We start from the raw sequence: 69,895 nt of genomic DNA on the forward strand, positions 1-69,895 counted from the left end.
GGAGTAGAGCTGAGCTCTGATCAAGCAGCACCTGAAGGCCGCCCTGTTGCAAACCTTCCCAGTTACACGAGCCCATAAGTGTTCTCTACCGTCCTGCCCAGTTTGCAGTGGGTTTTCTGTTCCTCAGCGTCAAAGGCTCACTGTGGCCTGTCATCGCCACCCACCCCACCTTGCCCCTACCCCAGCCCAAAGCAGTATGCCAAGTGAGCTCCCACTGTACCACCTCGGCCTCGGTGCCCAAAGATGCCACCATGGATCTTCTGCACCTCCCCCACAGCCCTGGTCAGGCTCTTTGCTGAGTGCTGGTCACTCGCTATTTATTCCTCGAGTTAGGGGTGACCCACCTGTAGTTAGGGGTGACCAAGTTGCCTTTTCTTTGTTAATTCTCACCCAAGGATATGTGGGGTTTTTTAATTGATTTTAGAGGGGTGGTGGGGAGAAACAATCGGCTGCCTCCCGTACGTGTCCTGACCGGGGATCAAACCCCCAACCTTCTGGTGTACGGACGACACTCCAACCAACTGAACCACCTGGCCAGGGCGACAAGTTGCCTTTTAGTGTTCAGTGCAGCCAGCTGCGGTGGGGGGACCAAGCTGGGCCTCCCTGGCCCACAGCCTCACCCAAAGGCGATTCTGTGAGGAGGCCCTGGCTGCCCCTAGAGGGCTATGCACCCCATGAGGAAGGGCGGGCTGGGGCACCACACCCCTTACCTGCAGCCATGGGGTCCACAGTCAGAGGTTCCAATGTGTCTTCCCACCCACACCTACTGGTCAGCGCCAGCCTGGCCAGCACTGTGACACAGGGGTCAGCAGTGCTGGTCCTCTCTCTTGACTGGTGCATGAGGGGTTGTAACAATTCAGGGAATCATGTCAGGGACCAGGACAGGTGGGTCCCATCTGTTCTAACAGGAAATTCAGCATTTGGTTTTTCTTGCCCAGTTAGGTGTGAGGAAAACTAGGAGGGAGGGTGACTGCCCCCTGCCCCCCGCCCCCTCCCCAATGGCCTGCAGGATGCAATCCAAGCTCAGGCAGACCTCAGTTTATTACACCCCGTACGTACTGCATGCTCCACAAATGGAAGGCAACGCCCTCCACCAGCAAAAAGATTACAGCTCGCTTCATTTCGATACTCACTTTACTACGGTCATCTGGACCGAAACCCACAGTGTCCCCGAGGCATGCCTGTATCCGCTCCATCGAGGCGGCCGTGCTAGGCCCAGGGAGCTCTGGTTTTCTGAGAAAGAAAAGAGAGGAGGCTTCTGGGAAGTAAGCAGGAGGGTTTGGGGGGGGGCATCAATTTCACTTCCAGAGTCCCAAGGTGTTCACTCGGCTACACTTCAGTTGCCAAGAAACACTACTCCCCGGGCCAAAGGCGGTGCACAAGGGCTCCCAATTAGCTGTGGGGCATGGCAAGCCACTGAGCCACCGAGTCCCCGCGTCCTGGCATGGATGGACACACCCTGGAGCTGGGCTCCATGAGCCTGCCTTGCTAAAAGCCTGTCTTCCCGGTTTCCTGGGGCTGGCTCACCTTGGGGACAGTTGGCTCTGCACAGCTCCTCGCCAGGCCCTCGTCCTCTGGAGGATGCAATAGAGGAGTCGGCTGGGTGGTGTCACGCCTAGAACAATGATGTTGGCTCACAGCCAACTTGAGATGCCCAGTGGCCCCCAAGGGCCCAGTGCCTACCAAAGGGGATGTCCATTTCAACCTAGACTCTCAGGTCTGGACTCTGGGGAGACCCCTACTGCCCTCCCACCCTGCTTCCTCACCCCTAAGCCAGGCTGAGTCCACTACCCCGGGCTCCAGCAGGCTCAGCCCTGCCCACTGCCCCACCCGGTTCCCTGCCCTCATACTTAGGTGCCTGCAACCCCATTGGCACCCTTTGTCCAGCCTCCACAAACCCACACCAACCTACTGCAGCCCCCCACCCCACATGGGGTGCACCCAAAAGACAGTGGGGCTGCCTGATTCTGGGGGCCTTCCAAGTAGCTGCCCCAAGGGCGAGGGCTGGCAGGTGGACATCTCCGGCCAGCTTCCCCCTAGTTTCTCCTGCTGCAGTGTTTTCAAGGACGGAGCGTTTTGTAACGAGAGGGTGTGGTGGTTAATAGAAGCAACTTCCTTCCCACTTACAAAAAGCTGAATAGAGCCTCCGCCACAGGCCACAGCATGCAGAACAGAGGCCTCCCACCTGGCCCTGCTCTCAGCCTGTCCCCCAGCTGGCCTACGTCCCCCTTAACCTCCAAGGCTGGCCTTGGGCCTTCCCTCTTGTCACTGGGTCCCCGGGAGTGTCCCCCACTGATCCGGACTGCTGAAAGGGTGCTGAGGCCTCCAGCTGGCTCAGCCTTGTGCTCTCCCCATAAATGCAGGGCAGTGGCCACTCCTCCCAGTGTTGGGAGTATCCCGAGGCATTGCCACTTCAGGGAGGGTGAAAGGAGGTGAAGCATCCGCCCCGCACCTGTCAGCAACCGCTTGGGGCAGGAGGTGCTCGGGCCCCTGGCCTGTGCCAGAAGAGACTCTGGCCACACCATGGCCAGTGGGGTGTGGCAGGCCTCCAGTGTTATTGAGGGTGCCCCCCCCACACCATATCTGTGGGTAGGCAGGATCCCGGTCTCATCCATGGTCCCATGAAGGCTCCACAGTCAGGCTGGCCTGGCCTAAGCTCTGTCTCCCCCGATCCCAGCTGTTTGACAACAATCTTCATTTTCCTGCCATTTACTCAGTTTTCTCATCTCTACAATGGAACTGATGTGGGATAAATGAGAGAATGAGTCTCGTTTGGCAAGAGAAAGCCCTGGGTGGGGGTTGGGGAAGGGCCGACAGAAACCAGCAGCAGCACGTGGCAGCCACGAGCCTGTCCTTCTGCGCATTGGGAGGAACTGGGGCTTGTCTGGCTGAAGTCCTGCGGTGCTGTAGCTGGAATGTCCCATTTGTTGCCACTGCAATGGGGGCTGGGAGGAGGGAACAGCATCCAGGCTCCCTGGGTTGGAGTGTCCCATCTTTGGACTGGAGGGGCTGGGGGCCATTCCAGACACAGTACCTATGGCGAAGCCAGCTGGCCATCCACTTTGGCCACATTTCTCCTGCTCTGTGCTTCTCTGTGCCTACCCAAGCCCTTTTCCTCTGGCCTGTCTGCCAGACTCTCCCCTCCCTTTCCCCTCAGTCCTGCCTCGTCCCCTGGAGCCCTCCCTCCCCAACCTTGGGCCAGACCCCAAAGTTGAGCATGTGGGGAACCAAACTGACTTACAGATGCCACGGGGAGGGAGGCAGTCTGTCTGGGGCAGAGGTGGGAGTAAGGAGGGTGTTGTCACCAAATCAAGGGGTGGAAACAGCCCCAATGGCCCTAAACTCCAGGAGCTGGGGGGATCACTGTGGAAGGGACAAAAGTTCAGTCGGGCCATGCAGGTCTCAGGCTCCAGGCTCCCCAAAGGGCTTGAAGCTTCCCAGTCCCACTAAGGCCAGCTCCCATTTGGAAGGGACATGAGGTTTCCTACTAGTCCCTCTCAACCCCTGTGAGTTGTTCCCTCACTGAAGTCTGAGAACTGTGGAGGTGGGCGTCCTCCAGCACCCCTCCCTTGGCTTAAATTAGAAAATGTGTGTGAAGCTCATTGTACATGTTGGTTCTGAATTTCCAGTGCAGTTCTCCCAATTTCACAAAATATTGCCCCAAACTAGACATTTACAGGGACAGGAGGTGGAGCACACTGCCAGGAGGATCGGGGGAGCAAGGGGCTATTGCAGATGAGCCCGGGGCAAGCAACCACAGGGCTATGACATCACCTCCATCTCTCTCTCTCTTCAATCTGTCTCAAATATTTTAATAAATGAAATAAAATCTCTGCTTCATGATGGTGGTTTCTACACAGTTCCTTAGGTCTCTTGAGTCAGAATTCTCCCTTCGTGGCACCTTGGGTGCAATTTTCTGTTCCCTGGGGGCTCAGAGAACAGGGGAGCACAGAAGAAAAGAGCATGGGGAATGGTAGGGCTGGCAGCTGGAAGCCAGGATTGGGTGGTGGCTGCACCTGAAGCAGGTGGGACTCATACCTGGTGCCCAAGGCCTCTGATGTCAGAGGCCTGGAGCCTGTGGCCAGGTGTGGGAAAGGAGAGTTTGCAGTGGGCAGGTCTGCCCCCTCTCTCACTCCTGGCTTTCCTGACTGTCCTCAGATACTCCCAGCTCTGTGCTGCCTCAGGACCTTTGCACTGGAAGTTCTTTCTGCCCACGTCTGATACCTTCTGGTCTCACTCTTCTTGAGTACCTACTAAAACAACTTCCACCTGAGTTCTGTTTCTGCAGCATCTGGCTTGGTCATATTTCCTCACTGCCTGCACCTGCCCTAGCACCTGGTACATACCTGTCCTGGAGAGTATGCCCTATAGAGACAGGAATGCAGTGGAGGGAGGAGGCTCCCTCACCCCTGGGGGGACTTCTGGGGTCACTTCTCAGACTGTATACATGCTGGACTCTTGCCCCAGCCCTGCCCTCCATTTGCTCACACTCCAACCTCCCAGGCGGCTCAGTGGTGTGCTGGTGGGTGCTGGCCCAGGGGTCCCAGCTGTGGGGTGCAGATCACAGCCTCAAAACCTCCATTTGGTCATAGGTGTGGGTGCAGCCCAGATCCCCAACACTCCTTCCCCATAAATAAAAGATTCCCTTCCTCTTTTCAGCCTTGCACAGCCACAGCCCGCTCACCACCCGGCCCTTTGTGCCCACACGTTGTCATGGAGACAGCGATTCAAAGGCCTGGCACTTCAAGGCTTCCCTCTTCTCCTGGTGGGCCAGGGTGGGGGTAGCTTGGATGGTTGCCCGAGCCCGGCCAGGGCCACTTCCTCTCTATCCATCAGGACACCCACCCCTGCCAGGCCAGTGCACCCACTACCTCTCACCCTGGTGTGGGTGGACCCTGGGCCTACCCGGGTAACAGGTGTGCTTTTACAGGAACCTTCTTCAAAGTTGGATATAATGAGGAAAATTTGGACACACTGGTCCCTGGGGAGACCCTGCTTCCCGTGGTCTTTCTGCAGCCCAGCCTGGTGCTTGGCATTTGGAGGGTACAGTGTGCCGTGAGGCAGTGTGTGACCCTGGACATGCCCTCAGTGCTCTCTCCCCCAGGCCAAATTCACCATTCATACAGTGGTCTGTTCTTGCCTGGTCACTCACAGGGTCCCTGAGGCTCTGGGACACAGGCCTGGGAAGATCTGTCTCCTTCTCCATGCCCCCGTCACTGACAGCCCAGGGCTGGCCGATAGGGTGGGCAGCACAGGGCTCCTGCTCCAGGACCCAGCCCATCCCTCTGCGCCTCCACGCTCCCTGTGTGGAGTCTGTGTCTGAGTCACCCACTGAGAGTGTAGCAGGGTCTTTGAGGCTCTTGCGCTTTCGCTACGTCCTGTGCACCGCTCACACTTTTTATCTCTCCATAATCCACACTTTAATCATCTCCTCTGACTCATGTACCTAGAAAAATCTGCAACGGAATTTTCGGGTTGCAGCCACTTCTCTCTCACCCACCCTGGTGTGGCAGAGGGACAGATGGCCCTTTTGGGATTCATCACCCACTTATTGCAGTATTTGGGCGGGTCTGGTACCACTTCAACCTCAGTTTCCTCTCCTGCATAGTGGTAGCAGCTGTCCACCCTCTAAAAAATGTCCACAGGCATCTGGAGAGCTGGGTTCCATGCTGGGCCCAGGAACAGGAGGCCTTGTTTCTTTGGGGGAGGCCCTGAACTTCTTGCTCCAATTCAGAAACCCTGGTAAGGGCAGCTAATCACAGACCCTCCCACTTCCCCTGTTCCGGGCAGGCTGGGGCAATCAGGGGCTTCCCTGGGAGTTCACAGAAAACTGGGAGGGACAACAGAGCAGGCTGCACCCCAGGCTGGCTCCAAGAGGCCCGGGCTTTGTACCCACTTTCCCTGGCCTGGACCCCCATCTCACCTGAGCAGCTTGACCCAGGGAAACCCTCAGCCTCACAGACTGCAGAGATGGCACCATGGTTCTGGTCCCAGGAGTAGGCTAGGGCTTGGACACAAAGATTGTATAGGCCAGAGCCACGCAACAGGGTAAAGAAGGAGTCCAGTGGCTTCTTTAGGTGTTGCCCAGCACAGCATTTGGGCCTCCCTTGCTTAGAACCCCTGCCCATCAGGCTCCACTATGGTCTGCATGCATCTCCCCAAAATCCATATGTTGAAATCCTAACCCCCCAAATAATGGTATTGGGATGTGGATTTGTAGGAGGTGCGTAAGCCTTGGCGAACAAGATTAGTGCCCTTATAAATGAAGCTCCAGACAGCTTCCTGTTTCTTCTGCTGTGTATGGACGCAAGAAGTCTGTGACCCAGACATGATCTGACTTCCAGCCTCCAGCACTGTGAGCAATGCATTTATGCCATTTATAAACCACCCGGACAAAACAGACTGAGGGGATCCATGCCTCTTCTCCATTGCATGAGCCTCCAGCAGGCCTGCCCCAGCCCAGGACCTGTCTGGAAAAGAAGGAGCTGGAACTGGCTGTGGGAGTCTCTGGCATGGTTAATCCTAGAACCTGGTACACAGATCACTAACAGAGCTAAGCCCACTCCCCACCCTACCCCACCCCATCCCTTATTCCCCATTGCTCCCTATGAGCTTGCAGACATCACCAGGGCTCCAGGCCCAGTAGGAGAAAGCCTTGCAAAGAGCAAGCCCCTCTTGGTCCCTCCTTGTATAGGCACAGTTGGCTGAGCACCGCTGCCCATGGGCCACCTCTTCTGTGCTTTGAGGGAGCTACATGGTGCTGCTCTATCAAGGGAGCCCTCCAGCCCAGAGCAATAAGGTCAATCAGCCAGGAAGGGTTAGGGCTATTGTGCAGGGTTTTGAACCCAGCCTGTGTGCCCCTCAGGCCTGCGCATCCCCCACCAGTTTTCTGCAGAAATGGAAGGCAGACTCAGCCACAGCCTGGAAGGAGAGAGCCAGCAGTGTCTGAGCCTGCTGCTCCCACCTCCTGGAGCTCAAATGAAGCAGTCGCCTCCCTCCAACTACTGTCTGCATGTAGGGTAGCCCTTGGGGGTGGGGTTGATCTCAGCCCATGGGAAAGGGGGCCAGGCTGGGTCCTAGGTGCAGAAATGCCCTCCGGAAAGTAAGAGGCAGCCTAACTTGGAACCGACCACCACATCCTACAGTGCTGAATGGATGGGCTGTGCCCATCGAGCCTCCTGCTGCCAGGAGGAATGTCGGAAGGATGTTCAGGCAGGGTGAGTGTTGGCGAGAGACGGGCAAAGGAGGTAGAGAAAGGTGGCTTGGGACTGGGTCCGAATGAGGAAGGAACAGGCCCGTATGAATCTCCTGAGCTATGGCCTGGGTCACTGACCCCTGGAGGGAGGGTGGTCCTACTGCTCGGTTCTGTATTTCCCAGCTTTTGGCTAACAAATCCATCTTTTTATAAAAATAAACTTTTAATTTTAGAACAGTTTTATGTTTACAGAAAAATTGAGAAGATAGTACAGGGAGTTTCTTTTCCATCTACCGCACACCCACTTGTCCCCTTTGTTAACGTCTTACGTCGGCCTGTATAATTGATGAACCAATATTGATACTTTAATACCAACGAGAGCATGTTTTAGTCCTACTTCCTTAGTTCTTACCTGATGTTCTTTTTCTGTTTGAGGATCTGCCTGACTTTCAGTTATTGACACTCGCAAGGACAAAGGGACACAATGTGGTTGGCTGGCAGGGCTTGCAGCAGTGACTTCCCCTGCCCCGCCCCACCCCCTGCTCTCGGCGTCCCCCAGTATTTGGGGGAGCTTCCCCAGTCAGGCCTGGACCAGGTGGAGAAAGTGAGTAGCACCCTTCCCCACTCCCTGTGCACCATGGAGACTCTCCTGGGCCTCAGTTTCCTAATTTATGACATGGGCCCAGCCTGCTGCCACAGTCACACTGTGCTCGGCACCCAACAGTCATGAAGCAGAGCCTTTCTCCCAGTTTCGGCTGTGGCCCAATGCTCTTGGAGCTGGACTCCCCTCACCTAGCAGCCTGAGTACCCCCAGACAGGATCTCTCTGTCTCAAGGCTTGGGTGGGACAGGGAATGGGCACAGCCTGCTCCCCGAGGGTCACCCAGGAGGATTTTCCTGACCTGGGAGGTGGAGTGGTTTTTGGAGGTGCCTCTCCCGGTTCTCACACCCCTCAGCTCTCACCCTCCAGTACTCACTCCCCCTTCCTCTTCTCCCCTGCCCGCCATCCTCCCACCTCCAGCTCAGCCTCAGCTAAAAGGCGACCTTTTTCCTGAAAGCTCTTCCAGGACAAGACAAGCTGGCCAGTTACGGGGCAGGGGGGACCCAAATGCTCCGCTGTGATGAGAACGGCTCCTGCCTCACTGTGCTCCTTACTCAGCACTGGGCGCTGCTGGGAGCCCAGGCCTGTCGGGTGCCCCTCCTCAGGATGGGTAGGTGAGGGGGAAGGCAGGCAGAGGTAGGCAGGTGGGTTCTTGCAGAGTGGACAGCTGGCCTTGACCACCTCTGCCTGGCACTTGGGAACCAGCAGTTAGGCTCCTTCAGGCAGCCCTCCTGGATCACCCTCCCCCTTTCCAATCAATTGGTATCTCCGAATCTCCCAGATAGAGTCCCCAGGCAGGCCCTGCAAACTCAAGGAGCCCCTCACCCGCTCTGGGATCCTCTTGACATTGCTCCCCCATGTCCCACCCTTCCTGCTCTCCCCATTTCTGTTCATTCTTCCTCCTGTGAGGTAGGTGTCACTTCACTGCAACATCAAGGAAACTGGTTGGGAGGGGAGGGGACATCCCAGGGACATGTGGCCAGTCCGTGGGAGGTCTAGAATTTTCTGGCCACCTGTGACACATCAGGGCAGCTGGAGTGTGACAAGCAATGTGGGTGAAGCGGCTGGACCCGATGAGGAGGGCAGTGAGCTCTCGTCCAGGGACTGCATAGAGCGCTGGGAGCCAGGCAGGGCCTGCAGGCACCCTGTTGAGTGTGGCTCTGTCCCCAGGAGGCAGGACAGGGGGTAAGTAAAGCCGGCCTCTGCCAGCACAGCACCAATGAAAATGAAGGGAGAAGGTGCTCACTGGAGCCTGCCGGCAGCTCCGCACAGGTGGGACAGCCAGGAGAACCTCTGCCCACGCCCTTGTAGATGGTGGCAGCCAGGAGAGGACAGTGTCATTTGTTTTATTTTAAAAGAATGCTTTGTTTTTTATTTAGATTGGACTGCGAGGTAAAATAAAGGGGCACAAGGAAATGTCTCCCTCCCACCCCATCTCTAGCCACCTGACACCCTCAGCCATACACACAGGTGCCCCCCGTCTCATCCTCAGACATACATATTGGTGTCCCCTCCCTCACCTGCCAGCAGTTCCTGGGATACCCCCTCTCTCACCAGAGCGACTCCTCCGCCTTGATAAGCTCTGCCATCCTATCCTGCCGGCTGTGGGACACTGCATCTCACTGTAACTTAAGTTTGGGTCTTTTGAGTGCAGTTGAGCCTGTTTTGATGGGTCCATTTCATGCCTTGGCCCATCTTTCTCCTGGGTGGTTGGTCCCTTTCATACTAATTTTAAGAATTCATATATATAACAAGAAACAGCCCTTTGCGAGATGAATTGCAGATAGTTCCACAGTTTGTTATCTTTTTATTTGGTTCACCACCCATACATCTGACTTTTATTTTTACCAGGTTGAACAGATCCATCTTGTATTTAATGGCTTCTGGGTTTTGTATAATTCTTAGAATGATTCAAGGTTATAGAGTATTTTTTATTTTTCTAGTAGCTTTGTGCTCTTCTTTTTTTTACTTTTTAAAGCTTTGGCTCATTTGGAACTTATTTTAGTGTCAAGGAGTGAAGTAGTGATCCGAAAGTTCCCCCCAGATGTCTGTTTACTTGTCCTAAGCCTGTAGTTATTGTATATTTTAAAGCGTTTATTGAATAATCCATTTTTTTCCTTCTGGGTTACACCTGCTCGCTTCTCATATTTGCATTGGAGTCTCTGGACTTTCTTTCCCACCATCTGACTGCCTGTGCGCTGTGTTAATTATTGTGGCTTTAGAGTGTATTTTAGGGTCCCACACAGCTGCCGGTCCCCTCAGGACGCTTAGTTTTAAACATTTCTTGCTCGCTTTGCTTCTTGTTCTTGCATGTGAGCTTCAGAATTGCGATGGCTGGGCCTCCTGAGTTACCCAGAGAACAGTCAGAACTTCCAGAACACGTGCCTGGGGCCCGGCCCAGAGTTGGCCTCATTGCTGGGCAGCCAAGGGCATCAGTCCTGCTGACCGCGCCCGCTGGTAGGCTACGCGGGCGCAGTGCGGTCCAGGCGCTGGGCCCTGGTTCTGCCCAGCCCTTTCTTGGAGGAGGGGAGTGTCCCAAGGGAGTGGCCGAGGTGCAGGACCTTCTCTCTAAGTGTCACTGTTTTGCCTAGGGGAAGGGAGGTGGTCCTGGGCAAGCTGGGAGGTTCTGCAGGCCCAAGTGTGGGCCTTTCTGCAGACTCGCACCTGGGTGGAGCCCGCCTGGCTGGAGTGGCCCAGTGGCCAGAGCAGGCGAGCAGCACTGAGCACAGGGGTCCCGGAGAGGAGCTGGGCCCAGGATGGGCAGCTATGGCCGCTCTGCTGGCCACTCATTTGTAGGCAGGTGGGAGGCAGCAGGCAGTCAGGCTTCGAGCTGAACTTGTACACGCTCAGCCCAGAACCAGAAGCCTGGGCACTGATCGAAGCCTTCCAGAAACCTGACCCTCAGGCGAGCCAGTCAAGAGTGGCAGCTGAGAGCCCGGAATCCATGACACAGGCAGCCCACGGGTCTGTGCTCAGGTCTTCCCTCACCTGTCCTCCTTCACCCCCAGGACCCAAGCTCGGCCCACCTAGGAGCGACTCACCTGGGAGAAACCAGCCACCTAGTTGAAGGGCTGCAGCTGGCTGGGCTGGTAGAGTGAGGGCACCAAGCAGGGATGGGGTGGGGTGGGCAGACCTCAGACTCCTTACAGGCTAAAAGAAGTGTCTCTGAGACCGGCAGCAAACCTCCGCAGCCTGGACTGTCAGCAAGAATCCTGGCTAAAAATACCCCAGTCTCAGAAGCTTCAGAGCCCTCTCCTTACACCAGGCACCGCAAGTGTGCCCTTCACCCTTCATTCGAGAGGCCAGCAACAGGGCCCATTGGACAAATGAGAAAACTCGGGCCCTGCACCTAGTGAGTCCCGGCCCAGGGCCCCAATCTCCAGGATCAGCCACAGAGTCTCTTATCTCACCTCAAGGCCAGGTCTGGCCCCTGCCCTGCTCCTTGCTTGTTACCCTGGGCAGGGGGCAGGGCAAGGATCAGTCCAGGATGAGCTCAGAATGGGATGAAGGCTCTGCCAGCCCCCACCTTGCATCCATCTCTGTCCTGTGGCTCTCAGGGGTGCAGAGACACTTGCTGGGGGGCAGAACCCTGAGGGGTTGGGCTGCGCCAAACCAAAAGAATCTGGGGCAGCAGGAGGGCTCTAATTGTCTTCCCCATTGATGAGTCAGTCCCTGTGGGCTTCTGGGTGGCCATGTGGCACAGACACGCCCTTTGTTTTGGGCTCATTAGCTGAGTGACTCAAGATAAGGCCATCCTCCCTGGGGCTCATTTTCCCCACCTGTATCCAGTGGAAGGAAGGGAAGTGGAAGTCTATCGGAGAGGTATGAGGTTTCCTGGAATCAGCCTCCCAGAGTGTTGTTGAGTGACTAAATGACTAAACAAGAGAGCAGATGGAAGCATAAAGGGAGGAAGGAAAGGGGCTCCTCCATGGTGCTCTTAGGGTAGGATTTCAGAGCTCCACAGTCCTTCTCTGTCTTCAGCAGGCAATCTGGCATGAGCCCTTGACCTCTCCATCCGGGAAATGAAGCAAATCTGCATGTCCTGTGGATCATGGCAGCTCAGAAAGGGGGTTCAGGGGGCTGAGGACCCCTGGGAAATGCAAGGCTGGGCACTAAGTCTGAATTAGCCCAGCAAGAGCCCCCTCCCTGAGGCCCCAGGGTAGGTGTCCACTTCAGCTGGCAGCTGTGGCCATGCCTAGGCCTGCCTTCCCCTCGCCACTGGGCACTGGTTTTAACTGTCTGCTGGGCTCCTGGTATAAAGTGGCTCCTAATTTAGCTGTCATTGCCGGGTGGGTGGCTCTAGAAGGATCTGCATTCCCTGCAGGAATGGGTGAGGGGAATGAATCAAGTGCTGATGCCTTGGGCACAGCCTGGGGACCCACTTTCCTGAGCTCTCCCCTTGCACCAAACTTTGGGCCCTCAGGGACCAGAGCCTCCTACTCATCCCTGGCCCAGGCTGGTGTCCAGATAGGGGCTACCAAACTGGCTGCACCCTCTGGGGAAGACCCTGAGCCCTCCTGCTGGTGATCACTAGGGAGCCCTGGACACTCACTCTGCTCTCTGGAGGCAAGAAGAAGGAGCAGATCCAGCCTTAAGAGCCAGATGCAAGCACTACATGTCCACCCAGCCTGAGTGTGCTCATCCTGGAGACCAACCATGGGGGCTCAGGACCAGAGGGTGGGTGTGGTAAGGGCCACCACTGTGCAATGCACATGCCCATCAACAATCCCAGCAGCCCCTCAGAGGTGGGAGGTGCACGTGGCCAGGCCAGGGGCACACTCAACACAGCAGACCCCAGGACGCCATCATTTGGGAGGAGGCCTCTGCTTGGCATGGAGGTTGGAGGTATATGGAGATGGGAAGACCTAGTAGGATTCTTGGGGACCCTGCCAAGGGTCCAGCTGTTGTCCCTTTCCTTATGCTTGGCCTGGGTCACTGCTGTGCTTGGCTTTGATGGATAAGAGATGAGGAAGCAGATTGTCTTAATGTGCAGCAAAGTTGAGCAGGAGGACTCCGGGGGTGCAGGGCTGATAACAAGGCCAAGACAACCCCTGCAGCCCCAAGGTTGGGGGGGTGAGGGGCTTCTGGAGGAAGCAGTGGCTATGGGCAAATAAAGTCCTAGGAAGAACTGCCCTTGGCCTAAATTTTCTTGTCTGTAAAATGGGTAGTGCTGTGGTATCTACATGACAGGACAGAATGGGACATTGCACTTAGCAGGCCTGGCACAGAGTTCTCTCAGGCCTCAGGCAGGCAGCCACCCTCCATGGTAAGAGCAGATGGCAGCTGGTGCACCCCCAGCTCCCTGGCACTGGGACCACATTCCCATCTGCCCACTCAGAGTGCTGGGAAGGATTACATTGGAGCAGCAACTGGGCAGCAGGCACAGGTTTGCTGTATGACCTTCGAGTTTCCGTCTGGGTCTCTCCTTGCATAGCCCTGGGGATGTATGCACACAGGGTGTATGCACACAGGGTGTCTCACCTCCCCACTCCTCCCTGGGAGGGCGTTGAGAAACTGGATGGCCACAGGTACCCCACCAGGCTGCTGGAGCAATGCCACCACAGGCCTGTCTCTCCTGAGCCCGTGGAAGCAGTGACCTTCTAAGGAAGTAAAATTGTGTCCCTGTCAGCTCAGGACTGGTCACAGCAGAAGGATCCCCTCGTCCTAGCTGGATTCTATGAATTTGAGTGAAAATCCCAAACTCCCCCTGCAGGGCCCTGCATGGCCCTCTCAGGGGACAGGAAAGGTGGATAAAGGAGGAACGGTGACCAGCTGACCTCTCCCAGGAGGTATGAGTGTCTGTTTCATCCCCATGCTGCTCTGAGCTCAGGGAGACCGAGGGGATCGCCTGAAGTCACATGGCTGGGAAGGCCCTCGAATTCCTGACATGCTGTGGTGGAGGATGGCCCTCAGGACCAGAGGGTGGGAGGGAGGCAGTGCCAGACCTCATCGGAGGGGTGTGGTGGGCTGGGCAAGCTTATAGGAAGCTGTGTCTCATGTGTAATGGGTCTGAGGGGGCAATTCAGGCAGAAGCCAGGCCAGGCAAGGAGTGGCAGTCCTTATCAGCCTGGAGAGCAGAGCTGCCTGCAGCCTCCAGCCCATGCCTGTTCCTGGTCCTCAGGGGCATGTGACCAGAAATACTGGGGAACACAGATCAGTGAACCCAAAAGGCCTGTCATCTCTGTCCCCATGCTGGGCCTCCCAGGAACTGATGGGTATAGACTGCACGTCAGGGGCAGTGTTCCACCAGGCTCCTCCCACGGGATCTCGTTGGGGTTGATCCCTAGGGCTGGCTGTGCCCCTTGACCAGAGGCTGCAGCCTCTATCAAGCCATCCTCAGTGGTTCCTCAGCAGCTGTCACATGCCTTTCCTAGCTGCCCACCCAGGGAGTGCTCTGTCCCTCATGCTGTCCCGCACCTGCCCACACCCTGATAAATGTGCCTTACCAAACCCTCCCCTCTCCAACCTGAGCAGTGAGCTGTGTCCTGCTGGAGGCAAACTGACTTGTCACCCAGCCCTGCTCAGCTTCCCCTCTGCCTGCCGCGAGCCCCCTCAGTGCAGGCCCACAGCTACCTACCCAACCAACGCCTGCAGCCAGCAGCCAGGAGCCATCCAATAGGCTTCCAGCGCGGAGGGTGCTGGCCAAGGTGCTGACTAAAGGGCAAAGGACACCTGTCCCGCAGCCCGCAGGGCCTGGCTCCCACAGACTGACCTGCGACAGCCGGGAGGCCCAGGCCCCAGCCCAGAACAGCCAGGAACATCTGGGTGAGTAGCTTCAGAAGTCTCTGGAGCTTTGAGCCTGTTTTCGAACTGAAAAGTGGAGCAATCCCTCTCCAGCAAAGGGTTGCTACGCATGGAGGCTACAGAATTTAGTGAGGCGAGGAAGGAAGTGGGCCAGGCAGAGGCGCTTCCCCCCCATCCTCAGGCCTTCAGACAAAGCCCTAACCGGTGGCTGGCCACACTGGGGACCCGCACACCCGGGCCTGCGCGCGCCGCCACGCCCTCGGGCCCGCGCCCCCAGCCCGCTCCGGCCGACGCCGCCATCCCCACGGCCGCCTGTAGGGGCCGCCGCCTCTTCAGAAATGCGCAGCCTTTGTCTGGGGCCGAGCGGCGCCGGTGCACCGGGCGTGCTGAGCGCCTCCTGCGGCCCGGCCTGCGCCCCCAGTCTTTGCGCCGCCCGCCCCGCCGCCCCGCCGCCCCGCCGCCCGCGCCGCCCGCGCCGCCCGCGCCCCTGCCCCGCCCCGGCCCGCGCCCAGGTGAGCGCCCCGCCCGCCGCGAGGCCCCGCCCCGGTCCGCCCCCGCCCCGCCCCGCCCCAGCCGGGCCGGCGTGGGTACCGGGTGGGTTCCTCGCGCGTCAGACCACATGATCCCATAAAACATTCATCCGCTCCGGATCCGCGCCGCCGCCGCCCTGCCCTCCGCGCCGCGGCCCCGCCAGTTCATCCGGCTGGCGGAGCGGAGCGCGCCCAGCTTCGTCCCGCGGCCGGGCCGGGGCCGGGCCGGAGCTGCGGCGCCTGGATGCGGACCCGGCCGCGGGGAGACGGGCGCCGGCCCCAAAGCGACTTTCGCTCCCCGACGCGCCCCGCCCGACCCCGACGATGAAGAAGGCGTCCGGCGGAGGTGAGTGCTGCGCCGCGCCCGAGCGGGCCGCTGGGTGGGGCGCTGGGTGGCGGGGCTCCGGGAGCTGCAGGGCGGATCCCGGCTGCCCGGCGGGCGGCGGGGTCACAGGCGGCGGTGAGGGCCACCGCAGTGAGGCGCGGACTGGGGCCGGGGTGCCCGGCCCCGGGAGGGCGGAGCCCGCGGCAGCAGGAAAAGTTGCCGCTTCCCGGGAAAGTTGGCGGCGACAGCAGAGCCGGAGGCGGCAGACTGGGTTGGCCCCCAAAGCCCAGCCGGAGCCGGGGTGAGGGTTGCCGACTGGAAGGGCGCGGTCCAGCCTTGGAGCATCCGGCCGCGAAGGGGTTAATGAGCATGCTTGCAGAAAGTGGTACTGTGCGGGCGTGGAGGCGTCGACCTCCTCCACCCTTGTCTGCAGCTCAGCTCGGGACCTCTCGCGTCTCTGGGGTCAGGCCGCAGCGGGATGAGTGGGGGAGTTGGCAACAGCAGAGGGCGTGGGGTGCAGGGTTAGCCCTGCGCTGCCCCTCCAGGGGGCCAGCCGTGAGAGGAGGCAGTCAAGCCTCCACATCCGCAGCCTAAAGGCCCCTGCGGGGTTCAGCTGAGGGGCTCACAGCACCCCATCCTGGCAGCCCCCACGGGGCCCCTCCCCCTACCTGGTATGAAGTCCTGAGAAGGGGGGCTGGGGACCCAAATGCATGCCCTGCCTGAAGAGTGCTCCCCTGGTGCCATCACAGGCTGCCCTGCTGATGTCCACGATGCCGCAGGCTGCACACACGTTTCCTTGCACGTGCACGTGTCTACAAGGGCTGCACCCTTGCATACCGCATGTGCACACACATGCCAGGTGGCCCCAGTGTGCACGTGCACACAGGCTATGGGTGCACACCCGCATCCTCCTCGCCCCTGCCTACATGCCCATGGCCACACACACACATGTAAATAGCATGCTTGCTGTGATCTCCATGCTTAGCACATGCTGGGGCCCCTCAGCAGGACCCACTCATGTTCCTACATGCACGTGTTCAAGGGAAGGCTCAGGGCAGCTGGAGCTCACAGATAGAGGAGGCAAGAAACTGGCTACAGGATCTTGGTCCCACCTCTGTCTGCCAACCCCCGTGTCCTGGGAGTCTCCCCTTCACAGCTCCTCCAGCCTCTGTGTGTGTGTGTGTGTGTGTGTGTGTGTGTGTGTGTGTGTGTGTGTAATTCGGTATACGTCCAAACATGTGTGTCTGCATGCATGACCATATGTGTCTGTGGACACATAAGCATGTCTTTTTTCCTTCCTGGTGTGGGTGCCCATGTGTGCCCAGGTGGGCTGTAGCTGCGTTCTGCCCAAATCTGTAGTAGAGGCCCTGGGGATGTGTGCTGGGGGCTAGTTCAGTGCCCCAGCCCAGGGTGTGAGGTGAAAGGGCTCCCGGACACTCCTTTCCCCCCATGCTGGGGCAGTGGTGGCCGTGGAGGCTGGCACCCACCTGCGCAGGGAAGGCCCATTTCAAATCTGGAGGTCAACACAGGGACAAATTGGCCAGACTCCTTGGCATACTCAGCAGTGACTGCTGCTCAGCCCAGCGGGGTGCAGGTATGTGCCCACCCAAAGGCTGACCCAGGGTGACCTTAGAAAGGCTTTGTTCCCAGTGCCTCTGTCTCTCCATGGTGAAGGGTTCCAGTGTGTGCCACCTACTTCAGGTGCTCTGTGGGACTCTGAGATGAGGGTGTTGATGACTCTTGCTGTGGTAAGGAGCTCAGAGAGGCAGAGGCACACCACGCCACCTGCTCCCCTGCCACCATCAGTATCCTTGTCTGTAGAATGGGGACAAGCCAGTCATTCTCATCAGGTGTGTGAGGGTGGGTCCCACGGTAGGGCAGGCAGTGAGGCTGGCCACTTCCCTTCTTTCCAGCTGTGAGGAAGAGGTAAGCTCCCACTCAAGGACCGAGATAAATGGTGGTTCCTGGCTCCTGAGTGTGGGACGGCAGGAGAACACTACCTGGATTCCGGTCCTGGCTCAGCCACCCGTCAGGGGCTATGACCTTGGGTGTGACAGTTCATCACTCCATGCCTCAATCTCCTCCCTTGTGACATGGACCAGTAATCAGGCTTCCCTTGGGGGTTTTTGGGGGCACTTCAAGGCCAGGGCCCCCACTGAGTTCCGACCCCAAGACTCCTACCTTTAAAATACCCAAAAAGACCATCATCCCACCCCCATCAGCCATTCCCACGTAGGGAAGCCTTCCTGGACCCCTTGCATTGCCAACTGGACCCTCCCTCCTGCCCATTTGCAGGTGGGGAAATAAAGGCCCCTAGTGGTCACAGGGGAGTTGGAGGGGGGAGCATGGACAAGTAGGGGAGCAGGGAGGGAGAGGACGCTATAGGAGGTGGGAGATGGTCACCCACGTATTTTCCAAGCTGGGGCAACATCTTTGCTCTGCCTCTCACCAACAGGGAGCCTGCAGGATCCCAGAGCCTCTGTTTCTATGTGAGGACTGATGGCCAGCTGGGGTCCTGCGGTCGGGACTGGCCCTCTCCCTGTGGTCCTGGATGACACATAAGGGAGAGGGCTCAGGGAAGACAGCCTGTCCCAGCGGGTCTCAACAAGCAAGAGGACTTATGGGATGTGCTGGGCTCTGGAAGTCCTGTTGTCCTAGGAGGCTGAAGGCAGGCCAAGGCCTGTGCTGCTGTGCCTCCCCCATGCTTTCTGACTCCCACCTCACCTTCCCTCTGCTGCCCCCAGACCAAGCAACTCATGCTCACCCACAGACAGCGCAGGCCCCTCTTTGCTCCCTGTCCTGGCCCTGAATTGATGGCTTTGTAGCAAAGACATTCCTGGCAGCTGGTACAGCACCAGGAGGGTCCTGGCTGGTGGAGGAGGAAGGAGTCCACCCTCCAGGGATTAGATCCCTGGTCTCCTGGGCCTGTTGCCAGAAAGTCTCCATGGAGCCTCAGTCTGTGCATCTGAAAAGGGGTCAGGAAAACAGAGCACAAGGAAGGAGTTCCATGATGAATGAGTGAATTTATTGAATGAGTGAAAGATGTGTGAGGGAATGAGTGTGTCAGTGAGTATGGGAAGGAGGGAGTGACCCCCCTCGACCCTGGGCCCTGTGGTGGGGGTCCTGAGGGTCAATATTGTTCATGCTGCCCCACCCCCAGCCTGGTGGGCCCTGACCAATGACCCCCCCAGGCAGCGCTGCCTGACCCTCTGTGGCCACCCAGGGCCTGGGCCTCAAGGTCCATAGGAGCCTGCCTGGCCGCCCCACCCTCAACTGTGCCCCCACGTGTCCTCTCGGAGCCCAGCCTCTGTAGCCTCTGCACCCTTCAGTGTCCCCTGCCCTGTGGCCTGGCTACTTCTGCACCCTCCAGTGGCCCAATCCCAGACTGTTTGCTCACTCAGATACCCATTCATTCTCTCATTCACTTGTTCATTCATTCATTTGCTCCTGGACTGTCAGACCCTACTCTGAGCCAGGTAATTAAAGGGATGTGACCTTTGGCCTCCTGAGTTTATAGGACTAAATTCTTTAAAGGGCAGGTGGTCACCGAGCTGCAAATGGAAGCCTGGCCAGAGGATAGGCTTGCTGTCCACAGCCCCTGAATCTTCCGGCACCATCACAGGGGTGCGTGGGCCTGCCGGGTCCCACCATACGGATGTTTTGTGCTGCAGTTTCTTCTTTTGTCGCTGTATTTTAAACATTTTGCACATCGGGGGCTATTCTTGTGCATCATGGGTTTAGTGGTGGGTGCAAGTCCTTCCTTAGGATGCACCATTATTTCTATGAACCTGCCTTGGCCTCTCACACTGCACATGGTTGTGTAGCCGGACGTAAGGGACCGATCCTGCACTTGGAGGCCCCATTGGGTTCCCTGGAGGTGTGGTCTGTACCCCCCTCTCCTGATGCCGACCCCTCCCAACCTTTCAGGGTGGGCGCTGCGTTTCTTACTGATAGTGAGTGAATATGCTTCCGTTTTGATCAGGATTCCAGCTCTGGCTCTTCCAGCCCCCTCTCTCCTGCCCCCTTCCCATAGCCCCACAGCTATCCTGACAGTCCTGTCTTCCCACAGCTATCCTGACAGCCCTGTCTCCATGTGGCCTGCGGCCCTGCCCTATGAGGGGAGAACAGAGGAAGAGCCATGAGGCACCCTCCTATAGCCTTGTGCCCCGCTGCACACATGCAGGACAGGGCAGCCAGGCTGAAGAGGTGCAGCTGAAAGGCAGGGCAGTGGGCAGACCTGCCAGAGGGGCTGCGGAGAGGTGCTGCCTGGGCAGAGACCAGGTAGGCCTGGCAGGCGGAGCTGGGCCGATGGTGACACGGGGGGCCTAGGTGGAGGGGCTGGGGTGTCAGGAGCTGGCCCAGCTTGGTTCAGCAGCCCAGCGGCACCCTGGGGATGCTCCTCAGCTCTCTGGTCAGCACCAAGGTGTTCCTAACTGGCTGTCACAGATCATGCTCCATGGAATTAAAGTTCCATGGAATGTTGGTGGGGATTGAACAAGGGTTTCGTAGTCAAGCAGATTTGAGACCAGCTCGGTTAAGTGGTGCTGATAGAGCTCCTTTTACCACAGAGTGTCTTAGGGCATCGGGCTTGCGAGTAGGGTGGGAAGGGCTCCTCTGTGACCCCTGCAGCGCACTTCAGGGCTTGATGTGCCCAGGAATTCATTTTGGGAAACCGTGACTGAGGTACCTCAGAGGGACTGGGAAAGGGACCTTGGGCCCCCAGCAAGGGCACTGGGAATGGGTAGGCCATCTTACCCAAACCCTATAGCCCCGGCACCTGGTGGGTGGAGGGACCACGCTCCTCCTGGCAGAATGAGGCAATGTGCAAATTTAACCTTTGGGTTTATGGCTCTATTTCTTTGCAGCAAATGTCACGGGAAATGTCAGGCTGAGGCTGAAGCTGATAAGGGGCCCATCGAGGAATCGGGTGGAGTGCCGAGGGGCTCTGGCCAAGGTGGGGCTCTGGGACTCTCACCTCCTCCCAGGAGCCCTCTTGGATTGTCCCTTGCTTGCCTAGGCCCAGCACCATGTCCTCGTTCTGTCCCTGCCAGACACTGTGACCTTGTTGAGATGTTGCTTTTACTCACCTGCTGCCAGGGCCCAGATGGGGCAGGCTCAGGGACCTGCCAGTAGTCTCCCCTCCAAGTCTGGGCAGCTGTTGGATCAGCCTGTGCAGTGCGGGCTTGCTGTGTGACCTTGGGCAGCACCCATTCTTTCCTGGTCACCAGAGGCCTCATTAGTAATTCACGGCTGCTGACCTTCGTGGGTGGGAAAACACTCCAAATATACCAGGCTCTGAGGGAGGCATCTGGGGTACCCGGCTCTGGGGGAGGTGGGGGAGGGCTGTGTAGTGGACCAATGCGGGTGGGTGGCTAGCTTATGGCAAACTGCGGCAGCTCCAGGTATACAATCGGTACATCCAGCCTAAGTGAAGACCAGGGCGCAGGGAGCCAGGACCGTGTGGAGGCTTCTGCCCCACAGTTCTCTTTGCACCAGCCTCATGCTGAGGTGGAGGGGTGGCCCGTTTTCCTGCCTTAGGTGGTCCTTAGGCCGGGTGGGGTCTGGGCAGCAGGAGGGTGGGCTACCTATCCCTTGGGTGTGGCCTCCAGCCCAGAGCCACCTCCCATCCGCAGAATTCCAGAGGAAGGCCAACCCTGGCCAGCCATCAGGACATGCTGGAGAGAGTAGCCAGGGTGAACACTCGGGGTGGGGTTTGGGGAGGGGCCCTAGACAGATCCGGGAAGGTCACTCCCTCCTCCCTCCATTCCCTTGGCAAGTGCTTTCTAACATTATTTTCAGGCCAGCCCTGTGTTGGGCAGCAGAAACCCCTAGATTCTTGAGACACCTTCCATCCTAAAGGCCCCGCAGGTTCCAGAGAGACACCCCAAAGCCCATGAGATCCCCAGAAGAGAGACGTTCTCTGTGGGTGCCAGCAGGGTGGTGAGGACCCTGAGGCCTGCTCCCCAAGTGGGCCTGCCCAAGGCCACACTGGCCCTCGGTCTAAAAGGTGCTGGAGCTTCTGGCTGAGGGGGAGGGGGATCCTGGAGGGAGCAGAAGCTTGAAGACTTCGGGATAGCCCACTGCATGGGCCTGGGCACTGGGGCATCTGGGGTGGGACCAGGCTGGCCCTGTACAGGAGGAGGAGGGAGAACGGGGGCAGGTGAAGAGCTTGTGGGGGCCAAGAGGAAAGCAGAGGGAGGAGCTGGGGATCTCGGGCCAGAGGATGGGGTGGAGACTGCTCCGGTCCAGCCCCAGCAGGAAGCCAGCCCACTGCTCTGTTGCTCCTGGCTGCGTGGCCCTGCGCACCAGCCGTGTCCAGGCTCTTTCATCTCCCTGCCTCAGCCCCAATTTATGTCAGGCAGAGGCTGACACGAGGACAGGTGTGACAAGTGTTTGGCTTCCTGTTTGAAAATTGGCGAAGGAAAAACTCATCACGTAAAAATATTCCATCTACATACCTCCTGGATGTCACTGAGAGGACCCATCAGGGCTGAGACAAATGGTGGCCTAGTGGACTCCACTCTTCACCTGCTGCCTGAGCTGCGGCCTGGCTCCTGGGGTGGCCTGAGGTGGGTGGTGGCAGTGTGTGTGTGTGTGTGTGTGTGCATCCCTACCAACTCCTCCCCGACACCATGACTGCCTGTCCCCCCACCGCTAGATCACAGGAAGCCAGATATAGGCATGACCATCCTCGTCAGTAATAAGGGACCCGGGGGGCGGGGCAGGGAATCAGGGAGGGAGGGGCTGCAGACCTTCATGCTGCAGCTTCAGCCTCAGGTGGCCAAGTGTGTTTACTGTCCCCACATTCCCTGGAGGCCCAGGCAGGGTCAGGACCCCCCACCCCGCCCCTGCATATCACTCATGCATGGCCTCTCGGGCCTCGATGATGTCCTTTCCTGCTGAGGACCCGTGGTGGGAGCCCAGGAGCCATGGCCCCAGTGAAGCTCCACCACGCCTCTGCTTATGCACCTGCTGTAGTGGCCCCATTGAGGAGAGTCCAGGGTTTGGGGCAGGTCTGAGGATGGACCCCCCAGGCAAGGCTATGGTGTGGAAGGGGAGCAGATGGGAAGGACTCAGCCTCTGAGGGCTGGTGGGGTGGGGTCTGGGGAGGAGAGCCCTTCGAAGGGGTTGTGTCTGAAAATAGAAGGCATTCCAGAGGGGGCTACCTGAGCAAAGGTGAGGCCCAGTGCTCCTGCCAGGGTCAGGCCTGGGGTAAGGCTGGATTAGGCACCAGTATGTCCTCTCTAACTGTGACTTGACCTCCCCTCTGTCAGATGGGGACCGTGGCCCCTGCTGGGGGAGACATGAGGCACTTTTTAGATGCTCCCGCAGGGTGGGTAGGCTGGATGTTGCCTGTATACTCACTGTGCGCCTGCCCACGTGAATTGTGGTTTCTCTGCCCCCTGTGAGGTGGGTCTTGTCTCCATTCTTCAGGTGAGGGAATGGTTCCAAGAGGTTGGGAGACCTGCCTAAGGCCCCACCAAGGCAGAGCCCTGGGCAGGGACCCCATAGCATGGGGCTCTTGGGAGTGGGTCCTGCTGCTGTCAGAGAGCCTCACCTACCCTTTCCTTGTCAGGGCCACCCCGTCCAGTGTCGGCACACAAGACCAAACAGAGCAAACTAAAAGCACTTCTGAGTTTACCAGTTTGTGTACATTGTAGAAAATCTGGAAAAATATAACAGAGTTTTAAGGAAAGAGTTCTATTAGTCAGCTCAGGCTATCAAACAAAATACCAGACAGGGTGGTTTAAACAACAGAATTTTTTTCTCATAGTTCTGGAGGCTGGAAGTCTGAGATCAGGGTGCAGCAGGGTCAGGCTCTGGTGAGGGCTCTCTAACAGGCTTGCAGACAGTCACCTTCATGCCGGGTCTCACATGGAGAAAGCAAAAGCCAGCTCTCCTGCATCTCTTCTTATAAGGGCTCTAATCCCATCAAGGGCCCCACCTCAGGATCTCGTTAAACCTAATCACCTGACCAGTGCCTCATGGACTCTCCTGGGCCTGAACATCCTCAGGGAATGCTGTCTGCAGTCTTGAAACTTGCCCATAGTGGCCGGCATTTCTTGCATTCATGTGACAAGCATTTATGGAGTACCTACTGTGTGCTGGTGACCAGTCATGGTGCTGCCCCCTTGGAGCCCTAAGGAGTAACCTACAGAAACAAACGGCACAGGCACCTGTTAAGTGGATCAGCAAGGTGTTGGGTGAAGTGGGCTCCCTGGCAGTAGACGGAAGTGAGGGTGTCAGGGACCCTGGGATGAGTTCACCAAAGTGCCCCCACTCCCTGGGGATTTGTCAGGTTCTCATACCCAACCTCCCATTTCACAGATGACAAACCCAGGCCTGAGAGGCCAAGGTCACTGGCGGTGTTTGAGCATAGCTGGGCAAAATAGCTGGGCTGGGGGTGATCCAGCCTCGTGGGCCTGCTGCAGCCCTAGGGTTGAGGGGAGGCAGTTGGGAAGGAGCAGAAGGGTGGAGGGTGGGTGGGGCCAGCTTCCTGTAGGCCTGGCCTGGGAGGGAGGCAGCTGGCTGCCTGCCCAGTGGGTTGCAGGGTTTTAAGTAAGCGTTAACCAGAAGAGGTGCAGAGGCCTGGGCCAAGGGCACTGCTCTAAGCAAGCTGGGCCTGCCAGGGACACTGGGCAGAGGACCAAGTCTGTCTAACCTGGGTCGGGGCTCATGTTGGGGACCCTTCTGTGTTGAGCTAGAGGAGGAAGGAAAGGGGAATGGGGGTGGGGGCTGGGTGTTGTGAAATTAGGAAAATTGCGGGGAAAAGGCCAATGCCTTTTCAGGCTTAATAAAGTCAAGCCGTGGTCAGCCTGGGCAGGGAGGCGTGGGAGGCCAGCAGGGTCCTCTGTGGGGTGAAAGGTGAAGCTGCTCTGGTCCTCAGGGCTCCGTGGGGGAATGAATGGAATGTGGCCTGCTGATGCCCCCCTCCTCTATCCCTGATGGCCCAGCCATGGCTACCAATGCTTGTGGTGGTTCCCCGCAAGGCCTTGGGCTTGGGGGGCTCCTCCCCAGTCTGAGCGTTGGCCCAGGGAGCACCTGTGCCCTGGGTCTAACGGGGTGAGCCAGGCTTCTTTTGGAGCGTCCAGCAGGCATGGGGGGTGGGGAGAGACCACGCTGGGGTGCCTGCGCTGACCTCTTACTCATCCCCAGGGTGAATGCTGAGAAAATGAGGCCACCCTCCCGGCCCCGCCCCCAGGGCAGCCGACCCCCTTCTGCAGCCAGGAGCGCCAGGCGCCTCCGCGGCAGGAAGTAGCCGAAATACACTGACCTGTTTTCCAGAAGCCAGCAGCACCTTCTTCTCCACCCTCGATGGTGAGAAGCCGCCAACAATTTCCATCCCAAATTGATTTCAAATAAGGAAGAGTTATCACATACAATTTTATGGGAATAACTTATCACTTGTTAATAAAAGAGCAATTACTTATTCAAGTTGCCCTTGCCTGTGTGGCTTGGGTTCCATTGCAGAGACGTGATTAAGGCTCTCACGGAAGCCTGTTTGTGCTCAGCCAAGGCCAGGGTGAACCCTCCCCTGGCCCCATGTGCAGGCAGCCCCCTGCTGGGTTTATCTACCGGACCCCCTGCTCCTGAGGGTCCTCAGTCTGTGGTGGGGGGCTCAGATCTATGAGATGGTAGAAGGGCAGAGGTGAAGAGGGGTCAGGAGAAGTCACTATCTGGTGGCAGTAAAACTGTGGGAGGTCACACAGATGGACTTTCAAGTGTCTGGATTTCAGAGGCTTCTAGAGCCAGGAGCCCAGAGCGTCCCTGGGGCCAGGGGCATCCTCAGCCATCCTTGGCAGAGCAGGGGCTGAAGAGGAGTGTGTGGGGCCCATCCCTGCACCAGACACCAGGCCAAGCCCTGCTGGAGCTCTCACAGTCTCACTTTCTCCTACATGTTGGAGATGCCTCTTTCTGACCCATGTTCGCCTCCACCTTCTGGCAGATACACTTTATTTTTTTCTTTTTATTTATTTCCATCTCAGATTTTGGTGCCAAACATGCAGTCTTTTTAGAAAGATAACACTGTCGTCAACCATATCTTGCTCCAAGTTAAAACCTGCACGCAGCCCTCAGAGGCTGGTCTGGAGAATCCGTTTGCAGTCCTGGAGTGCAGCCACTGTTGCCTCGTTCATTTTTGCAAGTGGTTACATTCACATTTCCATGGATCCCACCCCAACTCCCTCTTCTTTAGTGCACTCCCCAGGGTGGCTGTCTTGCTACCGTTAGTTAAATTCATAACCAGTGTTTCCCAGCCCAGGCCACATAAGTAAATGCTCTTCGCCACCTGACCACAGGGGGGTACTTTGGTGACCTTCCCACTCTTGTGTGGCCTTTTGTTTTTCCTGGAGTTTACAGCTGACTTTGTCTTTTCTTCTCTTATCTGCCACCCTCATGTGCTTACCCTTCTCTATGTCAGGTATTCTATTGGGTCTCTTGTTTTACCCCAAGGAGGTCTCACCCCAGGCCTTTGTCCTGCTGTCCCCACCTGGGCCAGGGAGCAATGGACCCCTTTATAGCTGCCCAGCACTTCCCTTCATCACTCAGTGTTTCTTGGGCCCTATGTTTTCCTCCTTCAGGGTTTTCCTTCCTGTTTTAGCTGAAGCACACCCCCAGCTAGCTCTAAGGAAGGCACAGTGGAGAATCATTCTTAGTCCTCAGTATTAGTAAATCTGTTCAAGCTGCACTGGCCTGGCCCAGAATTCCATGTTGAAAATAGTTTCTCCTTGGAGTTTCGAAGCCATAGCAATTAACAAATTGGAGTCCAGTGCACTGTGGGAAAATCTGATGCTATGTTGCTTTTTCTCTGGGTGCTTCCAGCCTTCTTTGACCCTCAGAGGCTTGAAATCACAACATGAATGTCATTTGTTGTGCTGGGCACTTGCCCAGTGGAGGGCTAGGTCTTCTGCTCTGGGAGATTTTCTGGTATTATTTCTTCGGTAACTTTTTTCCTCTGTTTTCTCTCTCTGAAACTCTCAATAAGATAGATGTTGGACCTATATATTTGTCTTCTGAATGCCATCATTTCTCACTCTTTCTCTTTTCGTTTTTCTTTTTGTAAGACTTCCTTGACCTTGTTTTCCAACACATCTATTGATTTTTTTTTTTTTATTTTAGCAATTCTATTTTTAACTTCCAGGCACTCTTCCTGTTTTCCGATGGCTCCTTGTTCATAGCACCCTGTTCTTGTTTTAAATCCTCTCTTATCCCTACAAGGACACTGATCAGCTTTTTCCTAACTTGTTTCTCTTCCCCACACTGTCTGCTTCTTCTAGACGAGCCATTTCTCCTCTTGTCTCCATTGGCGCCTTTTCCAGACACCTCGTTTTCTGGTCACATTTACTAGGGAAGCACTAAAGGGGATCGATGCTCTGCTGAGAGTCGGGCTTGTTGACTGGCAGGATTTGGGCAACCAGGCAAGAGCCACCGTAGCGGAGATCCTGTCTCTGGGTGCTCTTCAGGGGAGCAGCCCCATCACCCTGTTCCTTGCCCCTCCCAGCATGTATCCCATCCCCATCATGGTGGGTGTCAGGGGGATGAACACGGCTCCCACATGGGTGGTGGGTGGGCAGGGAACTGAGTGTGTCTGCATTGCCTGAGAAGCAGCAGCAACCTGACTCGATGCTGAGTGCGGACGGGGCTCTCTCATGAGGCAAGTCGGTCTACACTGGGCTCCAGGCCTGTCCACGACTCTGTCCTCTCTGCTGAGGGTGAGCTTGGTGGAGGTAGAGGAAGTGGCTCTAGGTATTGCTTACAGTTCAGCCTGGCTGCTGTGCCCTCCTGCCACCCAGACACGGCTTCTCCTGGCTGAAGCAGGGCTGCCAGGCCAGGCTGGAGCAACTGGAAGCAGACCATCAGCATGACTCCGTGTTGCCACCTCTGAATCTGGGCCTCATGTCCCTGGGCTCCTCACCTGAGACAGGATTGACCAGATCAGATTAGCGGAGGCCCCACACTAGCCTCTGAGGAGGCAGAACTCTGGCCCCAGAACTGGGCCCCAGGTGTGGGTGCTTAGTGGAGTTTCCAGACTGGAGGCAACTTGGGGCCCCAGACAGTCGGGTGCTGGCCCATCATTATCTTCATGTCACTGGCAGGAAACAGACTCAGAGCGGGCCGGCAGCATCCCCAGCCACTTGGGGAGAGGGTGTATCTGAGCCCAAAGCTGCCAGACCCTGGGGCCATCAGCAACCCAGGGAACAGAAGGCTTGGGTTGAGGACAAGGCTCTATGGGGGTCAGGGAGCCCAGAGCACGCTGGCCCACTGCAGGGGTTGGGATCAGCTGCCCCTTCCTGCTGAGTGGGTCTCTGGGACTGTAGGGGTGGAGTCCCTGACCTCACCAGTACCCTGTGGTCACCTCACCTCTCTAAGCCTCAGTACCCTTGTCTGAGGAGTAGGGTTGACAGTCACCCCTCACTGTGCTATGGGATATAGCGAAACCTCCAGGAATGAGGGAAGTCTGCACCTGGGGCCATTCCCAGGGAGGCCAAGGGTCCCATTTCTTCCCTCTCTCCCCTCCCTTCCTGTCCCCCACCCCCCAGTGGTGGTGCTGTGTGAGGCTAGGGCTTAACAGAAGACTGACAGGAGCCACGCTGTCCCATCAAGGCACTGATGCTGGAGCAGGGTGTCCCCAGGCCACTGCCCTGCTCAGGAGTGTCTGGTGGCCACCCAGCCCTGGCCCACTGCTCACTGACCCCTCGAGCTCCCTGCCCTCGTGTGAGGCTGGCTGCAGGCCCCAGGCCAGCTCCTGGCTGCCTGTGATCCCGGGGCCTTGCACATGGCTGATGTGATGGAGACAAGGACTGTGGGCCTCCACAGTTCCCTTTCCTTTTAAGATTCTGGCTGTGGGTCCGCAGGATGTGTCAGGGAAGCCTGGTTACCAGGAGGCCCCACACTCGGTGCCTCTCTTCTTTCCTAGTCCAAGTCGTCCCATCTTAATCGGGAAGATCCCATCAACTAGGCCTGACCCCAGATGTGGTGGAAGCTGGCCAGCTGCTTCCCTTCCTTCCAGCCCAGGTGGACAGCGTAATTCTAGTTGGTCAGCGAGCCACCCTCAGCACAACCTGGCTGCAGGCTCCCTAGAGGAGGGAACATTATCCTGGGATGGCTAGATTGGTATGGAGGGCTGTGGCCCCAGAGCCCCCCTGCTCACCCCAAACCACCTCCCCATAGACATGTCTCCCTGGAGCACCACCCTCCTCCTCCCCAGCAGGGACTGTGTGGACCAGTGTCTCCTCTTGGCTCCTGGAGACATCCTCTCCTCACAGCTAGTTTTGCGCTGTCTGTGTTTTAAGTTGTTTGATTGCCAGCCTTCTGACAGCTTCTTTAGCAAAATAATTGTTTCTCTTTTGACCTGCGTGCTGTTTCAGGCTCACCGTCTCTCCTCACCACCCTCCCGCCCCATGAGATGCTGCCAGGCTCTGCCCATTGCAGCTGTGTGGCCTCGGCAGGACAGTGGCCTTCTCTGACCCTTAGTTTGCTTATTGTTAGGTAGGGGTTTGAGTGGCCTCCGTGAAGCTGCTGTGAAGGTGAAGGCAGCAACGCCCACGTGCAGCAGGCGCTCACCAGGCTCCCATCACATGCCAGGCTGGCAAACCATTTTTCTAAATGGCCAAATACTAAATAATTACAGCTCCGTGGCCGCTCGGTGTGTCGGGCCACTCCACTGCGCCGGGGTAGCGCTGAAGCAGCCACAGCAAGCGCGCAGGTGGGGCTGCCGGCCCACAGCACATTCACAGGCAGGCAGCAGCCAGCGGGCTGGTTTGCCGGATGCCAGTGGAACAGGAGCTACAAGGGTCCATTGGCTCTGACAAGGGTTTCAGTTTAGCCACCTGAACATGGTACCCTGGCCTCGGCTGGTGGTGACACGAATGGAAGAATCTCAGGCTGAGGAGGGCCATTCATCGCCTCTCGAAACCCTCATTCCCTGGAAAGCGCCACACCCTACGACGCTCACCAGTCCGCACTGGGCCTTTTCGTGGTCTTGGCAGGTGCTGCTCCCGCCTTCACTGTCTCATCTCAGTTTCGGAGCCCTGAGCACCCCTTTGGGGTGTTTGTGAGAGCTTGGCTATTCTGGGACAGCTCAGGTGGGCTGCAATTTAGCTGCTCCATCCAGAATGGGGCTGATCCCAGGCGGCTGAGAGGCAAGATGGGCTGATCCCGGAGGGCAAATAGACAAGGGCCTCCCAAGATCTGCACTTGTCTTTTCATAGCAGAATAAATCCTGCTCGAGCAGAGGCCGCCTGCCTGCCTTGCTGGTGATGTTTGACAAGCGCCGAGGGCTCAAGAGCACGGGGATATGCCCTCCTGTCTGTTCCTCCACCAGCCCTGGTTCCTGGGAGGGGCTCCCATGTTTGCCTGGCCTCACTGCAGCAACCCCTCTGCTGTTCACTGATTCACCCCCTGTGCCCTGACCCCCCCAGGCCTCAGCAACTGAAAGCCCCATAGTGCACTCCTATTGTGTGCTCCTACAGTGTGTACCCCAAGTATGCGTTCCTACTGTGTGCACCCTAATTGTGTGCTCCTGCACTTTGCCCTATAGGTGGCTGATGCTCTGCACCTCACAAGAATGGTCAGCTTTGTGCATGTAGCAGATGCAGGGTCCTGGGAAAAGGAGGGATGGATGGGGGAGGAGGGCAGGACCCAGCATTGTTGGCCCTGCCAGGCCAGGCACTTACTTAGTCCTGGACAGGGGAGCTGGCAGTGGGAAGGAGTCAGGGCGGGCCGATGGGAGTGGGGCAGGTATATAGTAGGGCAGGTCCCAGGCCCCAACGCCAAGAGTGCCCCTTTCCTGAGCCACCCAGGGCAGGGGCATGTTGAACGGCCACTGGCCGGTTTCTCATTAGTGTTCTCTGGGGACTCCAGCCTATGATGTCTGTTGGAATCAATTAGCTAAGAAACTGCGATGAACTGGTTGTAGAAACAATTCTCCAGGCAATTAGGCAGCAGGTGTTTGGTGGTGTCCTGATGGAATGGAAGGGATGCTGGCTTAGTCCCTGGGGCTGGACGGACTTTCAACTGGACAGGGCCTCCAGATGCTGGCATCATCAGCCTTTAGTGTGGGGCTCTCTGGAGTGGGACCAAGGGAGGTGGGCATGTGGAGACATGTGGGCTGGACAGGGCATGTTTCCAGAGCCTTCCAGGCCGGCAACTCAGCTTTGTCCAAGACTCCAGGCCAAGGATCCTGATCATCAGATCGTCTAGCTCCAGGACTCCTCCCCTGGCATCCTCTGACATCTGGAGACAGCTCGAGGTTCTGTGACACCTTAGTGCCCCATGTGGCACATGCCACATGGCAGGGTGACTGCCTGTGGTCATCCTACTACTGGATCACAACTGTGACAAGCCAGGGTCTGAATCCTGGTCTTGGGCCTCAGTGCCCAGCACAGCACCTGATGTACTTTGCTGAGTGAGCAAGGCCCCAACTACAGGGCGCTCCCTCTGGCCTTCACCTTTCAGGTGGGCCAGGCCCCTCCCCTGCCAACCTCAGTTTCCTTGACTTGAAAGGGACCTTAGGCTGCCTTCCTAGGTGCTGTATTGGCTGGAAAAATTTTTTTAAAAATATATATTTATTGATTTCAGAGAGAGGAAGGGAGAGGGAAAGAGAGCTAGAAACATCAGTGATGAGTCATTGATCGGCTGCAGCCCGAAACCCGGGCATGTGCCCTGACCGGGAATCAAACCCTGATCACCTGGATCCTAGGTCGAGGCTCAACCGCTGAGCCACGCCCGGCCAGGCTGTATTGGCTGGAAATTTTGAGGGAGAATGGAGGTTGGGTTTGAGGTGAAGGTGATGGCTAAGGTGGGAATGGAGGAACTTTAACCCTTTCTTTACTGCCCAGCAAGTCTTTCATCCACCTGGCACTGTGACATTAAGAATCTTACTAGCCCTGGGGCTGTGAGCAAGTGGCTTTCCCGCACAAAAACTCGCTTTTCTCAGCTGTAAAATGGGTAAATAAGCTAGACCTCTAGGAAAGTTAGCAGACAGATGGGTCCAGCCAGAGGTTGGCCTCCTGGCCCTGGGTCCACCTGTGCCCTGAGTGCATTCAGGAGACTGGTCGTGCCAGCTCTGCCTGAGTCTCAGTGCGACAGCAGGCAGCTCTGCCCGCGCTGGCCTGTTTCCTCCACTGTACCTAGCCTGGCCTGAAACTGTTCAGCCCTGCGTCCAGCACCCTCCTGCCATGGTGGTGACATGATCTGTTATGGACCTGGCCCACCCCTGCAGCCACTGCCCTGAGAAGATCAATAAGGGCACGGCCAGAAGCAGGGGTGTCAGCCACGCCCCTTCAGAGTGGGCTGCCCCCACTGGAGCTGCTGGCACTGGAGCCGGGGAAGGGGCCTGGGAAATGCAATGAGCATGCACACTGCCCCTGCACATGCCTGCGGCCCCAGGACGCACGGAAGGTGGGTGGTGAGTGTGAGAAGCAAGTGAAGACTGAGGGGGGACAGATGGAAGACAGAGGATGGTGGGTGAGTCAGTCGGTGGTGGAGGGCTGGCAGGGGTGGGGAGCAGGCACAGGGAGGAGTGTGAGCACAACGCTGCCCTGACCCTCTGCAGCGTGTGGACACCACCAGCTCCACCCCCGACTAGAGCTATTTCTGGCCTGGGTGTGCTGAGCTGTGGCCTCCTGTTCTGCCTAGTAACTGCAGTCTGTGTGTGACCCTTCACGGATGTTTTTGGTGTTCGAGAGGGTTCTGAGCTGACCAATGTCCTGGCTATGCTATAGCTGCCCAGCCCCTCTACAGCCTACTGATCCCAGCCTCCCAGGGAGGCCTGGGGGTGGGGGGGCAGGTAACAGCTCAGAGCCTCCCTAGAAATGTCTGCTCACAGCCACCATTGACATAGGAGGGAACATATGCCCCTGGCACCTGTCCATGTCCTCAGCCTGGGCCCCATTCCTGCCGAGGCCACATAGTGGCCTCTCTTCAGGCTTGGCAGGGATGCACTGTAGCTCCATCCCTCTCCCACCTTTCCTCCTAAACCTTCTCTGGTGGGAGCAGGTCAGGGCTTAACTACTCACTGCCTCAATTTCCTAATCTGTAAAATGGGCTCATGACACTGAAAAGAAAATTGATTTTTATGCAGCTCTGACTCACACCTTTTATAGTAGCTGGTGAACCCTCATAACAACCCCTGAGGTGGGAGTTTCTGCCATGCCCTTGCAGTGCAGAAGCATGGAAACCGAGGGCACTCGGACCCCAAGGCCACCAGCCCTGTGTTATCTCTGGCCTCACTGGGTGGGGGCAGAGGCGCCCCCATGGGATGTCAGGGGAGCTGCACCCCGAGTACCTCAGCCCAGGCTGGGGGTACCTGGTGTTGTGGGGGCCAGAATACACACCAAAGACCCCCCAGCCACAGGGACTTTGGGGGGCGTGTTGCACTCTGGTTTCCTGTGTGCTCCGTGGTTTCCACGTGTGTGATCCAGAGCGCAGCAGGGCTGTATTCTCACCGCATGTGCCTGGAGGCAAGCTGGCACTGGGGGCTCCGTGAGGACTGGGACCCGGTGAGGCTGGACACAAGTGGGAAATGAGGCTGAGGACAGGCAGGTGACCAGGCTGCAGCCAGTGGGTTGGTGCGGCAGGGTGCAGCCTGGGGCCTCTGGTGGGCAAATGGGACCAGCAAGGGTACAGACCTAGAGGCCAGAGAGGCCTGGTCAGAGGGCTGCAGAGGCCAGGGAAGATAGAGGACAGATTGAAGGGAGAGGCTGAGGGGACAGGTAGGTGAAAGGATGGGATGGGGAGACAGGACAGGAGAGGCCTTTTAGGGGTGGCAGTCCACAGTGGGTGTTGGAGGGGTCAGGTGAGTGACTGGGTCCAGCCCCTGGGGTGGGGTCGGGGATTTCCTAGCTTGGTTTCCGGAGTCCCCAGGGCCCCTGCTGTTAATACGAACCCACACTACAAAGTTGGGTTTGATTATCTCATAAAAAGATGCCCCCTTGTGCTTGCTCAGCAGAGGGGTTGTCATGGAGACCAGCGGGCAGGCCCCAAGGGGGGCCAGGCTGGAGCCAATTACTGTAGCTGCAGCGAGGAGAGAGCCCCCCACCGGCTCTCGTGCTGACAGCAGGATCGTGCAGAAGGACCGATCCTCAGAAGTTGGTTTCGGCAAAGCAGTTGGCTCAGCGAGAATGGAGCGGTGTCTTTGAGCCTGATGCCCACTTCCTGGCAGGGCTGGGCCTCTCTGCCAACCACTCCCACGGTGGCGCGGCTAAGCCCCAGAACCTTGCTTGGGCATTCTTAGAGTGGGTGTAGCCCCAAGCTCACAGTCTCCTGGGGGCCCGGGCTGGGGAGGGCTGGAGGGCTGGAGACTGGAGCAGCCGGCCCCCGTTCTGGTGAGGTCAGCTGAACCTGACACCAGCCAAGCTCACAAACCATAGCTGCAGGCCTGGGAGCCACGGACATGGCAGCAGTAATACGTCTGGGCCTGTGATGTGGCAGGCATGATCATGATGGGTGTCTGGTGACACAGCCGGTCGGTGGCGCGGCCTGGTCTGTAGCATGGTACAGTTGGTGGCGTGGCATAGTCATGATGTGGCCCGCCCTCGCTGCTGAGGTAGGTTCAGAGCTGCCCGGTGAGTACCTGCCCCCTCCCCCTGCCCCCCACCACTCCAGATCTTGCTCTTTCACCAAGGTCTCGGAGACAGAAAGTACTGTTTTTCTGGCAGTTACATCCCGAGACAGCAGGTAAGATGCTGGCGGGAGCTGGCATAATGAGGCCTGACTTCCCAAGAAGGCTCCATAAGGAGAGCCGGAGAGGATGTCAGCTGTGTCAATAGAGCAACTGAGATGGCCCTCATAGCCTCCCTCGATTGGCCAGCCTAGGAGGGGTCCCAGGGCTTGGGACATCCTGGGCCTGGCCTGCCTTTTTGGACCCCTGTCCAGGGGCTGTCATGTCCCCAGCAGCTGACAGGGGACAGAGGAGGTTGCCAGACTGTGGGGAGGGGGCACCCAGTACCTGGGGACCGGAGTCCAGGAGGGCACACCCCTTGTGACCACTGCACATGCCAACTTGCTGGGGCTCTGAGCTTAGGGTTGAGCATCTGGACCAGCCCAGGCAGAGAGGACCCAGCATGGGGGGGGGGGGCCCAAGGTCATGGTTCGGGTGGGGGAAGCTAGCCTGTGATCATCTCCTTCCTCCCTCCTGGCTCCAGCCCCAGCACTTAGCCAGCTCACGTCTGCAGAATCGTCTTCTTAGCTAGCTGCCAAGGAAGGTGTTAGCTGTCAATGCAGGTGTTAGCTGATAACTCATATGTTAGCTGATAAGCCATAACCCTCCCAGGGGAGTTCACATTTTAATAGACTTACTCCTGAAGGCAGAGAGAACCTTCAGCAGTCAAAGAGGGGAGCTCTAATGGTGGGATGATAGGCCCTGAGCTTAGTATTGTGGGGCCCTGCTGGTGAGACCAGGGCTGGATACGTTGCCTCAGGAGGGGTCTCCTGGCTGGTATAGGTCACTGGTGAGGTCCCAGGTGTGTCTGGCCCCTCAGTGGGGGAGGGAGAGTGGGGGTGTAACCCCCTGGGGCTGGAGCAGAACCCACTGAGAGTGTCTGGGTGGGAGGGTTGAGGGCAGTTGGGGCTGTGCAAAGATTGTTGGGCTGGTAAGGAGTAAGCTCCTCACCTGGGGAGGAGATCATGTGGCAAATGAGGCTGAGGAGGGCGAGGCTGCAGGAGGTGTTCCATGCCGAGGCAGGGAGCTCTCGGAGCGGCTATGTGTGTAGAGGAGGGGGCAGCCTGCTTGGAGGGGGCTCACCCTTCTGAGCCCTGGACCCAGCTGCCCTAAGGTGTCCAGCCTCCTGATCCTGCGATAGTAGAGTTGCTCCAGGCCCAGTTGGTGGGACCCTGGACCCCTGCAGAAGGACCACTGGCAGCTGTGGCTCCGAGCTCCGCCAGGTGCCTGCAGTTTCCTCATTAAAGCACAGCTCCCTGTAGTGATGAGGCCTCCCCAGAATTGGGGCAGCCCTGGGGCGTCAGCGTCTCTGGTAGCCTGGGCAGGGTACAGAGTCTGAGCCATAGCCCCACCCCTCTTGTAGCCTAAGAGGGCCCAGCAGCTGACTGCCTGGCAGGCCTGGGCATGAGCCTCAGCTCAAGGCTCCTCTGAGGGAGCTCTGCCAGTGTGGCCCTCAAGTGTTTGCCAAGAGCCTCTCTCCCAGCCTGGCCTATGGACTGGTGGGGCAGGGGACAGGCGAAGAACAGTGCTGGGACCAACAGGGACAGTGGGAAAGCCCAGGGGACTGTGTTCTCTGGAGTCCCGAGAAGGTATCTGCAGGTGGGAGTGTCCGTCTTGGGAGGCCTTCAAGTGGGCCTCTGCCAGGACCTGGCTAACCCCGAGTGGGCGGTGTGAACGTGTTGGCTCGTGTATTTGAGCTCCAGGAAGGACCGAATGGAGCATCTGCAGGCAAGGTTTCCTGGCATGAAACAGCCCTGCCCTGGCGAGGGCCTGTGGTGGAGGGCCCTGGTGGCTCGGAGCTCTGGGGCCTCAGTGCAATCAGCAGGGACTCAGCCAAGCCAGGAAGGGTCCCAAAAGGGATGTCGTTGATGTGCCTCAGGCAGAGCTGTTGCCTGAAGGGCTGTCAGCAGATGGCACGTGTTTCTTGAACTCACTGAGGACTGAGGTTGGAATACTGGCCTCCAGCACCAAGGCTTATTCGCTTCTAGGGAGCTTGTGACTCCGACTCCCCTAGCAGGTCCTGAGTTCCCAGGGGTGACAGCATGTCCTGGGGTAGCCCGCCTCCAGCACAGCCCCTGGCCTCACAGGGCTCCCTGTCAGCTAACTGCCCTCTCCTCTGCCCACAGGGAGCCGGCTACTGGCCTGGGTGCTGTGGCTGCAGGTGTGGCGGGTGGCGGCTCCATGCCCAGGAGCCTGCGTGTGCTACAATGAGCCCAAGGTGACAACCAGCTGCCCTCAGCAGGGCCTTCAGGCCGTGCCCGCCAACATCCCGGTGGCCAGCCAGCGCATCTTCCTGCATGGCAACCACATCACACGCGTGCCGGCGGCTGGTTTCCGTGCCTGCCGCAACCTCACCATCCTGTGGCTGCACTCAAACGCGCTGGCCCACATCGACGCCACCGCCTTCGCTGGCCTGGTCCTCCTGGAGCAGCTGGATCTCAGCGACAACGCGCAGCTGCGTGCTGTGGACCCCGCCACCTTCCGCGGCCTGGGCCGCCTGCACACGCTGCACCTGGACCGCTGCGGCCTGCAGGAGCTGGGCCCCGGCCTGTTCCACGGCCTGGCTGCCCTGCAGTACCTCTACCTACAGGACAACAGGCTGCAGGCGCTGCCTGACGACACCTTCCGAGACCTGGGCAACCTCACCCACCTCTTCCTGCATGGCAATCACATCCCCAGCGTGCCCGAGCGCGCCTTCCGCGGCCTGCACAGCCTCGACCGCCTCCTGCTGCACCAGAACCGCGTGGCCCGCGTGCACCCGCACGCCTTCCGAGACCTTGGCCGCCTCATGACGCTCTACCTGTTTGCCAACAACCTCTCAGCACTGCCCGCCGAGGCCCTGGCGCCCCTGCGTGCCCTGCAGTACCTGCGGCTCAATGACAACCCCTGGGTGTGCGACTGCCGGGCTCGGCCGCTCTGGGCCTGGCTGCAGCAGTTCCGCGGCTCCTCCTCTGAGCTGCCCTGCAGTCTGCCCCGGCACCTGGCTGGTCGCGACCTCAAGCGCCTGGTGGCCACTGACTTAGAAGGCTGCGTCATGGCTGCTGGGCCTTCCCGTGCTTTCTGGACTGGTGGGCCCGTGGACGAGCAGCTGCTGGGGCTCCCCAAGTGCTGCCAGCCAGATGCCACTGACAAAGCCTCGGTGCTGGAGGCCGGTAGTCCGGCCTCGGCTGGCAATGCACTCAAGGGTCGTGTGCCGCCCGGTGACAGCCCTCCAGGCAACAGCTCTGGCCCTAGGCACATCAACGACTCCCCCTTTGGGACCCTGCCTGGCTCAGCCGAGCCCCCACTAACCGCACTGCGGCCCCAGGGCTCTGAGCCACCAGGGCCCCCCACCATCGGGCCTCGACGGAGGCCAGGCTGCTCCCGAAAGAACCGTACTCGCAGCCAGTGCCGTCTGGGCCAGGCGGGCAGTGGGGGCAGTGGGGGCAGTGGGGGCAGTGGGGGCAGTGGGGGCAGTGGTGCTGGTGAAGCAGAGGGCTCAGGTGCCCTTCCTGGCCTCGCCTGCAGCCTCGCCCCGCTTGGCCTGGCACTGGTGCTGTGGACTGTGCTCAGGCCCTGCTGACCACCCCCCTGATTGAGAACAGGGCCTTTCTCTAGCCAGGTGTGTGTACATACGGGGTCCCCTCCGTGCTGCCAGCCAGCACCAGGGAGCAGGCCTCAGGGGCAGCCAGGCCCTCCCTGATGGACGCCTTCCACCGCCCCCCATCTCCACTCCATCATGTTTACAGGGCGCAGTGGCAGTGTTTGTTCCAGAACACCGCCTCCTGCCAGACCGCGGAATATAGAAATATGCATTTTATTTTACTTGTGTAAAAATATTGGGCAATGTGGAATAAAGAGCTCTTTTTTAAGCTGTGGCCTCTCAGACTGGGCATGCTGTGGGCAGTGAGAGGTGGGGTGGGCCCTGGTGGCATAGCCCTGCCCCAGTCACAACCACATAGAAACCCCAAGATGGAATAGAGTTTCTGTCCACACAAGTGGTGAAGCCTCTGCTGTAGGCAGTTTGGACCACCTCAGCCCAGCGGCCATGGTGTCCCCTAGGGACTCATGGTGCCCCTGCCCACCCCCCAGCCACGCTGCTCTGAGAGTGGCATTCAGGGAGAGGCATGTATCCAGCACAGGCCACACATCAGCCCATGGGAACCAGATGTGGCTGCCTTTGTGGAGACATTTGCTCTTGTACCACATGGGGTCCTTGGAGGCCCCAGCCTTCCACCTCAACCAACCTCGCCCCCCAGCTCCCATGTGGTGGCTTGGATTGTTCCCAGAGGGGTCCTGTGCAGCTGGGCTGAAGACCTGTGGCGTGAGGCCTGGCAGGGGCTGTGTGCACCCCACCCTCACACCACTGCCCCTGGTCACACACCATACCTGCAGTCACACCTGCACAGGCCTGTGTCTAGGGCACCCACACTTACACCATGGCACACCCCAGACACAGGCCCCTGTACACACACATGCACACATACCACGCACACACGGGCAGGACAGGGTCCGCACGTGTACCCACACATGCAGGCAAAGGCAGCCCAGGCAAAAATATGCACATGCACGTTTCCTCAAGGCCTGGGTGATGACTCAGAAACAAAGGGAAAGAGGACCCGTGGTGGAGCTCATCCACCCTCCTCGGGCAGGGGCCTGGGAGCATGAAAACACTGATGGGGGAGAGTAAGGGGGGTGTTGCTGGTGGAGCCAGATGGCCATGAGGGCCGCTGGGGCTACAGAAGCCCTTGGGAGGGGGGAAGGAGAGGGGAGGACATGCTCGGCAGCCAGGCCCCCGCTCCTCTGTCCCTCAGTGGGGCTCAGACCCTTCCTCCTGGGCAGTATCAGGGTACTGTGGGGGGAGGAGCCCCTGCCTCTCCTATCTGGCCCTTACCCCTCCTCAGCTGGGCGCTCCCACACATCCCGTCTTTTCTTCCAGGAGATCCTAGGGCTTGATCCCACTAGCACTGTCCCTCTGTGTGGTCCTGGCACTCTGTCCCTCTGCACAGTGGACACTAGTACATCCTAGCTCCAAGACCCGGTGCCTTGCCCCTGGGCTCAGAAAGGGCAGTCAGGCAGGGCTCACACTGAGCTGTGACTTAGCTGACCTCCCCAGCCGCCCTCACTGGCCCTGCCTCCAAGTCACATGTCCTCCCCAGCCCGTCCCCTGGGTACACCCTCTCCCCCCCCCCAGGAGGAGAAACTGAGGCCATGGTGAGGAATGAGACCAGTTCTGCCCAAGGTTAAGCAGGTGGATGGGTGAGCCCAGGTAGACCTGGGGCGTGAGCGCAGGCTTTGGGGACTCTGTCCTGAGAGGGCAAGGGTGGGATCTGATTTCCTGGGACGTTCCCTCTGGCTGCTTTGTGTGTAGTGGGGGCTTGTGCAGTGGAGGCAGGGGGTGCACGTCTGGCCGGGCTGGAGGGGGGTGGTGTGGGGGGATTAGGAGGGACGTGGCCAGGTTTAAGTTAGACCCAGCAAAAAGTGGAGGCAGTGGGCAGGCTTCCCGGTGTCTGTCCTGAGCATCCGGCATGGGCCACCCGTCCCTGAGGTGGGGACGCTGGGAGGAGCAGCATCCTTTGTTGTTGAGGCCCAGGAGACATCTGGTCGGGGGTGTTGCGTAGGCTCTACGGGCTGAGCTCAGGAGAGGGGGCCCGGGCTGGAGGACAATTTGGGAGTCTGGAGCATTTGGGTGATATTTACAGCCCAGGAAGAGATGAGATCACCAGTCAGCCAGTGCTGGTGAGGAGCGGGAGGGCCGGGAGTGCTGGGCCTGGGGCAGCAGACTCAGCGCCTGCCTGCCCGCACCCCAACCCTGACCCCTCACTTGCCCTGCTGGTTCATTGAGATGATGCCTGATGGACCTGGGCTGGCGGGTGGGTGAGCGGTTAATGTTCAGCCTCTGTCTCCCAGACCCTGAGACCTGTGCAGGAAGCTAATTAAAGCCAGGAGAAGTGGTGTTGAGCGTGTCAACCTCCCCCGACGCCAGCTACTGGTTTACCGCGGATGCTCCTGGCCCCCATCCAAGGATACCAGGCCAACCACAGGACAGCCTGTGGACAGCATCCTTCACAGTTCACAGGCCCATTCTCGTGTCCCAGGCCCTGGCCAGGTCAGGGCTGCTAAACACAATCAGTGGAGGATGACACTGTGAGCCGGGGCTCTAGGTAGTTCGTGAATGGGGTGAACAAACAGCCCTCTCGGAGCGCTGGGCTGCTCCCAAGGGTCATTTCTCTGCCCGCCCTCTGAGGTTTGAGGGATCCTGGGGCCACCGTGTGCTGCCTGCCATCGACCTGGGGCTGCAGGGTTGGCCCAGGTCCCCCTAGGGGAGTACTTACCCCATTTATCTGGCTGCCTGGGCTTTGCACAGCAATTGAAATAATTAGTTTTTAATCCTTACACTCGTTTTGAAATAATAGAAGCAGTAGAATGCTCAGCGGCTGATGGTAAACTGGTGTCTAGTGAGATTGGGAACACGCTGGAAACATGTTGAGGGAATGTGTTTATTTGTTCGGTAAGCTGGGGCCCAGGGCAGCTAGGCAGAGGCCTCCCTTACAGCCAGGGCACCTGCCCCTGTCACCTGCCCTGCCCAGCTCTCAGTCACCCTGGCGTGGGATAAGCACCTCATACACTGAGGCAGAGAGGTGTGGAGATGACTTATCTGGGCAAAATTGGAACTGCTGGAGGCCACACCTGTTGAGACACACCACCAACAACATGGCTCTGCCCAGTGCTCTGGGCCACACATTGCCCCCTCCCCATGCCTCAGTTTCCTCACCCCAGCTCCAGGATGTCACATGACCCCAGACACCAATCTCTCTTTCTTATGCCAGTTAGCCCGGGGGTGTCCCTCTGCCCAAGATGTCATTCATTCAGCACATGGATGTGCTCTGAGCCATGGGAGACACATGACCACACTGGTGTGACTTGTCTCACTGGGCCCCAGCCCCTCTGGAGGCCTTGCTCTTGGTCCTGCCTCACTCATTTCCACTCTTTGCCCTCCTGTGCCAAGTTGAGGAAGCCTCAGCTTCCTCAACTAGGGCTTCCCTCTAGTCCTGGACTCATAGCCAGCCTCCAAGGCCATCGGCAGGGATTCCAGCTCCAGGGGTGTCCTGTCCTCTTTGCTGTATGGCTGGGCTGGGTGCAAGAGTCTTAACTCCTTGGGCCAGGTGGGGGCAGGACAGTCCCACTCATCGTGGCATCCACCAATTCACCAGGCATTTATTGGTGTGCTGGCTAAAACTAATGGGCCTCCTTCTTAGGGGCTGGCAGGGGAGCTGCTAGGGTTTCGGGCATCATCTCCTGGGCCACTGGGCAAGAAAGGGGCCCGCCTGGGGCTGAGTGAGGGGAGTCCTGCTATGTAACCTGGCATGTTGAATCCATGCACATGTCTGTGTGAGGGAGGAGCAGTCCGTTGTTCTTGTGTGCACCAGCCATGGTTCCTCCAGGCAAAGCAGGTGGGCCTCGCAGGCCCTTCCCCAGCCCGCTCCTCTGCCGGGAGGGCTAATTAAACCCACTGCCGACAAACACCGGGGAGCAGGAGGCCTCCGATCTGTCTTCACAAAGGCTGTGTAGAGATTTATGGGCACTAAAGGAACATCTATCTCAGGCTGTCTGAGGCTGGGGGGGGGCGGGGGAAGCCGCCCCTTCCCAGGGAGCACAGCAGCCTCATTTTGATGCAGCAAAGGGGAGACACTAGCAAGACTTCAAGGGACTCTCACTGAGGGAGAAAAATTAATATGAACAATTAGGGGGTGATAAAGACCTTGCACGGGAAACACCTTGACACTCAGCGTGATGAGGCCAACCTGGGAGGCAGCCACCGGGGCGGGGCAGCCTGATGCCACGCAATTATTTTTGAAAAATGATGGACCAGAGAGTGAGCAAAATTGGAGGTGTGTGTGTGGTGGTGGTGGTGGTGGTGGTGGTGTTGCAGCCTCCAGAGTGCAGGGGCTTCTGGGAGGCAGTCACAGAATCGGATGAGGGAGGAGGGTCTTGGGGCCTCGGGAGCTCGAGGCTCAGTCAAGGGACCACTGGGGCCCCTGAGAACCAACAGGGGGTTAGAGGGGGCACCTCAGGATCAAGCCCTCCCTTTGCCAACCAGGAGCAGCCGTAGCCACAACTGCCCACCTCGAAGCTCTCACCTGCCAATCCTCCCCCTCCATCCCCAGGTCCTTCTCCTGTCTCCCCTCTGCCGCCCGAGGAACAGTCAGACTGTACATCAACCCATGCCTCCCATCTGACTGTCCATCCACCTCCCACCACTCAGTCCATCCAATATGCTTTCCCTGCCCTTCACCTCAGCAGGCTCCATTCTCTCCATGAGATCCTGGGGGTGGGGGATAATGGCTTTCCTGTCCCAGGTCAGTATCATCCAGGACACGCCCCCTTCTAGCCATGGATCACCTCCAGGCCTGCAGAATAACAGACTGGCCACAAGGCCACGTGGGTCCTGGGCCATGTGGTGTGACTTGGTGTGACCATCCAGATCAGGGCAGTGGTGCTATTGCCTAAATTCCTACCATGCCCAGAAAAGCCCCACCCAACTGCTGGGCCTGGAATGTTCAGGGACCCAGGTGGGGGATATAGACAGCTTTAGCCCTGCCTTGCCTGTGTGGACCCTACTCTGTCAGGAACAGACATGCCCAGATGGTGAGGATACCCCCCAACCCTGCTCCCCACATACAGGTTAACTGGTGCACAAAGACTTTTGCAATTTTCCCACCTCATTAGGCTCATTAACAATGAAAGCATCCAGCGCTGCACTCCAGAAAAAAATGTGACCCAGGGTGAGACTGCTGTGTGATAAAGTGAGGGGCCCCCATAGCGGTGTCTTAGAGGAAACTCGATGTTCTTGCCACTGTTGTGGGCATTCCGGGCAGCAAGCAGTGTCTGGCACCCAGCATTCTCCACTTTGATGAGTCCGACAGATGCTCTAAGACCTGGTTCTGGGGCCACTGCCTCCTGGAAGGTGGCCCTAACTGCACTCATTCAGCCTTGGAGTCAGAGCCTTCACCCAGAGTTCCTTCTGTCTTGTTGGCAGAGCCCTCAACCTCTCCAGATGTGGCCCAAGGTGACCCCATCTCTAGCCATGTGCTGGCCGCTCCTAGAAAGGCTCCCATGGTCTGGAGAGGGGGTGTGAGAAAGGCCACAACACCTAGAAAAGAGTTCACTGTTTTGGGGTCATGGGACCAGCCCGAGCCAGAGCTGACGCCCAGGACAGATGGTGTGGCTGAGGGGGTCCCTTGGCTTCTGCCAGCCCTGAGCCTGCTCCTTCTCCTGGTGACCCACACTGAGACCCCCTGCCACATTCTTCACTGTCTGTCTTAGTCTGGGTGGACCTGTCCCCTGCAGCCTCTCGGGGCTGGGCCTCGTCATCACTGGTAGGTACAAGGAGAAGACTGGGGCTCCCAGACAGGGAACAGCTGGGGAGGGTGCAGCAGCCCCGCACCCTCCCCTGAAACTGCTGAAAGCCAGGCGGAGCCAAGGAGCAGTTGACTCTCTGCTTGACCCCATGAAGAGCCAGCCTGTGGCAGCTCTCCTGCCATGTATGTCACACCTCCTCGGTCCCCGAGGGCCCCGTGAAAGGAGGGACTCATCTCTCTCTACTCAACCTGGCTGAGCAGGTATCAGGAAGGCCATCCTGGCAGAAGAAAAAGCCTGTGTGGGTTCCTGAGACAGGACAGCAAGAAGCTGACAATGCATCCTGAGTTTGGGGAGCTTCAGGGGAGGGGCAGGACAGGGACCTGACCCTGGTGGGCATGGACTCACCTATCCACCTTACCTGCTGCTCAAGCAGGGTGCTGGCAGGTCTCCATAGAGGACTCAGTGAGGGGTGCTAGGCAGGACCAGCGTGAGGCTGAGGGCAGGGAGGGAGGTGACTGGGTACTTACAGAAGGACTAGGCTATAGGGTTGGCCCCACCTGCCTCTGGGGTCCCCAGGCCCTCTTGCTGGGTGGCTGCTGCCACATGACCCAGAGCCCTCTTTGCTCCCAGCTGTCCCCTAGCAAACAGATGCTCAGTAAAGCAGAATTTGACTTGCAAAGTCCGTGCAAAGCAGTGCTAATAAGAGGACATGCTCACATGGGGGTGGGCTGGGGGACCTGAAATCCAAGTATCAGGGCAGGAGGACACCCGGGTCTGGCTTGGGTAGGGGTGGGTGTGGAGAAGGGTGGGTGGTCCTCAGTCTTGATGACAGCATCTCATCTCCCTCCTCCTAGGTCCCCCATCAGAACTTGGGGGCAAGGTGAGTTTAGCAGGGGACAGGGAGCTGAGCTGGTTATACAAATGGGGTTGCCTATGGGTGACAAGTGGGGAAAGGAGATGCATCGGAGGTGGGTGTCCCCATGGGACAGATCACAGCCATGTGGCTGGGGTCAGGGATGAGGACCTCTCCTTGGGTCTTCTGCAGGGTAAGGCAGGCCTCGTCACTTTGGGGGTCCACAGACCATGAGGAGCTCCTTTGTGGACCCCTCTAGCATCTGTGCTAGGGGAGGGGGCCTGTGCCTGTGGAAGGGGGACAGAAGGAGGAGGGGGAAGGGGTGCTCTGGGGTCTCAGCAACCTATTCTTCCCTTTCCCAACACATCCACATCACAACCCCAGCCACACTGCACCGTGTGCCTGCCCTTGGTGCCAGGGAGGGCGCCCTAAGGCCTGGGCCTCAGGCACAGTCCAGGCTGGATGCGGTGGCCGGCTGTTCATCTAGCCAGGAAATTCCCCAATTAGTGCTGTGTCGCTGAGGCCGGCTGGTGTGCTGGCTGCCTGCCGCCTTGAAGGGGAGCTGACCCGGAGCAGCAGGGAGCAGAATGAGCAGGCTCTTAGTGCCTGAGAGGTTCTCGCCCATGAGCAGCTTTCCTGGAAACCTGCTAGCCTGGCTGAGTGGGTGGGAGGGTTCCCCAGCCCCAGTCCCAGCCCCAGCCCTAGCCCCCCACAGTGGGTCCTTATGCTCCTATGTCCTGCCTGAGGGCACTGTGCCCACCTACCACCTCCCCTCTGTACCTGGCTGGAGTCTATGCACCCAAGTCCTGCACCCAGACTGCAACCAGACACACCAGCTTAGGGGTTTAGCAGGCGGGGCACCAAGTGGGCACTGGACAGCCCAGCATTGTCACCGCATTGCAGCACATCCACCTGCTTGTGTTGGCGGCCTGAGGCTGCATGAGGCTGCCCGAGTGGGCTCGGCCCAAGGGCTCCCTGTACTCCACCTGGCCTGCCCCACCTCCACTTCCCCCCCTAATTGGGCCTTCTCCCTGACAGAGTGCCACACAGGCCTCGGTGCCAGTTCTGTTAACATCGGCACAATCTTTGCTCGCTGAAGCCTGGCAGAGTGGAAAGGCTGGTGCAGCCAAAATAGCTCTAGGTCTCCTGGGAGCCACGCAGCAGAAATGCTGGGAGGAACAAAGATCCTAGGTGTGATGGGGACAGCCTGGGGCCGCTGAGGCTGCCTGGACCTCCCCTGCTCAGGTCAGGGCTTGGTCCAGAGCCCAAATACCTCTATGACACTCAGGGAGGCCCTGGGCCCAGCTCAAGACAGGTCAGCACTGGGCCAAGCCAAGTGCACAATTAGAATCTGGCGGGGGACCCAGCCTGGGCAGCAGGATATGAGGGGACCCAGGATCAGCTGTCATCTTACCTCCTCTGCGAGAGCTGGGATGGAGCCTGTGTGGGACTCCAGGGCTCTTCTCCCTCCACACGCTACCTTCTCCCACCAGCCTGCCCCCAGAATTCCCTGGTTCTTGTTTAAAATGCAGAGCCAGGTCCTCGCTGGAGAGTGGGGTCAGCAAGTCTAGGGACTCTGGCTGAGCAAGTGTCCTGGATGACTTCTATGGTTGATTACATTTGGGACATGGACCCCAAAATGCTGTTTCCCAAATGGAAAGAATTAAGGAAGCATAGCCAAGAATAAACATCATGGTTTTGTAATCGGGGAACTATAGGTAAAAGCCCCAGAGGGAGCATGGACGGCCAATGAGATTGAGCTATTGGGCTGGCCTCCTGCTGCTGGGGTGGCCTGGGGGTCACCTCCCCAGGCCTCAGTTTCCTCTTCTGTGAAATGGGGTAATGGTGAGACTCATAGCAGCACCGGTAGGGAAGGCCCCAGGCTCGCCCTCCTCTGCCCAGCCTTGCACACTTTCTGAGAAGCCTGTACCATGGATCATACCCAGCAGGGGCCAACTACATGTTCACGAACCTCGTGCACACATGGACTGTCACGCACGCACATGTTACACAGGGAGATCCAAACACAGTGCCCACACATCACCCAGCAAGCCAGCTCTCGGGCAGTGGTTTCGGCTATTTGTTCTCTTCTGGGGTTCATGTGTCTGTGTCCCCTCGCCTAAGGCTTCCTCCTGTCACCGGCAGCACATGCATGGATGGACTCCAGCTCCTGAGACTCAGACTCCTGACATGGGCACCAAGCTGCCCGAGAATGACTTTCTCCTGAGCAGCCAGCCTTGGACAGCACTGCTCATGCCCACGCCAGGCACTCACTGGTGTTCAGCACTGGGACACAGAGGTGGGTGTGAGGGCCACACCCGGCGGCCCCCATCCAGGCTGATCCAAGAAGCTCCCTCAGGCTCAGGTGAGGTCTACAGCATCGACCTCCTTCCCTGGTGCTGCCACCCTAGCTGTGGGGTCCCTGCACCCAGTTCAGGGCGGAAGTGTGGACTGAAGGGTCCAGTTCCCAGAAGGCTCCAGAAGCCATAGCCCTGAAGCCCATCCCTGCTCTGCATGCTCACACACTCTTCATTGCATTGTTGTTCACAGTTCACTAGGCATTAAAATTAGAACTGCTGCTGAAACTCCAGGGAACTCAGCCCCTAAGGGCAGTCACTTCTGTGAGCCGTGTGACATGGCAGGAGGGGTTGGCCTGTCCTGGGGCACCTGCCCAGCTGAGAGCATCCACACCTGGTGGAGTCCTAGCCTGGGGCCTCCTGAGAGCCTGGAGGTGGGGTATGGGGGGGCAGGTGGCCCCACAGCAAGGTGTGGAAGCGACTGGGGTCAAAGCACCTGGTCTGGTGCTGCTATGGGGTGTGGGACTACAGCACTTGCCTGGGTCCTGGGGAGCCCATTCAGCAATGTGGCCAGGGAGTCACAGGCCCAGGTTCAGTCACTGGGAATATCCCCAGGTGCTGGCAGCCTGATGACACAGAGGACATTACGTGCTTCTTCTGGCCCCTTGGGGGCAGCCATGCGCTCAACCTCACAGCCTGGTAGGGCACAGGTCTGCAGACCCACCCCAGGAACTTTCCCCTTGCTGGTCCCTCCACCCCCTCTGTGCCCTCCAGCACCCCCCCTTCCCTGGGCCTGTGCTCACAGCACCCTCAGCAGGGCCTCCTCTACTTCCTGACCACACTCCATGCCCTCCCACAGCAGTCCCCCTACAGCAGTCCTCCCCACCCAGAGTTTACCATGTGTGCTCCATCTGGGTCCGCAGGGTGCTGCTGGTCTCCACCGCTGCACTCTCCCAGGACGGAGCCCAAATGCCTGGTTACCACCCATGACAGTAGCCCACGGGATACGGACCTGGCGGGTCAGAGATGCCTCAAGCTCATGGAAGTGGCCAGAAGGACATGGCCTAGCCCCAGATGGCATCCTCTGCCCATCCTGACCCTAGGCCTGGCAGGGCCCTTCCTCACACAGGAGGGGAGGGGCCAAGGGGAGGCTGAATACAAGAGAAGTGCCACCCAGGGAGTGGCTCAGACCCGCTGACTGTAAACAGCTGTTAGTTTCTTGGACAGCAAAATAAATTGTTTTAACAGCAGAGCAGCTCTGCGCTGCGGGGCTTAGCACCTGGGAGCTCCACACCCCACTAGCTGGCCCTCATCTGGACCCGCCCCGACAGCATGGCAGCCCAGTTGGCCCCAGGACCTTGGGTCAGTCTGTCCAGGGAGTGATGGATCCTGCCCAAGCCTGAGCTGGGTCCCCGAGCCCCTCATGGGACCTGAACTAGGCCTGGAGTTTTATTCCCTGTCTTCCAGCAGCGACAGGGCTCCTGGCTGCATCCCCACTTCCTCCTTCTGTCTTCAGCCCACCCACTGATGCTATGCTGGGGGACCTGGGGACCTGGGGCTTGCAGGAGCCTGGGCATGCCCGTCCTCCGGGACCACACCTCACAGGGCTCCTGCAGGGAAAAACTCCAGCCCCTCCCAGGAGCACTATGGGGGAGGGGGGGTGCTCAGTGCCTCCCCCAGAGCTGAGGCTGTGGCAGTTCTTTGACTTTGGAGAGGGTGAGCCAGGCCCAGCTACCAGGGACCAATGATCGCTGCACCAACCGGCCCTGCCTGCCCAGGGCCCCTGCTGTCCTGGCCACAGGCCCCACAGCAAGTTCTGTGTATATTTGTGAACATGCTAATGGGGGGGGGCACATGTGTGCCTGTGGACACATGTATCTGTAAACACGCAACGTGATTGAGTACACAGGTGCCTGTGAGGTCACAGCATCCTGATACAGGGGACAGCCACCAGGCTGATTTCACACAGGACACAGAAACTGGGTCAGACACCTGCCCCTGGGCCTGACTGTGAACCCACCGTTCACTCCCCCAGGCCAGGCTGTTTCTTTCGCCCTCTTCTGGATCCTGAGTCCTAAAGCAGCCAGTGCCTGGCACACGGGAGAGTCAACATATTGTTTCTCTTCTGCTGGCCACAGTCTCCTTGGCTTGCAATTTAAAAATAAATGTTTTACATAATCTCTGAGAAAACACCAAATAATGGGATTTGAGGATGGACTCACAGAGCCAAGAAATCAACGCAGCCAGCTTGCAGCCCAGAAAATCACAGAGCTGAATGACCCAGGCCCCTAGCTCAGGTCTCAGGCTTGGTGTGTGAAGGAAGGCGGGTCTCGTGGGGACCATGAAGTGGGAAATAGGTGCTCACTAAACAGCCATGAGGGAATGCCAGGACTCCCCCGTTTTACACAAGCAAACACCGAGGCTTAGAGACATTCGTCCTGGCCCCTCGGGGTCTATCACATGGGCCCTTGGACCAGGCTCGTCCAGGAGCCCCTGGGGGAAGAGGGGGCCTTGCAGCCCGCAAAGGCGCGTTTTCATTAACGAGAGATGAATAATTAATGCTACAGCGCCTTTAAAACTGTTTCGGTTTTTATTTTCAACGCTTTTTTCTATGTATAGAAACAGCACTTTTATTAGGCCCCAAATTTATTTTTTAATAAACACAGCAGTTATTTATTCAATCTCTAGTGCTCCCTGGGGTGGACTGGCACAGGGCGACGAGGACTTGCTAGGGCACCACCATCAGCTTCCAACACTTGCAGCCCAGCCTCCCAAGAGCACAGCAGGGGCGAAGGGGAGAGGGAGGAGGTCAGGGGTGAGGCCTGGCCAGCAGCTCAAGTGATGGCACTGGGACATAGTTCCGAGAGCCCAGACTGGGTCCTCGCATCATCCCCGCTGCAGGCCTGGAGTTGGGTAAGGGGTAGAGGGGTGAGGAGGAGCCCAGGGTGAGGTGGGCGCCAGGTGAAGGCTGGGAGCTCTCCTGGCAGGGACAGCACATGGTGGGGAGAAACTGGGGATCACCCATCCTGGAAGGGCAGGCTAAGCCAGCTATAGGGTGTGAGATCCCTGGTCCCGGGCGAGCTCCCTGCTTCATGCCCCCCGCGAGACCCTCCTTCCTTCACACACCAAGCCTGGGACCCAAGCCAGAGGCCTGGGCTGTTCAGCTCTGTGACTTTTTGGGCTGAGGGTTGGCTACGTTGATTTCTTGGCTCTGTGAGTCCATCCTCAAGTCCCATTACTTGTTGCTATCTCAGAGATTAAGTCAACATTTATTTTTAAATTGCAAGCCAAGGAAAGTGTGGCCAGCAGAAGAAACAATATGTTGACTCCCCAAGTGCACTTTCTCAGACTGCAGGCCTGGGGCTGGCCGAGCTCTGGGACGCCTGAGACCCTGGCCAGCCCACAGCAGGGCCGGGGCCTGGACATCCGGGCCCCTCGCCGAGCCCTGCTGCCCAGCTGGGCTTCCCTGGCTAAGATGTGGTGCTAAACAAAAGAATTAGGGTATAGACACTTTCTGCTTGCAGACTTGTCATGAATTTTTAAAGTGCGCAATATTGTCCTCAACAAAACACATAAAAAATTAGGTGTCTGTTCCTAATAAATATTTTCTCGATTAAGTATTTGTAATGTTATCAATTATTTATCTTTATATGTGGAGAATGCATAATTTGTAATAAAATGTAGAAAGGGTTTTAATTTTTCTGCACAATATATGAAATTGAGTTTTTGACTAATACGTGAATAAATTGACTCTAATCTCTTCTTGTCACAGTGTACGGTGTTGTTTTAGGTATAAATCTCTTATTTTATAGATGTTTTCCAAAAATTAATCTTCAATATTTAAGGATCAGCGTAAATCTCGGTAACAGGGAGTTTCATTCAGTGGATTCCCATCCATAAGGGTTGTTGCTGTCACATGTGCCCCTGAGTCATCGCCATACATGCCAGAACCACGACAGGGCTCCATAAACACTTACAAATGTTCATCATTACAGGATAGATGCCGCGCTGTCCGTAACGAGGTGGCGCAGGGCCCGGGGGACAGGAGGCGCAGCGCATGGCCCTGCCGCTGGCCCCCTGAGGGTTCCAGGAGTGGTTCAGGGTACCTGGCCTGTCGCCGAGGCGCAAAGGCGAGGACAGGTACATTCCATACATGAGCGAGCCTCAGCTAAAGAAGCATATCTGGGCCCGGCCTGCGTGGCTCAGTGGTTGAGCACTGACCTATGAACCAGGAGATAGGGGTTCGATTCCCAGTCAAGGCACAGGCCCGGGTGTGGGCTCAATCCCCAGTAGGGGGTGTGCAGGAGGCAGCCGATCAATGACTCTCTCATCATTGACGTTTCTAGCTCTCTCCCCCTCTTCCTTCCTCTCTCTGAAATCAATAAAAACATTAAAAAAAAATTTTTTTTTTTAAAGAAGCTTATCTGGGACCACTTGGTAGTCCAGTAACTGGTAGGTCGGGGGGAGGTCACTGTGCCAAGAGGTCAGCAAGTACTGGGAGAGCTGGCAGTGAAGGTCAATGAGAGGACAACAGATAGAGGAGAGAGTGGGGCCAACACTCAGAACTGTTAATTCCACAGCCCTCCTAGGCACAGGGCTCCCAGCTCACCTGAGGAAGCCGACTGAATCCAAAAACTGTGCACTCAGCACCTGTGCTTTACTGAACACTGGGGACAGGTGCATAAGAGAGTCCTGTGTCTCCATCGGAGTGTGACATCTGGTGGTGACCACCCCTGGCCTGGCTCAGCCAAGCCTGGAAAGCTTCCTGGAGGAGGTGGTGCAATGTGAACAGGGGCACCTAATTGTGCTGCCAGCTTGCTGTGTGACTCCCAGGAGTCTGCCCCTGCTCTGGAACTCAGTTTTCCACCTAGAATCACAGAATCTGGGTTTTAGTCCCCAAGAGGCCATGTATAGGCCACAGGGCCAGGCTGTCAGCTCCCATCTCTGAGCTCAATTCCTCTGCAAAGTGGGGCTGATGGCTCTGCATGGGATAATGCTGCTGGGATGGCTGATGCCCAAGGCATCAGGAGTGGGCTTATGGCCCAGGCTGGGCCAATCACAGCACCTCCTCCCGCTAGCTAAATCACAGTGATTGGGTGGAAGGAGAGTCCTGTGACCTGAGCCACACCTATCAAGATGCTTCCCTGGAATTTTTCAAACTGAAGCAGGAGATGGATCCCCTTTCTCCCTAGAAGGAGATCTGGAGGTACAAGCATACCTGCTGGGGCCTCAGGTCCAGCTTGGGGACCAGCCAGTTGGGAAGGCTGACAATGGAGGGAAATGGCAACAGGGCTAGGAAGGGACCAGTGTCCCAGGACCAGCTAATTTCTCTGGTCCCAAAGCCATCCTAGGAGCCTAGGAATTCCCTACCACACTGTCCTGAAACACTTCCCTGAGCCCTGGGGGTTCCCATCAGAGCCTGGGTGCTCTCCAGCGCAGGACAGTGCAGGGTCACAGAGTCAATGCTGATGGTCTAATTACTCAGGGGTAGGGTGGAGGGGTGCAGAGCCCAGGGGCTCCATCTAAATCCTGGTGCTGACAGATGCCTCTTCCCTGGTTTGCATGTTAGAAGCAGCCATATCGCTTCATCACAGGTGAACCAGAGCATAAGGTGTGTTTTTGAAAACTGAGACTTGAGCCCTCAGAATTGAGAACAGGCCATCTAGCCACCTGACCACCCCCAGCTGCAGGACAGAAAAAAATCAAAATGCCAGGCAGCAAAAGGCATAAAACGGGTGAAACAGGCTAGTCAGAAAAGGCAGATACTGGGGGATCCCACTTACATGGGTGCCTGGAGGAGTCAAGTTCATAGAGGCTGAAAGTAGATGGTGGTTGGCAGGGACTGGGGGAGGTGTTGTTTATGGGGGACAGAGTTTCAGTTTAGGGAGATGAAAAAGTTCTGGAGATAGATGGTGCTGATGGTTACACAATGAGATTTTACTTAATGACACTGAACTGTACATTTTCAATGGCTAAAATGGTAAATTTTGTGTTACCTATATTTTACCACAAATAAAGAAAAAAGAGAATATTCCCCCTCAAGAAAAAAAACATGTCAATACGCCATAAATTTTGTTTAATATATGTAAATAGGTCTCTGTTTCACTCTAGGTTTACTACACAAGATCACTTGCCAAGTGGATGACCAGAATATACAGCCTTTAATTCAATAAATGGATTGTTTTAGTAAAAGAAGAAGGGAAGGAAGAGAACATAAAACAGGTTCTATAAAAAATACTAGACGATCGAAGCCAGACCTGGCACCAGTCGTGTGATGCCCATGTTTCGCATCATCTTTCTAGAAGGCAGATGCCCTCAGGCTGGACAAAGCAACACAACGCTGTCCATGAAGCCTCAGAGGAGGCAGGGAAGGAATGAAATGCGGCTGCATCGAGAGGGAGGCAGGGAGGACAAGCTCTGACTTACAAACTCAGGAGCCTCCCAGGGCCTCACTTGTGCTGGGCTCCAGGACACAGCAGCTAGTGGGACAGATGGGGCATTATCAGAGGGACACAGACAGGTAGCAAGAAGCAGGAAATGCTCCTGTCAGGATGCTCCAGAGAGAATGGCTGCTTCTCATACTTTGAAAATTTCCCTAAACAGAAGAAACCACGCGAAGACTGGTTAGTGGGCAGCCTCCAAAGCTGGGACAGGGAGCAGGTCTTCTTGGGGCTCTGCCCACCCTCACTCAGGCAAGTCACTTGGCCTCTAGTGACAGGCCTGGATGGCTCGGTGGGGCAGGCGGTGAAGGTGGGCCCTGGGTTTCCCTGGCAGAAGGGATTGGGGGTGCTAGGCCTTCATCATCTTCCAAGCTCCCCCACCCTCTCACCCTGAGCCTTTGCAGCAGAAGCTATTACCCACGCCTTTCACGCTCTATATCCTGCCGCTTTGATGTCCTGAGTCCTTGCTGATCCTGGAGGGACTACCCCTCCCAGGGTCAGCCTGTTCCTAAGAGATAGCAAACAACTCATCCATCCATGAGCACACTTTCCAAATACAAACCAGTCAATCCTCAGCTTACCCCCAACCACTTCCTTTGTGGTGCTCTCACACTCAGGGCCACTGTCCACCTGCCCTGATCACTCAGTTACCAGGCAACCAGGGAAGCCCCTATATCCCAGAGTCCTGAAATTATTCAAACTAGCCATCCCTGAGCCTGCTTTTCTGCCTAGCCTGTGTCTTCCCCAGGAAATCACACGAAAGTCTATGGCCCACAGTTCCCCTCCCCCTCCGCCTCCTGACCAACCCAAATGCTTCCTGAAGCGCCACCCCTCCTGGCGTGTCCTGGCCCCTCTTCTTGGGAACTGTGAGTATCCAATTGTCTTTTCAGTGACAACTGTCTCATGATCTGTTGGCTTTGCCAGAACTGAATAATAGTAAAACCTACATTTAAAACAGGCAGCCCAGGAGAACTTCACAGGGCAAGGGAGGGGCGTCATGAGATACAGGGGTGGGCAGGTGCAGTGTGAGACCTATCCCTTTGGGTTAGGTCCTCCCTTGCCCTACCTCTTGGGCTGCTGGAGTCTCTCAGGGACCAGCAGCCCCCCAGAATGACAGATTCCAGAGGACATTGGAGTGCTGGGAGGGCACCCAAAGCCCTGCTGGGTGGGGGACATCTGTCAAGGGGTGGGAGCCATGGTGGAGCCTTGGGTTCTTGGACACTGTGACTGTGACCTCACCCTGGGCAGAACACCAATCACACTGGGAGGACCCAGCAGCCCTCTCAAGTTCGGTCCTTCCAGCCTGTGCCTGGCACATCTGTATGGCATGGCATGGATGGCATCTCTGAGGCCAGGGACATGGGGGCTGAGGAGGCTGATTACTAGCAAAACTGCACAGCCTTGATTTCCCTGGGGGGCCTCTCATCCTGGGCATGACAGGAGGAAGAATCTGTCTTAGTGATGGTGACAGGCAGGATAGAGCAGCCACGGCACAGTGGGCTATCAAACAGAAAGTTATGTCATCAAAAAAGTCGTAGACCAGACCAGCCAGCATGGCTCAGTGGTTGAGCATTGACCTAGGATCAGGAGATCGAGGCTCCATTCTCGGTCAGGGCACATGCCCGGGTTGCGGGCTCGAGGCAGCCGATCAATGACTCTCTCATCATTGATGTTTCTGTCTCTCTCTCTCCCTCTCCCTTCCTCTCTCTGAAATCAATAAAGATTTTTTTTTTTTTAAAGTCACAGACCATCTAGAGGCTCAGGGACGCACAGCCCACCGGCGCTCTGGGGGTGCCAGGACAGGCTGGGAACTGCGGTGTGGGGTGAGTGTGGAGCAGGGCCGGGCAACAGAGTCAAGTCAGGTAATGGCGATGGCAGCAAAGCCGCCACAAGTGTCTCAGTCACTTCTCAAAGCAGCCGTGGGTCAGGCTGCCAGGGCCTCGAGGCTGCCAGGAGCTGTGCGAGAACCCCAGCACACCTAGGCTAACATCCCCTCAGCCTAGAGCCACCAGACACCCCGCCTGATGCGTGTCCTACAGGCAAAGCCCTGTCTCAGGACCAACATGGGGCCTCTGCCGTGGTGCTGCCAACGGATAACGGACACTGGCCGAGCTCCAGGACCATGCCTACCCCGGACACACTTCCTCATGGCTCCTGCCCTCCAGTGTGAGCTCAGTCACTCCCATCTCCCCAGGCCACAGCAGGCTCCCTGAGTGGCAGCAATTAGGGCCGTGGCTGGCAGAGCAGCCGCTCCCCCCAAAGCATCTGACGTGGCAGCAGCTCCCCAGGGGCCGCTGCGCTCTGGCTGTGGCTGAGGCTCTTGGAATATGTTGCTTTCTGCTATAAAAATGGAAACATCCCCAACGTGCGACATAAGCTGGCAAGGAGAACGCCGCTGTGAAATTTCTCACCCTGAGGCAGGCGGGCAGGAGGCGAGGGGCGGGGGACACCAGGCAAGAAGGGATACACAGGGGGAGCCAAGAACCTGGGGGTGCAGGAGCAAGGAGTGCACACCCCCAGCCAGACAACCCTGCTGGGAACACAGATCAGGCCCTCCTACTTCGGCTGGCCATTTTCCAAAAACACCAATCAAGCCAGCGCCTCTAGTTATCAACACCCACTGGGGCCGCTGGGATAGCTGTGAGGGAGGCAAGCATGGGTGTGCCGTCGGGGGTGGGGGGAGTCATCCCAATCAGAGAGAGTGGCTTTCCAGGGTTCAGAGGCACGGGGCCAGCCAGCCAGGTGTCTACAGTTCCCCTGCCAGGTAGGGTGTGGGGTCAAGGATGGTGGGTCTGTGTGGCGAGGACAGTCTCCTAGTGCCACCAAGCCACCCTATCAAGGGCTTCAAAACCAAACATGCAAGCCAAGCACACCAGACCTTGGTCTGTGTCCCCCAGACACTGTCAGGCTGGCTCAGGGCACCTTGATGGTCTTACCTGGCAGCACGGCCCCCAAGGTCTAAGCCTCTCACTCTCTTGGTCAAGACCCTCCTTCCCAGCACCCCCACCCCAGCACTGCTCAGCTGCAGGCTCGGCACCTCAGCCTCGGATCTGCTTCGTGCTAACTAAAGCAGCGCTGCGAACACCCACCAGCTCCGGCAGCCTGTGCGCTGAGCGTGAAACGCCCCCGTCCAGCCGGCTGTTCTCACCCCCAGATCCACAGGGAACACAGCGCGGTGCCCATTGCTCTGCTGACGGTGGACACTGGCCAGCGGAGGCCGGATCCACAGGGGCAAGTCCTGGCCTGTGTCCCCTGGGTGGCCTGGTAGGAAACGGGGCCTCCATTTGCCTATTGGGAGCAGGGGGATAGGGCAGCCACTTCTGTGGAGTGTCATAGGAGTGCTCCATGACAAGCCTGCTCTGTTGACACTTCCCCAGCAAGTTGTTGACCATCATGAGGCCACGAGGAGGGCCAGGGGTGTGTCCTCTATCCCCAGAGCCGGTCCCCAGCTCCCAGGCTGTTAATGACTGCCCTGTCAACACTGTTTGGCCAAGGACTCCCCTCTGAGAGATCCTGACTTCCTGAGCATGTCACCCAACACCAAAAACTAGGCACTCAAGCCTCAAGACTGCCTGGGGCCTCAGCCACGCCTTTGGACCAACCCAGTCATTCCTGGAAGCCAAGTCACGTAGCTGCAAAACCTGGGCCCCCCACCCTCCCATACACAAACACATTTGTACACTCACACACGTTCGTTAACACATGCTGACTCACACATGCATACTCACATGCTTGTCACAAGTAAAAACACACATGTGCACATATGCACAGTCACTCATGCACATTCACAACACATCTGCACACCCACCGGCTCCCTCACAAGCATGCACACACATCACACGTGCACACTTATAGGTTCATTCACTCACACCTCACACACCCAAACATGTACACTCACACACATGGACGTGGGCAGGCTCACATACTCATACACCCTTGCACACTGGCATGTTCACACTCATAATTCACGTGCACACACACAAGCACATTTTGTCTTTTGGTTCTCACTCCGGCCTTTGCACAAACTCTTGCTGACATTCAGAGGTGGATGTTCCACCTGTGGCTGTCCCCTCCTATGTGTCAGGGAAGCAACGTGGTCCCACCAGCTGCTCCAGACCTTCTCCCCGCATGGCAGTGACACCATGTCTGCCCTCGTCACCCAGAGAGACTCTGGGCCAACCAGTGAGTGGGCTGCGGGCAGTGACTTCTGAGGCCTGGCAGCCAGCCAGCATTTCTGCCCAGCTGCCCACCTGCTCAGTGGCTGTCGGGCTGGGCACTCTGGAGCTGGAAATGGGGCCCCAGGCAGGCAGGCAATGGGGAATGAGACAGGCAAGGGCTTGGGCTCTGCCCTATGGGATGGGGATTGCAGAAATAAGACAGCAAAGACTGGGGCAAAGAACTCTTCTCACATGAAACCCATCCCCAAGATTTCTAAAGGCCTGGAAAACATGATTCAGCTGGACCTTGTGCCAAGTGGCTGCACTGGCCCAGGCAACAGAGGTCAGGAGGAGACACTGTGCAGAGGTCCTATAACAAGACAGGACAGGGGTCAAGGTCAAACTCTGGGGCCCAGACACTGGAAGCCAGACAGAGGGGCAGCTTCAGGTGACAGAGTGGGGAAGGAGCTGCACACAGACTTTTCTCCTCACCTGGGGGGACACTGTGGGGCTCCAGGTGGCACCAGGGCTGTCCAGCCAGGGAGAGAGTCAACGCTGGCAGGTCTGGGGGGCTAGGCAGGGGGTCAGGGTCTGAGTTTGGGGAGAAGCTAGTTAAGAGTAGAGAGCTGGAGGGGACTGCAGGCTATGCTCTCGCTGTGGCAACATGAGAGCTGTTGGTCTGTATGGCCCTCTGCGCCTCTGCCTGCCACCTGACATGACTTTGAGGGTGATGGCAGCTCTGAGACCTCCAGGGCCAGATGCTGGCGTGGGGAGATGGGCCTGGCAGGCCAGCTCCCCTGGAGCAGGAGGCCACAACCTTGATCAAGGACAGAAGCACAGCCAGGAGAGTCTCCTCCTCAACCAGGGGCAGCCCAGCCCCTCCATGCATCAGGCAGAAGCTGAGAGGCAGCTGAGCCTACAAGGCAGGCAGGGGCATGGGGCAGTAGCAGGCAGGGTGAGGCCAAGCAGAGGAGGGAAAGGAGGCTGGGGGACATGCTGACAGTTGGCTGTCTTAGTTCAGGGGTCTACCAAGCAGCCATGCTTGGAGGGGGCCTCTCAGGAGAGAGGTGAGGGAGGCTGCACAGAGGGTGTCCACCAGCCTAACTCAGTCCACGCCTGGCCCACAGCAAGAGAAGGGTGGGCAGGCTGAGGGGGACTGCAGAGCAGAGGGCCGGGAGAACTTCAGAGGGAGCATGTGGATGTGTTGGAATCCCACACATCTGGTCTGGACTGTCACAGGTCTGCCATGCATCCTGTGGGGGCTCAATGCCATCCCTTTGGCACAGGGATTATCAAATGCATGAATGAATGAGTAAGTGAGTGAGTGAGTGAGTGAGTGAGTGAGTGAGTGAGCAGTCACTGGCTCCCCCCAGGGTTACATCAAGGCCACCTGAGGCCCCACAGGGATGGGTCTGGACTGGTGTCATGCAGCCCTTTCTGGAAGGGTGTCAATCCTTGGTCCTCACTGGCTGGGGGAGGAGGGACTCCACACAAGGTTCCTCCCAAAGGCTACACTGAAGCTTGACCCAGTGTCTGTTCCCAGGACCTCCCCTGCCCAGGAGTTGATCACCTGACTGAGCCGCATTTAAGTGCCCAGGGAGAAAAGTCCGTTCTCCTGGTTCCACTTTAATCCATCAGTTCCATTTATGATTAATTTCTCAGTGCCCAGGGTCACCATGGAGCTGCAGTGCCCAGCAGAGATTAGCTGCCAGGTCAGCACTGCCTAGGTGGCAAGGGAGACTTCTAGGGTGCTGGGCCAGAAGGCCACTAGGTGGGACATGGCTGTACATCCTGTGTTTGACCAGGAACTGCAGTGCTCCCGGCCTTGGTGGGCACTGAGCCCAAATAGGTGTGAGGGACTCACAGATGGCCTGGCAGAGACACTGTGTCCAGCCCCTCCCTGACCCGCTCCGCTCCACCCTGGGCCTTGAAGCCACAAAGAGGGTCCAGGGGGTCTCAGGCAAAGTTTCTGAAGGGCAGAGACCAGTGGCTGGATAAAGGAGAGGGAAGTCCCAGAGCAGAGAGGAGCTGCCCCAAGAAGGGGCAAGAGGAGCTTGGATCAGATGCTGAGCCCCTGCTGTGTGCCCAGGGCACCTAGGCCTGTCCTGCTGCAGGGGAAGGTACCCTTACAGGAGTGGCTTTGTCCTGGTCCCTATCCAGCCACCAGATCCTGCTGAGATGCCCCACACAGGCATGGACTCTGGGTAGGCTGGGCTCAGTCAGCTCCCCGCAGGGTCCAGGCAGAGCCTGGGCAGCCCCCCAGGATGGCCTCTGGCCTGCCAGGCATGGTTGGCCCTCAGCTGAGCCCCACAACCCCTGGCACACTCCATGGCTATTGGTGGTCAACCTGGATGCCAAGTTCAGACCCCAGCTCTGGCCCCACTTGCTCGGCGCCCTGCAGAGCCTCAGCTGCTTCACTGTGACCGGGTGACATTGTCAGGCCGGGATTAAGCAGGTTGGTTTGGCTATCGCTCTGGGTATCTCAGAGGAACGCACAATGCTGGAGGGCGAGTGGATTAGACAGCGGTCAATATTTGTGGAATTGAATTGAATCCGTCAACTGGGAGCTGCGCGTGTTCTGGTTAGTCTTGCGGTTTCTGCTGCTGGCAGGCAAAATCTAGCATGAAGGGTCCTTGAAGACCCCAGCCATACCTGCCCCCGAGGCAAGAGGCCGATGGGAGCCTGGTGTCTACCAGGCTCAGCAGGCTGGGCTGGGTGGGTGGGGGGTTGAAGCCAGGGCTGGTGGTTAGGGACAAGATCCCAGGAGTACTGACACCGGGGTGGGGAAACCAGAAAGGCAGGAAGTCGGGTTCAGCTGGGGTTTCAGGCTGAGGGTTTGTGCCCTGGGCCCCCTCCCTCAGTGCTGTGCAGGCCCCACCCACACTCCTGGGTCCCTGATGGTCCTTCAGGAAACGGGGTGTGTTGGGCCTGGTCTCCCAATGATCAGGCTGCAGGGCCACATAGTGCACCTGCTAGTTAGCATCCCGGACAGGCAGCCAGAGGGACTGACAGTGGGGACGAGGGGTGTGTGGCACAGGGTGGCACTGGGCCCTGGTCAGGGTGAGCCCCGGCTGGGCTGAGGCCTGCTCTGACTCTGAGATTCTCATAGCTGCCCTCCTCCTCAGCCAGGCCAGGCCTATAGTGCCCAAGGAGGGGACTCATGATGACCCTGGCCCATTGCCCGCCCTTGCCGCCCCAGCCCTGGATCCTCCCAGGATTGTCGGAAGGCTGGCGCTGCCCACCTCCAATCCCCAAAACCCAAATTGGATTAGCTGTGTTTAGTAAGCAGCAAAGCTGCTTATATTTGAGCAAGAGCTCAGCAGATTATGCTGGGCCAAGGGAGTGCCAGGCTGTGTGAAGGGAGATTTGAAGGAGGGAAGCTGCACTAAACAAGTGTTAATTGAAAGCAAACCCAAGGGGTGATCCACCTCGGCTCGGCCCCACCTGCCTGGTGAACGCCTTCTCCAGTGGGCACTGGGGGAACCACAGGGAGCAGGCACAGTCAGGTCCCCAGGACTGCCCACAGGAGAAGGGCGTGGTGGAGGGGACACTGAGACAGGGCCTGAGTATATGACCTGGTGGTGGGTCTCTCTGTGTCCATGGGCAGGGAAGTGGTCCTCAGGCTGCCGGAGGGGGTGGGGGGCAGGGAGACAAGGAGAAGAGAGAGCACAATGGGGGAGGACTGAAGTGTCTGGGGAATGGGGTACTTCTTGGAGGGAAGCCAAGGCTGCCAGGAAAGGGGGTGCTGAGAGGGACATAGCCCACCATCCCTTCACCATCCACTCGTCTCCCAGGGCTCCCAGGGCTCCAGGGGCTGAGAACAAAGCCCAGAAGCCTGACGGGACCACATCCAGCCACGGTGTTGGGGGATTGGCAGTGGACAGGGTGCAAGTGAGGAGCAGGGGCGGGCCAACCATGGGATCCTCTGAGCTCTGTTCCTGAGGATATTCCCCCAAGGTGTCTATGACCCCTGGGTCCCCGAGTCAGGGTCCTCCAGTCCTCTGGCTCATTTCCCAGCTCCCTGAGGTCATCCTGCCCCCAGACCCGGCTGCTTCAGCTGATCCCGGAGCAAGCGAGCAAGTGAGGACCATCAATTATTTAGCTCCTGCCTCTCAGCCTTCTCTCTGTTAGTACCTCGTGAAATTGGGGAAAATAAATCTCTCAGCTGGCTTCCGCCGCTGACAGGGAGCAGGCGGGTGCCAGGCGATCACAGTCCGGGCCCTGGCCCCCCGGCCCTAAGCCAGCACGGAGCACCCAGGATGGTCTGCTCGGCTTCTCTGCTATTAAATCCATAATTCAGCAGAGATGAAGTGGCTCTACGCACCCTGGTTCCACAATGAGGAAGGTCCACCCACCAGTCCTGACTGGGAGGCTGTGGAGAGGGTGACACTCTCTGCTGCACATGGGCTGACTTACTGGGGACCACCGGGTTTCAGGAGCCGTGTTTAAATCTGTGCCCAGTGGAAGTTTTCCCCGGCACCTCCCTCGGTGAATCACAGAGCCCACTGCTAACAGGGGGGACCAAGGGGGCCAGACAGCTGAGGATCACGGGTGCAGGACCTGCAGAGGTAAATGAGGAGCAGGGTGCTGGAGCCCCACCTCTGCAGGTCTTGAGGTGGCCCCTGCGAGAAGGGCAGTGAGGGCAAAGGAAAGCAGTCACAAGGCAGCAATACAAGGTGGGCAGGGGAAGGACAGAGTGGGGGCAAGGACAAGACCTACTGTGAGAGCTCTGCTCCCAACAGAGCCATGCCCACCCTACAGATTCTGCCCAGGGGCTCACTCTTAAACCCTTTGGGTGCATGGCAATACAGGGGCTCCAGGAATCCTGGTGATTCCAGGCCAATGGACCAAAGTGTATGCAGAGCAGAGGGGCCTGGCCTGGCCCAGTGCTGGGGAGTCGGGCAGCTGATGGAGGCCCTGCGAGGACCTGCCCAACTTCATCTCCAGCCCCTATCTGCGTGCCCTTCCCCCCTCCTCACACCCACAGGACAGGAGCTGAGATCCAGGTGACAGAGGCTGGAATAACCACCCAGTCCTTGCAATTAGCAGTAATGAGTTGACAGGAGCCCAACACAGGCCACAGGTCAAGTGCTAATAGAGGCTGATAATAAACTTGACAAAGCTAGGCAGTGGAACAGCCCCTTCTGTCTGGCCAATTTCAGCGAGAAGGGGCGAGGCTGCTGCAGAGGGAGAGGCTGGGCCAGGAGGAAACGCACAGAGCCAAGTCAGGGCCCAAGATCCCCCATCGGCCCTCAGCCCCAGGAGGCCCCCCTGCCCTGCTCACTAGCCCCCTCTCGGGGAGCTGTTCCTGACTCAGCCACCTTGCACCCCTGTGGGTCAGGTACACAGGCTGGCTGCCCCACAACTGTGTCACAGCTGGATCAGACTATCCAACTACCTGGAGCCTCCACCTCTCAACGCTGCCTCCCACACACAGGCCTCCCAGAGTCGCAACCCCTCTCCTCTGCCGCCCTGTGGCCCAGACAGCCACCAAGTCCATGTCTAGTTTTGGGTACCAACCACCTGGAACCTGTTTCTGCCACAGCTTCAGGTCCCTCCCCTTCCAGCAGACCTGTCCCCTCCCTCCCTCTGGGCCTCTACCTCCGTTCACCTGGCCAATGCTAGCATCTGAGCCAGCACCCAGCAACATTAGGGATGGATGGGGCTTTGCAGCCTGATGCTGAGTCTCTTTCCTCTGTGACCAGCCAAGCCTGCCTCTCACCTCACTCTGAATCATCGGGTTTTGTGACCAAGGAATGGGCTAGTCCATCACAGCGAGGCCTCATCTTGTCCAAACCATGTGCGGGGGCTCAGGCGTGGTCCCCACCTGTGCCCCTTTCACCACACCTGGCTTGGTAAGTCTCTGCAGCGCTCCCAGGAAGGCTCTCCTTTGCGGGTCCCAGGACAGAAGCTCATGCCGAGGGACTGTCCCGCATTCTGTTCCCTCTAGGCACTGCTCTCTCTTACAGTATTGCCCTCAGAGACCGCACAGCAAGACTTGCTCTCAGGCTCTCCCACCCCTGAGCACCTTCATGGGCCACTCTCACCACCCGAGGGCAGGAGCAGGGCCTCCCTCCTACTCTGCCTCCTCGTGCCTCCATTCCCGCAACCCCCCAGCCTGACAAGGTCAGCTGCAACAGGAAACGCCAACACTGCGTGCTGGGTGCCAAGTCGCCTTGGGATAAGTTATGGCGGGGAGAAGGACTCTGATGCTGATTAAAATCTCACGGTTTGCTGCTTGGAAGGAAAGATGAGCCGGTGACAAGCTTGTTTCGGGAGAGCGTCCCGGGCCCTGGTGGTAGGGAGCACCTGGCCTCTCACAGCATAAACCCAAATTCTGCCCCCTTAATTATATCCCCGCACTGACTCAATTGTCCTGCAAGGTGGGGATCGAGCCTCCGTGCACAAGCCTCCGAGCCTAAAGCCGAGAGACCCACATGGACCTTAGGACACAGACCTGACCACTGGGATCCTACTGCCCACCCAGTGCTGTCCTGAGGGAACCCAGCTAGCCCGGGGAGCCCAGAGGAGCCATAGCATGGGTCAAAGGCCGGGGTTCAGAGCCTATGACAAAGGGGTCAAAGAAGTCCTGGTGGGAGGGAACATTTCCAGAGCATTCCAGGGTGCCTCCTACGCACCAGGTTCTGTGTTGGGCAAGTCTCAAGTGTTAACTTGATGACTGATGATCCCATTTTATAGGTGCAAGAACTGAGGCTCAGTCAGCATCTCGCATGAGTGGCCGAGCTGGGACTTCAACTAGGACCCTTGGGGCTTGAGCCCACCAAGTCATGCCTCCAGTGGGTGCAGACAAAGGCAGGGCCTCATCCTGAGAAGCCCTGGGGTCTTCATGAAAGAGGGTGGAGACAGGTGTGAGCTGAGCAGTGATGCCAGTGTCTCGGTAGCCCCCTTCCCTTTCCTGCACCATGCCCCCCACCATCCAGTGTCCCGAAGCCTGACACAGGGACAAAACGGGCTTCCACAGAACACTGCTCACCTCCCACACACGCACTATCTGGCTGAGTCCTGCCTACCTTGGTCTCATCCCTCCAAGTTTCCCAGTGTCCCCAGCTCACTCTGCTACCCTCTTCTGCAGCCCTTGACTCCAATTTCTCTGTCCTCAGCCCTGACTCCACAACTTTTTTCTGTGCTTTGTGCATCTGTGCTGTTGGGTCTGTCCCTCAGTGGCTGAAACCTGGAGGCTATTGAGAAAAGTTTACTTGGGAAGGGAGGGAGGGAGGGAGGGAGGGGGGAGGGGGGGAAAGGAGGGATCCCAAGGAATCCTCTTGATCGGAGCATGGGGCCCAAAAATATGGGCTGGAGGGTAAGGTGATACTGACAGAAAAAAACACACACTGAAGCCACTGAAAGAAACTAGATGTAAACAGAGGCAAATATTGAGCAAATTCCCCATTGGAAAGAACTGTCTAAGAACAAAGGCAAAGATGAGAACACTTTGTGTAAAAGCTCAACTCTCAGGTGGCTCACAAGACACCATACAGTTAAAAGGCAAGCAATGAATCAGGTAAATTTTTGACACTAACATGACAAAAAATGAATCCCATTAACATAGCAAGAGCTTATCTGAAGCCAAAACACCAAGGACGTGACCAAATTGCAGACGAGGCAACAGCTTGACTGCATGAGAAATTAAAGCGGGGAATCGGCTTTCCCCAAACTGCAGCCCCACTGAGTGCCCCGGGCCCTCCAGCCGGGTACCACAGAGGGGGGGTCATCTGCCGAGGGTGGGGTCGGTGGGTCAGGCTTCCAGCGGCCTGAGTCCTGAGCTGCTGAACCTCTCCGGGGACTCAGGCGGCAGGCCCAGCTGTGTGGACTCGGGTGCGGCCACCGTGCTACTTGTAGCTGCAGAAAAGGTGGAAACAGCTACAACAGCCAACATGCAAAGTGAAAATGCAGAACAAGTGCAGAGAGTCGCATGTGAACTTGGAAGAAAGAGTGTGTGCGCAGAGCAAGGATGGAGGGAACTAAACTATCATTAGTCATGGGAGTCTCCATTATTTAGAATAAATATATGAAATATACAGACGTGGGGAAGGAATTCCTGGAGGATGAGGCCAGGACAAGAGCGCTTGGGTGCCCTGGAAAAGCCAAAGCAATAATGTCAGCGCCGTCTGTGTGATGTGAGTCACTGAGGCCTTCCCAGGCTCAAGTCATCCCTGGGGAGTGGAAGGACAGCCCCAATCCTGGATGAGGGTAGCTGGGGGGCAAGTGGGCATGTGGACGGAGGGTGAATGAATGGGTGAACAGACATAAAAGTAGACAGCCTGATAGGCAGGCGGATGGGCAGATGAGTGGATGAGCAGATGGGGGAATGAATGCAGGGACGAATGAATAGGTGGATGGGCAGGTGTTTGGAAGGATGAGTGAGTGGGTGGATGGTGGATGGATGAGTGGATGGAGGGATGGAGGGATGGATGGAGGAATGGAGGGATGGAGGGATGGATGGGTGGATAAATGGACAGACAGGTGGGTGGGCAGGCGGATGAATGGAGGTAATAGGTGGGGGCTTCTGGTGTGTAAGCCGTAACCATGGACCTCTCCCCTAGTCTGTCCCTTTGCCCCTCCCTGCCAGGAGCACTACTGGGCCTATCTTTTACAGGGAGCACACAGTCCCTTTGCTGAAGCCTCGGCCTCAACACCCCCAGACCAGCCCCTTGCCCTGGGGCTGTGAACCAATCCTCTGCCAAGAGCCTTGGGTCCCAGGTGGCTGCCCCCTCCCCTCTGCCCACCCTCTGGGCTGTTTAATAATATGCAGGATAGGTCCTGACATAGCCACCATGAATCTTTTCCTTGCCCTGCAGTCAGTCAATCACCAATCGGCTCCAAAGTCCCTGGATCAGAACGTGGGCTGGAGGATAAGGTGGGGCTGATAGAAGAGAACCGAAGCCACTGACAGGAAGTAGATGTAAACAGAGGCATCTGGATGTCTCAGTGGCTCAGCCTACGCAGCAACGTGGCCCAGCCATGGGAGCCACAGCTGCAGCCAGCTCTGGATGCCGTTGGCTACATATATTGAACTTGAAGCATCGGATTACATGTTTGTTCAATAGCAATAAACTCCCAAAGTTTTATGGGGTCATAAAACCGCTGCCTCGGCTCCCACTTAGGCAGTGTGTAATGCACACGGGCCCGCTTCCCTGCTAATGGGGCTGCGCGAGTGATTTGGGGCTATTAGCTGGAAACGTCACATCTGCATTTCCCAAATTTTCATAAAGCAGCCCCACTGGAATACACCAGACCTAGCCTTGAAGTTCGAGAGAAACAGAGTGAGCTGGAGACATGAGAGATGGTTAGAGAGGGGGAGACCAAATGGGGGCAGTGAGTGGAGGGAAGAAGAAATGTCCATGATATAGGCCGGGAAAGACAGGTTCCCACCACCCAGATGCCACCCCTGGAGCCTGTCCTGCCCAGCCTCCCACAGGACAGGCTCGGAGGGCATCCCCTGAGGGTCCAGGGCCCCAGCCTTGCCCTCTAGGGAGGACAGTTCCTACAGGTGGGAGCTCAGAGAAAGGATTGGGAAAGGGGGTGCTATACGGGTAGAAGACAGAGAAGGGAGGATGGGAGCTCCAGGCAAAGGGAGCAGAATGTGCGAATGTGCCGAAGGGTGATGGAGTCCCAGACGACCCCATGGGCCAGCCAGGGATTCTGACTTGATTCACGGAAAAAGTGATCAGAGAGATGGAGGGGACAGACCAGGTGGCAGCGATGCAGCTGCAGGAAAATAGCCAGAATGATCCTGAGCAGGCAGGGCTGCTTCTTGAAGTGTGCGTTTGGGGAGGGTGCCCTCTCTGTGTCCTGGGAGCCAGGGTGAGGTTCTTGCTAGGGGCAGAGATGAGAAAGGCAGCTTAGGTGGTAAAGAGCTCCAATCTCAGGGGCATGCCACCAGCAGAAGGAGGGCAGGGGCCACAGACAGAGCCCGGAGGGAGGCTGTCTTAGCAGGGTTCTTAGCCACAGGTACAGACTTGCTCAGGTACCCATGAGAGACACCCAGACAGGAATGGGGATGGGGGAGGGGAGAGGTAGGCATCATTTGAGCTGGAAGCTTGTACAGGGTAGGCCCAGGCAGGGGTGTAGAGGAACAACAGGATGCTACCTGTCAACCCACCTCAGACGTGGCCCCATGAGGGTAAAGGGATGGTTTCTGCTGGACCCTTGGGTGGACCCAGCCATTGGTACTAGCCCTCTTGCTATGTGGCCAGTACATTTAGGGCCAGGCTATTAGCAACCCTGAAGTTAGCATGTGGATGACTTTGCCCTGATCCTTGTAACTTTGCTATCGACCCAGATCCTCGGAAACACATTGATTTGCCTGAATCAATATTTATTGCAGCTTCAAAGGATAGAGTTGTGGAACTGTAGGCTGATGAATGGAAGCAAAGCAACCAGAGAGGGCAGAGCCTCAACACTCCCCACACCCTGCTTCACTGACCTCAGCACGTGCCCTACCCCCATCTAAGGGCAACCTGGCTCAGGTGCAGACACAGAACATGACTTTCCACATCCCAAGTATCCTGGGGGCCCCACCTCACCCTCCTCCTGCCTCCCGTTCTTGCCCCAACCAAGTCCACTGATCTGGTCCACACGGTCAGCTTCCTGAGGCCCAGGACAGGGGGCAGGGGTTAATCTGGAGGCAAAGGGTAGAGTCGAAACCTGTTTTGGCCAGGTCAGCAATAGGAAGAGTGGACATTTCTGAGCTTCAGGGCCACCAGCCGAGCTAAACAGGTTTGGATGGAACAGCATCGGCCCACAGGCCCCAGGAGGCAGCTCCCCAGGGATATCAAGAATGCTGGGAGGGTAGGACACAGAGGTGTGACTAGGAGATGGCATCGCCCCAACCCAGCCAGGGAGCACAGGGGCTAGGCAGGCAGGACACATGCAATTCCAGTGCAACTCTGTGTCCCCAAGGAGCTGCCCCCCCCACCCCCACAACTGTTTTATAGACTAAGAAACTGAGGCTTAGAGAGATTAAAAACCCTTGCCCAGGACACCAGCAAGAGGCCCTCAGCAGCTGCTCGAGCAAGTATTGGGTGCCTACTGCATGTACTTCCTAGCACGCCAGGGGTAGGTGCTTGCTGCCCTTGGAGCATGGCAGGACCTATGCTGGGGCTTTGGAAGATGCTGGGGTGGGGGCTGGGGTGGGGGTACACTGCTACCGCTGGGAGAAGCTAAGTCAACAGTCAGGGAGCTGGTGGGACCCAGGGCCACGTAGACCAGCCCCTCCTCTTGACCCTAGAGCCCGAGGTCAGGAATGTCTGCACCCTTGAGGAGAGGGTCAGTGACAGGACAGTCCATCAGTCAGGAGCCTTGTTTACTTGCCACCCCCTGCCAGTCATCACTTCCTACTGAGAGGCCACCAACTATGCCTATGGCGGGTCCGTCCTCCCATTAGGTGGGCATTGATTTCTGTGTTTCCAGCAGAGCCTGGAATTAATATCTGGCATTTGGTTGTTTGGGGAAAAACAGCATTCGTGTTGTCTGTGGGGCATCCAGGCCTCTGAGATTCTTGTTCAAATGTGAGCCTGGACAGCAGGCCTCACACCTGACTGCACAGTTCCAGAGTGTGAGGCTGCAGGAGGCTGCAGGACCTGCCCTGGGCTGCCCAGCAGCTCCAAAAGCCAGCCGTGTGGGGCCTGTCCCTTGCCAGAGGCTGTTGTCCCAATGTCCCCGCTAGTGCCTCAGGCTTGTGGCCTGATAGCAGCATCCCCTCACCCCCAAAAAGGACCCTTACTCCCCCCGCCCCTTACTCCGTGCCTGGAGCAGCAACTGCACTGTGCGCTGAGCAGGGCTCGCCGAGTGCATGGGTTCAAATCCATGAATAGAGCCCATCAGAGCTGTTGGGGGGGTGGGTATCTGTCCAGACTAGATGGGGCCTAGGAGGGCACTGGGAGGCAGCTGCTACCAATGGAAAGCAAAAATGTGCAGGGACCAAGCTGGGCATTCCACACACCTCATTTCCCGGGGGCCTCACATGGTCTCTGAGACTGGACAGTCCTCACCACCCCACTTACAGGGAGTCAGGCTGACCAGCTTAAGGCCCTGAAACCACAATCCGTGGCCAGGCCCAGTCTTCGGACCCCTTATCTCCAGAACAACGTGGTCTGGGTTTTCTTTGTTCCTGGCTCTAATCCACACATGTTCAGCCTGGAAGCCAGAGGAGAGGCGGCAACAGGAGAGGCAGATGGGGCAACATCAGAGGCCTGGGGTGGAAGGCGGGGGCCCAGACTTTCAGGGCCTGTTCCCTGCCAGGCCGCACTGCCTCGGTTAAGTAGAGACACCCTGAGCCTCAGTTTACCCTCTGTGAAAAGGGTGTGAGTGGAAAAGCAGTCCGAAAAGGCTGCCCCTTGTCACCGCCCATGTGGGTCTGTGAGAGGAAGGCCCTGACCGAGGTGGGCTTTGGGAGCAGCCCCCAGCTGACTCACGGCTCTGACTTCCCCGAGACACTCCATTCCCTGCCACCTTTCCAGTGAATAAATACGCAGGAAGGTTGACAGGCAAATAAAAAACAGCTGGACACAGGTTCAAGGGCACAAGCAGGCATGAGACCAGGGGGACCCTGGGAACCCAGGGCTGGATAAGCAGGGCCATGGTCACCTCAGCATTCAGGCAGCCAATGGCAGCTTCGGCTGAAGGACAGCAGCCAAGGGGACCAAGCTGGCCTGGGCAGTGACAGAGGAGGTGTCCTCTCCCTGCTCACCCAGCCCACACACCCGCCCTGCCGAGGCCCGCACTCCAC

General features: G+C 57.7%; 1 protein-coding gene across 1 annotated transcript; it reads left to right on the forward strand.

Annotated features, from left to right (window-relative positions):
• The first annotated feature begins 15,378 nt into the window (after nucleotides 1-15,378).
• RTN4R (reticulon 4 receptor) lies at nucleotides 15,379-37,945 on the forward strand. The gene is made up of 2 exons (XM_087828431.1): nucleotides 15,379-15,415; nucleotides 36,182-37,945. Exons 1-2 carry the CDS (start codon nucleotides 15,394-15,396, stop codon nucleotides 37,615-37,617), a joined length of 1,458 nt encoding a protein of 485 aa, XP_087684557.1. The 5' UTR covers nucleotides 15,379-15,393; the 3' UTR covers nucleotides 37,618-37,945.
• Nucleotides 37,946-69,895: the final 31,950 nt, after the last annotated feature.

This window comes from Miniopterus natalensis, chromosome 20 (genome assembly GCF_054644295.1).
Source record: "Miniopterus natalensis isolate mMinNat1 chromosome 20, mMinNat1.hap1, whole genome shotgun sequence".
In the NCBI taxonomy this organism is placed as follows: domain Eukaryota; kingdom Metazoa; phylum Chordata; class Mammalia; order Chiroptera; family Miniopteridae; genus Miniopterus; species Miniopterus natalensis.

What these genes read in the sequence shown, in the direction of transcription:
- RTN4R (XM_087828431.1), top strand. Translation starts at nt 15,394, where the DNA reads ATGAAGAAGGCGTCCGGCGGAG. An exon ending in GAAGAAGGCGTCCGGCGGAG is followed by an intron (nt 15,416 to 36,181) that starts GTGAGTGCTGCG and finishes CTCTGCCCACAG; the next exon opens with GGAGCCGGCTACTGGCCTGG.